Source organism: Mesoplodon densirostris, chromosome Y (assembly GCF_025265405.1).
Source record: "Mesoplodon densirostris isolate mMesDen1 chromosome Y, mMesDen1 primary haplotype, whole genome shotgun sequence".
In the NCBI taxonomy this organism is placed as follows: Eukaryota; Metazoa; Chordata; class Mammalia; order Artiodactyla; family Ziphiidae; genus Mesoplodon; species Mesoplodon densirostris.
The window spans coordinates 10,051,090-10,123,178 of NC_082682.1; the positions used below are offsets into that span (position 1 = coordinate 10,051,090).

Here is a 72,089-nt window from a genome sequence, read left to right on the forward strand (position 1 = left end):
TGTGGGCACTGTCACTGTAGGCACAGCCACCGTGATATCTTTCACCATAAGCACTGTAACCATGGGCACTGTCACCATAAGCACGGTCACCATGAGTACTGCCACAATGAGCACTATAACCATGGGCAATGTCTCCATGGGCAGTTTCACCATGAGCACTGTCACTATTGGCACTCTCACCATCGGCACTGTCACCATTGGCAAGGTCACCATTTCCCTGTCACCATAGGCCTTGTCACCATGGGCACTGTTAGGGTGGGTTCTGTCACAATAGGAAGTATCACCATGGGCTTTGTCAGCGTGGGCACTGTCCCCGTGGGCTCTGACACCGTGACATCTATCACCATAAACACTGTATACAAGGGCACTGTCACCATGAGCATGGTTACCATGAGCCCTGCCACAATGAGCACTGTTATTTATGGCACTGCCAACATGAGCACAGTCACCATGTGCACTGTCACCATGGGCATGACCCCATGGGCAATGTCACCATGGGCATTGTCACCCTAAGTACTCTCATCATAGGTATTATCACTGTGAGAAATGTGAACATGGACAATGTCACCATGGCTACTGTCACCATGGGCATTCTCACCATGAGTACTGTCACCCTGGGCATTTTCACTTTGGGCACTGTCACTGTGAGTACTACACCATGAGATTTGTGACTATGGGCACTGTCACCATGGACACTCTCATAATGGGAACTATCACCGTGAACACTGTCACCATGAACATTGTCACTCTGTGCAGTGTCACCATGCACACTGTGACCGTAAGGACTATCAATGTAAGCAAATTCACCATGAGCAGTGTCACCATGGGCACTGTCACCATTTTGCACTGCCACCATGTGCAGTGTCAAGATGGGTAATATCACTATAGGCACATTCACCGTGAGAAATGTGACCGTGTGGAATGTCTCTATGGGCCCTGGCACCATGGGCATTGTCACTGTGAGCATTGTCACAAAGGGCACTATCACGGTGACAAATCTCACTATGCTAACTGTCCCCATGGGCACTGTCACCGTTAGAAGTGTCAGCATGGGCACTGTCACTGTCGGCACTTTCACCATGGGCACTGTCATTGTGGGCACTGTCACCATGGTCACTGCCACCTTGGGCTCTGTCACCATGAACACTGTAACAATGTCCATTATCACCGTGTGTACTGTCACCATAGGCACTATCACCATGAGCACTGTCAGCATGTGCCTTGTCACTATTTAGCACTGTCACCAGGTGAACTACCACCAGGGGCACTGTCACGATGTGCACTATCACTGTGAGCACAGTTACGATGAGCACTGTAACAATGCACAATGTCACCATCGGTACTGTCCCCATGGGAACTGCCACCAAGTGCACTGTCACCATTAGCACTGTCACCACGAGCACTGCCTCCTTGGGAACTGCTTTTATGAGCACTGTCACCAGGAGCACTGTCACGATGGGAACTGCCACCATGGGTATTTTCAACATGAGTACTGTCACCATGGGTATTGTCACCATTTTCACTGTCACCAAGAGCACTATCACCGTGAGCACTCTCACTGTGGTCACTGTCACCATGAGCACTCTTGCCCTGGGTACTGGCACAATTCGGACTGACACCATGAGCCCTGTCACGATGGGCATTATCACTGTGAGCACTCTCACCATGGGCACTGTTACCATGTGCACTGTCACCATAGATGATGGTGCTGTGGGAAGTGTCACCATGGGCACTGTCATCATGGGCACTGCAACCATGTGCACTATCACTGTGAGCACTGTCACCATGGATACTGCAACCATGAGAAATATCACCGTGAGTACTGTCTGCATGGGTTGTCACCGTGTGCACTGTCAACATTGGCACTGTCACAATTTTTCACTGCCACCATGTGCAATGTCATCATGGGCACTATCACCGTGAGAATTGTCACCATGAGTACTGTTATCATGGGCACTGTCACCAAGGGCACAGCCACCACGTGCACTGTTACCATGGTCACTATCACCGTGAACACTGTCACCATGGGAACTACCAATATGGGCAATGTCATCATGAGCACTTTCAGAATGGGAACTGCCATCATGGGTACTATCAATGGGCGGACTCTCACCATGAGCACTATCACCATGGGCACTGTCACCCTGAGCACTGTCACCATTGGCACTGTCACCATGAGCACTATTACTGTGAGCACTAGCACCGTGAGCACTCTCACTGTGGTCACTGTCACCATGGGCACTGTCACCATGAGCACTGTCACTATGGGTACTGGCACAATGCGGACTGTCACAATGAGACCTGTCACCATGGACACTATCACCATAAGCACTATCACCATGGTCACTGTTACCATGGGTACTGTCACTGTGAGCACTGTTACCATAGGCAATGGCACCATAGGCACGGTCTCCATGTGCACTGTCATCATGGGCATGGTCACCGTGGGCAGTGTCACCGTGGGCACTGCCACCATTGGCACTATCACTGTGAGCTTGTTTACAAAAACAAGTTTGGGCACGTTCTTTACCTTATTATGTCGGTCATGTAAGGTCACATTCTAACTTGCCTGGAAGCATATGTGAAGGTAATCGCCAAGCTGACCTTTTGACATGAATTGTCGCTTTCCCTTGTATTGAGGAGGCACAAGCTTCACATAATTTGCATCATCATAATTCTGCAGCTCTGTGATGTCAATTTCAACTGCCCCGGGAGATAGCCAGATCTATAATTAAAAATTGTCCACATTGTCCAACTTATTCATCCAGTTTGCCCATGGTGGTCAACCCTAGAGGATTATTACCTAATATGTTATGGCAAATGGATGTAACTCATGTGCCAACTTTTGGAAAGCTATCTTATGTACATGTTTCTGTGGATACCTATTCTCATGTAATTCTTGCCTCAGCAAGAACCGGGGAAGCTTTTAAGGATGTTATGAAACACTTATTTTTCTGTTTTACCTTTCTAGGCATTCCAAAAGCTCTAATAACTGATAACGCTCCTGCCTACATTTCTAAGGCTTTTAAAGACTTTTGTGAAAAATTTAATATTTCCCATTCTACAGGAATCCCCTATAATCCTCAGGGTCATGCAATAGTGGAAAGAGCCCATCATACTTTAAACGTTCAAATTACAAATTTACAGCAAGGGGAATTCAAGTACAGTTCTCCACATCACATCTTCAACACACACTATTTGTATTACATAATTTGAATACTGATTCACAAGGTAATACTGCCATGATGAGGCATTGGAATCCCGATATTAATAAACCTAAACCTAGGGTGAAATGGAAGGATCTGCTCACTCATCAATGGAAAGGACCTGATATTTTCTAACCAGCGGCAGAGGGTATGCTTGTGTTATTTCCACAGGACGCTGACTCGCCACTGTGGGTGCCTGACCGTCTCATCAGACATGTTGGGCACTCCGTCCCCACCTTACCACTTCCCAGTCAGGCACAAGCCACCACAGCTGGAGACGTCAGCTAATGAATCACCATCAGCTAAAGAACTGCTGCTGCAACAGATACAAAACCTCACCATTGGAGAGAGACCAATTCTTTGTCTTCCGTGTCTGCACCCAAGACCTCGCAAGACACAAGCCATCTCTACGAGACCTTCGAATCCACCAACTTGGAGTCAGATTAAACGACTTGCTGATGATGCCGAGAAAGTGGTAACAGACCAGGGAGCTACCTTAACACCTGGAAATCTTTTTGTTGCTATGCTTGCTATATTGGCCTGCCAGGTAACTAGGAGAAATGTTTTGGGTAATTCGTATTGGACTTATCTCCCTGATCCACTTATTTTACAAACTGTAGACTGGGATAATGAGGGTATACCAGTGTCTACTACTATGCCCAGGTTAATGGGAGGAGCCATAAGCTCCTATCCATATAATAAATTTAAAACAAATAATAATTTTACATTTCATGGAAATTCAGAGTTCCATCCTATATGTTTTATATTTCCATCAATTAATAATTCTGTAGCCTCTCGTAAGGATGGGTGTATACCGGTTTTTCTTAAAGGACAGCTTACTGCTTCTCCTTCGAGTCAATCTAATAAGAGACTTCTTTGGTCTTTGATTTATCTAGCACCTGGAGAAGATCCAACTTATAATCAACCTTCCTCTCATCTTTAAAATTTCCTCCTTGTAATCCTCCTTATGGTATTCATACAGGAGTACAATCATCTATATTACAATCTCCAGAAGACCAATTGGATAGTAACTGGGATGCTGTAGATACCAATACCGGATTTCCTACATGGAATTATTGTATATATTCTTCAAGAATAGATATTCGCATACAGGATACCACAAAAAATGTGCAGGACTGGAGTAATCCTGATCCATCTAAGGATTATAGATCTTATTTACAACATCATGCACATTATGATTGGAATAATTCGCTCATTCCTGCTTCTATGTGTGTTAATAGATGGCACACTGGAGGATGGGTGCCTCCTATACTAACTATGGCTCAAGAGAGTATGTATTATGCACAGACCCATCTTTGGAAAGTTATTGCTGCACCATCGCCAGTTATTCTTCATAGACCTAAAAATATGGGCATTTATTCTATGCAGGCTTGTGTGTCAGCACCTTATGTATTCTTCGTAGCCCCGAAATATGTGGATCTGAATATGTATTATAATACTTCTGATTCTACTTTTTGGACACATTGCTATGATTGTATTTTGACAAGTTGTATAAATCCCTCTATGAATGTACAAGTTTTAATGATTCTTAAACGACCGCCATACATTATGTTGCCTGTAAAATTATCCTCTGCCTGGTATGATGACTATGGCTTACAAATTTTGCATGAAACTGAACTTTTATTACATTCTAAGAGATTTGTTGTAGCTTTAATTCTAGCAATATCTACATTTATAGCTGTAATAGCATCACTTTCTCTTTCAATAAGTTCCTTAGCTCAACAAGTACATACAGCTCAACATGCAAATGAGCTTTCAAAAAATGTATCTTTAGCTCTGGCTACTCGGGAAGCTATAGACAGAAAGTTAGAAGCAAAGGTGGCTGCCTTAGAAGAAACAATTTTACACATAGGGCAGGAATTAACAGCGCTCAAGGTAAGATTAGCTTTGAGGTGTCATAAAAAATATAGATGGATTTGTGTTACTCCTCTAAAAGTGAATGCATCATTATATTCTTGGGAACAAATTCGTAATCATATTAAGGGAGTTTCTAACCAAACAGATGTTAGTTTAGACCTTACTAAATTACATCAAGAGATTCATGACATAGGAAATACAAACTTAGATTTATCTCCGACACAGTCTGCTCAGAATTTCTTTTGAAAGTATTAAGTCATCTGTGTCACATAAAACCTTATTCTCAATGCTCATTAATGGAGCAATCATTGCAGGAGTTGTACTAATTCTGGTATTTTTACTTCCAGTCATCGTTAGAATAATTATTAAAAGCATCAAACAACTTTCCGTGGAGCTACATACTGCACTTTTAAAAAGTAAAAAAGGGGGAGATGTCGGAAGCCATCCTGGAACCATTGCACCATGACAAAGTCATGAGCAACGGAAGGCAAAACTGCAAAGCAGCGCGTGACAGTAAGGTGGACTACAGCTCTGTTGTTATGTTTTATGATAATAAATATACATACAGGGGCAATTTTGGGGGATGTTGATCCACGTGAAAAAAAAAATCCTCTAGGACTCCCCCTCCTGAAACTACCATAGGATGGGAAGTACCCACTAAGGCCCTGTGGAAATGGGTAAAGAATTAAGAGCCTGGAACTAAGGGGATGTTTTTGTGAAAAACATCCTCTAGTATGGAGTTACAGCCATGGGCCGGAGTTCCTGATGATGACATAGGAAATTTATGGTTCTATTATAAAGGAAGATTAATTATAGAAATACAAAGGACCAGAGCAGAATTCGTTGCCAGGATAGGGAGAAAACACTGTCTCAGTTGAAGGAAACAACGAGAAAGAGCATGCAGGTACATTGTAAATATTTTCATGGAACCATTGTAAAAGATTGCTCATGCAAGAAGAAAAATAGGAACAAGTAGCTCCAACTTTTACAATTGAAATAATCATAGAACTGCTTGGCTTGGTTACTAAGAAACATCCTGTGATTAATGGGAACTTGGGGAAATATTTTAATAGGACATCTAGAAAGTAGGGGATGTTTGTTTTAAAAAATCTTTATAGAACATTTTGAGGTTTGATTGTGCTAAGTTTGTTTGGCCATGTACCTGGTAATGTAATCAACTACAATATATAAACCTGTGATTGTAAACAATAGAGGAAGAATGAAGAATAAAGACATGAGAAAGAGAAACATGCAATGCTGATAGTTTAAAAAGTGTAATAGAATTATTTCCTTTGCCGACACTATCCATCCCTCGGGTATCCCGGGACTCGCTAGAGATGGTCTCTGGCAATATATGGCCTTTATTATGTTGTGGAATCTTCCCTCAATGTCCACTGTGTGGTGGTTTTTTATCATAAACTGGTGTTGAATTTTTTTCAAAAGGTTTTTCTGCTTCTATTGAGATGATCACATGTGTTGTCTCTTTCAATTTTTTAATATTGTGTATCCCATTGATTGATTTGCATATATTGAAGAATCCTTTTATTCCTGGAATAAACCCCTCTTGATCATGGTGTATTTTCCTTTTAATGTGCTGTTGGCTTCTGTTTGCTACAATTTTGTTGAGGATTTTTGCATCTATATTCATCAGTGATATTGGCCTGCAGTTTTCTTTTTTTGTGATATCTTTGTCTGGTTTTGGTATCAGTGATGGTCTCTCCATAGAATTAGTTTTGGACTTTTCCTCCCTCTGCCATACTTTGGAAGAGCTTGAGAAAGACAGATGTTAAACTCTCTAAGCCAGAAAGGACTGGCAGGACATCTTAAGTGATGAAGGAGAAAAACCTGCAACGAAGATAAATTTTTTTTGAAATATGTGAGATCACACCATGTTTGTTTTGATATGTCTGACTTACTTCTTAAGTACTTCTTACTTCGTCGTACTTCTCCTCAACATCTCTTACTATTAGAGACGTTGACTTAACATAGTGCCCTCAAGGTGCACCCATTTTGTTACAAAAGGCAGCATTTTCCTTCTACTATGCCTGAATATATTTTTATTGTGACACATTTTTTTTCCTGCCACAAAAAATACTTTTCTGTGCCACATTATCTTTTTCCATCTATTCAGCCTAAGTGTGTTGTTTTCCTGTTATGGCATTTGAGAATGATGGTTCAGTGTACATGGGATGCAGGTATCTTTATGACTCGGTGATTTTCCTTCCTTTATAAAAATATCCAAAGATTTTTTCTGGATGATTTAGTAGTTCTACGTTTTTAGCTTTTTTTTTTTTTTTTTTTTTTTTTTTTTTTTTTTTTTTTTGCGGTATGCGGGCCTCTCACTGTTGTGGCCTCCCCCGTTGTGGAGCACAGGCTCCGGAGGCACAGGCTCCGGACGCGCAGGCTCAGCGGCCATGGCCCAAGTGCCCAGCCGCTCCGCGGCATATGGGATCCTCCCAGACCGGGGCACGAACCCGTATCCCCTGCATCGGCAGGCGGACTCTCAACCACTTGCGCCACCAGGGAGGCCCTACGTTTTTAGCTTTTTGAGGAATCTTCAAACAGTTTTCTAGAGCAGCTACACCAATCAGCATTCCCAACAAGAATGTAAGAGGGTTCCCTTTTGTCATGCCTGCTATCTTCTCTTTTTTGATAATAGACAATCTAATAGATATGAGGTGATATTCCACTACAGAGGTTTTGCACTTTCCTAATGTATGTTTTTTATTAGCTGCTTATCTCGTATGTTTTTCTAGTATTTTCTGCAATTCTGTAGATTGCCTGTTAATTCTGTTGATTGTTTCCTTTATTATATAGGAATGTTTCAGTTCAATTTCACTTCACTTAACTTTTGATTTTGTTGCCTGCTCTACTGCTGTCATAGCTAAGAAATTATTGCCAAGGCAAATCATGAGAAGTTTGTTCCTTATCTTTTCTCAATGGATTTGAAACAATTTGGTCTTATCTTTAAAGCAATTTCCCCAACATTTCTTAGATATAATTGACATATAACGTTGGCATGATGATTAGACTTACATCTATCCTGTGAAATAATGTGATAATAATGTTATTTAATACTTCTATCACCTCACATGGTTACCAATTTTGTGTGTGTGCTGTAAGAACATTTAAGATCTACTTTCCGAGTAACTTTTAAACATGCAATAACGTATTGGTAACTAAGTCACTATCCTTTAATTTAGATCCCAAGAAGTTACACATTTTATAACATGAAATTTATGCTCTTTGACTATCATCTCCTATTTCTCCGAACCTCACACCTATTAAATACGTATATACTCTCTTTTTTGAAGACCTCAGCCATTTAGATTTCATAAATAAGTGGGATCACACAGTTTGTCTTTATCTCTCTGATTGTTTCACTAAGAAAAATGCCTGCAAGTTGATTACAAAGTTGGTCACAAATTGCAGGAATTTCATTATATGACTGTATAATATCCACTGTGGTAATATATACATTTCTTAATCCATTTAATCATTGATAAACGGTTAGTGACTATGCCTTGCATATTTTAGATAAATATTTACACAGTGAACATGGGAGTGCAAATATCTATGTAAGTTAACTGATTTCATTTCTTTCAATTATGTATATTCAGAAATGGAATTTCTAAGTTATATGGTGGTTATTATTTTTAGTACTTTGAGGATCATCCAAATTATTTTCCATAGTGGTTGTACTAAGTTACATTCCCACCAAAATTCTGTAGGTGTTCCCTGTTTTCTACATGCTTGACTACACTTTTATGTCTTTTCTTTTTCATAATAACCACTATGAAATGTGTGAGTTGATATCTCATTGTGGTTTTATTTTGCATTTCTCTTGCTATTAAAGATGTTGAGCAAATGTTCATGTGTCAGTTGGTCATTTGTACGTCTCTTATGGGGGTAATATATCTGCTAAGATCTTCAGCCCACCTTTTAATTAGATTATTCAACTTTTTAAAAAAAAACTGAGTCTTTTTATGTTTCGACATTAGTCCTGTAGCTGGCTTGTTGTTGGCAAATATTTTCTCCCATTCCATAGGAGAATTCCTATGCCTCCTGTTCCATTCCCTCTTCACTCTGTTCAAGTTTCCTTTTGTGCAGTGGCGGTTAAATTTGATGGTTTCACACATGTTGAATTTTCCTTTTGTTCCTTCTACTTTTGGTATCATATCCAAAAGAATCTGCTGACACATATGCTTTGGAGATTTTTTTCTGTTTAATTCTAAGGATTTTGTGATTTCTATTCACGTTGTGTTAATTTTTGAGTCATCTAAGATGGGTGTTCAATTTTATTCTTTTCCATGTGGATATCCAGCTTTTCCAACACTACTTAGTGTAAAGTCTATTTTTACTCCATTGTTTATTCTTGTCTTCTTTGTCAAGTGTTAGTTGACTGGACATGGCTGAGTTTATTTCTGGGCTGTCAGTCCTATTCTATTGGTATTTTGTCTGTTTTTATTCTAATTTCACATTATTTTGATTACCGTAACTTTGTATAATAGTTTGAAACCAGCAAGTGAGTTGCACCCAGTTTTGTTTATCTTGCTGAAAATTGCCTTGTCTATTTTCAGTGTCATTGGTTGTTTCGTACAATTTTTAGGATTATTATTCTATTTCTAGGAAAATTGCCATTGAAACGTTGATTGGGATTGCATTGAAACTATAGATAGCTTGAGTTAGCGTGAACATTTTAACAGTATTCATTCTTTCAATTTAGAAATATGGGATACTTTTCTATTTACATGTGTCTTCTTCAGTTTTCGTTAATGTCATAATTATAGGTGTACAGATCGTTTTGTCTCCTTGCTTAAATGTATTCCTAACATTTTATTGTTTTAGGTGCTGCTGTAAATGAAGGTGTTTTTTTTAATTTTTCTGTCAGCTATTTTCTTGTTAGTGTATAGAAATGTAACTAATTTTGTATTTTTATTTCAAATCCAACAAAATTACTGAATTCATGTATTAGTTCTAACAGTTTCATGGGGTTTTGGTGGAGTCTTTAGGATTTCCTGCATACAGAATATGTCATCTTGAAACAGAGACATTTATAATTCTTCCTTTCCACTTTGGATCCCTTTCATTTCTTTTCCATGCCTAATGGTTCTGGCTAGGGATTCTAATATTATGTTGAATAGAAGTGGTGATAGTCAGCATTTTTTATTTGTTCCTGTCTTAGAGGAAAAGTTTTCCGCATTTCATCATGAATATGATGTTAGCTGTGGGCTTGATAATATATGATCTTTATTACATTTAAAATGTTTCTTCTCTCCCCAGGTAGTTGAAAGTTTTAATCAAGAAAATTTAGAAAATTATTTCAAATATTTCTTCTGCATGCTATTCGTGTCATAAATTAAAATTTTTGATTTAAAAATGTTAACTGCCCTTGCATCACCAGGAAGTATCCCACCTTAGCATGTTGAACATTTTAGTGTGTTATTGAATTTGGTTTGCTAGAATTTTGTTGAGAATTTTTGCATCTATATGTACAAGGATATTAGCCTATAGGTTCTGTGTTTTTGTTTATTTTTTTTTGTTTTGTTTTGTGTTCCCTTGTTATTTCCTTATGTGGCTTTGTTAATCAAGAAAATCCTGGTTTTATAAAATGAGTTTGGAAATGTTTCCTCTTTTGTAGTTATTTGGGAGAGTTTGGAAAGGACTGGCAATAAATCTTCATTAAATGTTCAGTAGAATTCACCAGTGAAACTAACTGGTCCTGTGCTTCTCTTTGTTGGGAGAGTTTTGAATACTGCTTCAATTTCCTAAGTCATTATTTCTATGATCAAGATATTTCTTGTTTGCTTGTTTTTTGCTTCTTGATTGTCTTGCTACATTTTATATAGGAGTTGTTGGAGATTTATCCATTTTTGTGACCCAGATTTTTAGCATTCTTTATAATTGTTAGTATGCTATGGTGTCAGTTGCAATTTCTCCTCTTTCTGTTAAAGTTTTATTTATTAAGCTCTTTTATTCTCTTCGTTTGTCTATCTAAATCTTGTCAATTTTATTATCCTTTCCAAATTCCAACACTTGGATTCAGTTTTTCCTAATTATCTGATATTTGTTTTATTCATTTCCATTTGAATCTTTCTTATTTTTTCCTTTTATTCCTGGTGCTTAATTTGTTCATTTTTCCTAGTCCTTCCTGTAAAAGCACAAGTGGTTTATCTTAGATTATTCTTTTCTCTTTTAGAAGAATCTATGATTGCTAAAATTAATTCATCCATTGACTGATTTTCCTACATTCCAAACGTTTTGGTATGTTGTCATTTTCGTTTATCTGAAGGTAGTTTCAGATTTCCCTTTTGACTTATTCCTTGACCTATATATATTTCCAGTGTGTGTTGTGTAAGTTTACATATAAGGGATTTTTATTTTTCTCTTGTTATTGATTTCTAGCTTCATAACATTATGATCAAAAAAGATGCTTAATGTGATTCTGATCTTCTTAAATTTGTTAACCGTTGCTTTATGTTTCAAGACAGTGTCCATTCTGGGAAATGTTCCTTCAGCACTTAAGCAGAATATGGATTTTGGTACTTTTGAATGGAAGTTTTCTATAAGTTTATTAGGTACATTCTGTTTCTTTATTAATTTTCTAAGGTAGAAAGTGGGATAATATAGTCACTTACTATTATTTGTTTTATTGTTGATTTATCGTATCAGATCATTTTTTTGGGGGAGGTGGGTGGGTATGCAGGTCTCTCACGGTTGTGGCATCTCCCGCTGTGGAGCACAGGCTCCGGACGCGCAGGCTCAGCGGCCATGGCTCACGGGCCCAGCCGCTCCACGGCATGTGGGTTCTTCCCGGAACAGGGCATGAAGGCATGTCCCCTGCACGGGAGGTGAACTCTCAAGCAACGCGCCACCAGGGAAGCCCTCTATCAGATCTCTTAATGGTTGATTTAAATATTTGTTTAATCCCGCAACGTTCGGTACATATGTATTTACAATTATTATTTTCTCTTGATAAATTGATCCATTATCAGTGTATACTGACCTTATTTATCACTTGTGAACTACTTTGACTGAAAGTCTGTATTACCTGTGATTGGGAGATCAAGTCCTGCACTTGTTTGGAAACTGTTTGGACTATCAATTTCTATTCCCTCACCTTCAGCTTATGTGTGTCCTTAATGATAAAATGGTTCTTTTAGACAGCATATTGTTTATTTTATCATTTATATGGCAATATAATTGTTTTACACTGTTGTGTTAGTTTCTGCTGTATAATAAAGTGAATCAGCTATAGGTATATTCCCATATCCACTCCCTCTTGCATCTCCCTCCCACCCTCCCTATCCCACCAAGCTAGGTGGTCACAAAGCACTGAACGTATCTCCCTGTGCTATGCAGCTGCTTTCCACTAGCTATCTATTTTACATTTCATAGTGTATATATGTCCATACGACTCTCTAACTTCATGCCAGCTTACCCTTTCCACTCACTATATTCTCAAGTCGATTCTCTATATCCACATCTTTATTCCTGTCCTACCCCTACATTCATCAGAATGTTTTTTTTAGATTCGACATATATATCTTAGCAAAAAGTTTGTCTTTTTTTTCTTTCTGACTCATTTCACACAGTATGACAGACTCTAAGTCTATCCACCTAACTGCAAATAGCTAAATTTTATTTCTATTTATGGCTCAGTGATATTCCATTGTATATATATGACACACCTTCTTTATCCATTCTTCTGTCAATTGATACTTAGGTGTTTACCTGTCATGGCTATTGTAATTACACCTGTAATGAACTTTGTGGTCCATGACACTTTTTGAATTATGCTTTTCTCAGGGTATATACAAAGAAGCAGGATTGCGGGGTCATATATTAGTTCAAGTTTTAGTTTCTTAATGACCTCCATATTGTTCGCCATAGTGGGTGTAACAATTTGCATTCCCACTAACAGTGCCAGAGGGTACCGTTTTCCATACACCACTCCAGAATTTAGAGTTTGTAGAATTTTGAAGTTGATGGCTATTCTGACTAGTGTGTGGTGATACCTCATTGTAGTTTGATTTATATTTCTTTAATGATTCATGATATTGAGCAACCTTCTATGTGTTTTATTGCAATCTGTGTATCATCTCTGGAGAAATGTCTATTTAGGTCTTCTGCCCACTTTTGGATTGTTGTTTGTGTTTTTTGGTTTAGAGCTTCATGAGCTGCTGGTAAATTTTGAAGATTAATCGTTTGTCAGTTGATTCATTTGCAAATATTTTCTGATTCTGAGGGTTGTCTTTTGGTCTTGTTTATGGTTTCCTTTGTTGTGAAAATGTTTTAAGTTTCATTAGTTCCCATTTGTTTAATTTTGTTTTTATTTCCATTTCTTTAGGAAGTGGGTCAAAAAGAATCTTGCTATGATTTATGTCATAGAGTGTTCTGCCTATGTGTTCCTCTAAGTGTATGATAGTGCGGAAACTTACTTTTAGGACTTTAATCCATTGGTGTTTATTTTTGTGTATGGTGTTAAGGAGTGTTTTGATTTCATTCTTGTACATGTAGCTGTTCAGTTTTCCCAGCACAACTTGTTGAATAGGATGTCTTATCTCCATTATATATTCTTGCCACCTTTATCAAAAAGTAGGTGACCATATGTGCATGGGTTGACCTCTGGGCTTTCTATCCTGTTCCATTGATGTATATTTTGGTTTTTGTGCCAGTATCATACTATCTTGATTATTGTAGATTCATAGTATAGTCTGAAGTCCTGGAGCCTGATTCATCCAGCTGCGTTTTTCTTTCTCAAGAGTTCTTTTGGTATTCAGTGTCTTTTTTGTTTCCATACACACTGTGTAATTTTTTCTCCTAGTTCCCTGGAAAATGCCATTGGTAATTTGATAGCAATTGCATTGACTCTGTAGATTGCATTAGGTCATATAGTCATTTTCACTATGTTGATTCCTACAACCCAAGAACATAGTATATCTCTCCATCTCTTTGTATCCTCTTTCATTTCTTTCATCAGCGTCTTATAGGTTTCTGCATACAGGTCTTTTGTCTACCTTGGTATATTTGTTCCTATTCTATTTGTTGCAATGGTAAATGAGAGTGTTTCCTTAATTTCTCTTCAGATTTTTCAACATTAGCCTATAGGAATCCCAGAGATTTCTGTGCTTTAATTTTGTACCCTGCTACTTTCTCAAAATCATTGATTAGCTCTAGTCGTTTTCTGGTAACATCTTTAGGATTCTCTATGTGTAGTATCAGGTCATCTGCAAAGAATGACAACTTTAATTCTTCTTTTCCGATTTGGATTCCTTTTATTTCCTTGTCTTCTCTGATTGTTGTGGCTGAGACATCCAAAATTATGTTGAATAAGAGTTGAGAGGGCGGGCAACCTTGTCTTGTTCTTGATCTTAGTGAAAATATTTTCAGTTGTTCACCATTGAGGACGAGTTTTGCTGTGGATTTGTCATATATGGCCTTTATTATGTTCTGGAATCTTCCCTCTATGCCTACTATGTGGAGGGTTTTTATCATAAACTGGTGTTGATTTTTTTCGAAAGTTTTCTCTGCATCTATTGAGATGATCATATGTGTTTTCTACTTCAATTTGTTAATATGGTGTATCACGTTGGTTGCTTTGCATATATTGGAGAATCCTTGTATTCCTGGAATAATTCCCACTTGATCATGGTGTATTTTCCTTTTAATGTGCTGTTGGATTCTGTTTGCTACTATTTTTTTGAGGATTCTTGTATCTATATTCATCAGTTATATTGGCCTGCAGTTTTATTTATTTATTTATTTATTGATATTTTGTCTGCTTTTGGTATTGGTGATGGTGTCTCCATAGAATTAGTTTTTTTTTTTTTTTTTACTTTTCCTCCCTCTGCTACATTTTGGAAGAGTTTTAGAAGGAAAGATGTTAAACTCTCCAAGCCAGGAAGGAATCGTAGGACACCTTATGTGATGAAGGAGAAAAACCTGCAACGAAGATAAATTTTTTTTAAAATATGTGAGATCACACCATGTTTGTTTTTATATGTCTGACTTACTTCTTAAGTGCTTCTTTATTCGTCGTACTTCTTCTCAACATCTCTTACTATTAGAGATGTTGATTTAACATAGTGCTCTCAAGGTGCAGTCATTTTCTTACAAAAGGCAGCATTTTCCTTCTACTATGCCTGAATATATTTTTACTGTGACACATTTTTTTTCCTACCACACAAAATACTTTTCTGTGCCACATTTTCTTTATCCATCTATTCAGCCTAAGTGTGTTGTTTCCTGTTATGGCATTTGAGAATGATGGTGCAGTGCACAAGGGATGCAGGTGTTTTTATGATTTAGTGTGTTTCTTTCCTTTATAAAAATACCCAAAGAGTTTTTTTCTGGATGATTTAGTAGTTGTAATTTTTAGCTTTTTGAGGAATCTTCAAACTGGTTTCTAGAGCGGCTATACCAATCAGCATACCTAACAAGAATGTAGGAGTGTTCCCTTTTGTCATGCCTGCTATCTTCTCTTTTTTGATAATAGACAATCTAATAGATATGAGGTGATATTCCACTACAGAGTTTTAGCACTTTCCTAATATATGTTCGTCATTAACCACTTATCAGGTATTTGTTTCTAATATTGTATGCTATTCTGTAGATTGCCTCTTAATTCTATTGATTGTTTCCTTTATTATATAGGAATGTTTCAGTTCAATTTCTCTTCACTTCACTTTTGATTTTGTTGCCGGTTCTACTGCTGTCATAGCCAAGAAATTATTGCCAAGGCCAATCTTGAGAAGTTTATTCCTTTTCTTTCTCAATGCATTTGAAACTTTTTGTTCTTATCTTTAAAGCAATTTCCCCAACATTTTTGAGATATAATTGACATATAACGTTGGTAGTTTTATGGTACACAGCATGATGATTAGACTTACATCTATGTTGTGAAATAATATGATAATAATGTTAGTTAATACTTCTATCACCTCACATAGTTAACAAATTTGCATGTGTACTGTAAGAACACTAAAGATCTACATTCCCAGTAACTTTTAAACATGCAATAACGTATTGGTAACTAAGTCACTACCCTTTAATTTAGATCCCAAGAATTTACACATTTTATAACAGGAAATTTGTGCTCTTTGACAATCATCTCCTTGTTTCTCCCAACCTCACTCCTATTAAATATGTATAAACTCTCTTTTTGATGAACTCACCATTTAGATTTCATAAATATGTGGCACCACACAGTTTGTCTTAATGTCTGATTGTTTCACTAAGCATAATGCCCGCAAGTTGATTTCATTTGCTCACAAATTGTGGGAATTTCTTTATATGACTGTATAATACCCATTTTGGTAATATATACATTTCTTAAGCCTTTTTATCATTGATAAACAGTTAGTGACGATGCCTTGCATATTTTAGATAAATATTTATATAGTGAACATGGGAGTGCAAATATCTCTGTAAGTTAACTGATTTCATTTATTTCACATATGTATATTCAGAAATGGAATTGCTATGTTATATGGTGGTATTATTTTTAGTATTTTGAGGAACATCCGTATTATTTTCCATAGTGGTTGTACTAAGTTAAATTCCCACCAAAAGTCTGTAAGTATTCCTTGTGTTCTACATGCTTGACTACACTTTTCTCTCTTTTCCTTTTCATAAAACCCACTATGAAATGTGTGAGTTGATATCTCATTGTGGTTTTATTTTGCATTTCTCTTACTATTACAGATATTGAGCCAATATTCATGTGTTGGTTGGTCATTTGCACATCTCCTATGGGGGGAATATATCTGCTAAGATCTTCAGTCCACGTTTTAATTAGATTTTTTGATTTATTTTAATTGAGACTTTTTATGATTCAGCATTCTCCTGTAGCTTGCATGCTGTTGGCAAATATTTTCTCCGATTCCATAGGACAATTCCTATGCCTCCTGTTCAGTGCCTCTTCACTCTGTTCAAGTTTCTTTTAGTGTGGAGGCTTTTAAATTTGATGTTGTCACACATGTTGAATTTTCTTTTAGTCCTTTTACTTTTTTATCATATCCAAAAGAATCATTGCTGAGACAAATGCCTTGGAGATTTTTTTTCTGTTTAATTCTAGGGATTTTGTGATTTCTGTTCACGTTGTGTTAATTTTTCAATTGTCTAAGATGGGTGTTCAATTTTATTGTTTTCCATGTGGATATCCAGTTTTTCCAACACCACTCAGTGTAAAGCCTATTTTTACTCTATTATTTATTCTTGTCATCCTTGTCAAATGTTAGTTGACTGGACATGGCTGAGTTTATTTCTGGGCTCTCAGTCCTATTCTATTGGTCTGTTGTCTGTTTTTATGCTAGTCTCACACTATTTTGATTTCCGTAACTTTGTATTATGGTTTGAAACCACGAAGTGAGTTTCATCCAGCTTTGTTTATCTTGCTGAAAATTGCTTTGTCTATTTTCAGGGTCCTTTCTTGTTTTGTACAATTTTTAGGATTGTTATTCTATTTTTAGGAAAATTGCCATTGAAAAGTTGATTGGGATTCCATTGAAACTATAGACAGCTTGAGGTAGCATGAACATTTTAACAGTATGCATTCTTTCAATTTAGAAATATGGGATAGCTTTCTATTTACTGGTTTCTTCTTCAGTTTTTGTAAATGTCATATTTTTAGGTGTACAAATGTTTTTGTCTTCTTGCTTAAATGTATTCCTAAGATTTTATAGTTTTTGGTGCTGCTGGAAATGGAAGTGTTTTCTTTATTTTTCTGTCAGCTATTTTCTTGTTAGTGTATAGAAATGCAGCTAATTTTGTATTTTTATTTTTTTATCCAACAACATTACTGAATTCATTTATTAGTTCTAACAGTTTCATGGGGTTTTTGGTGGAGTCTTTAGGATTTCCTGCATACAGAATATGTCATCTTCAAACTGAGACATTTCTAATTCTTCCATTCCACTTTTGATCCCTTTTATTTCTTTTTCTTGCCTAAAGATTCTGGCTAGTGTTTCTAGTATTCTGTTGAATAGGGGTGGTGATAGTGGGCATTTTTTATTTGTTCCTGTCTTAGAGGATAGGTTTTCAGCTTTACACCATGAATATGATATTAGCTGGGGCCTTGGTAATATATGACCTTTATTACATTTAAAATGTTTCTTCTCTCCCCAGGTAGTTGAAAGCTTTAATCAAGAAAATTTAGAAAATTCTTTCAAACATATCTTCTGCATGCTATTCGTGTCATAAATTAAAATTATTGTTTTAAAAACATTACATTCCCTTGGATCCCCAGGAATTATCCCACCTTATCATGTTGAACATTTTATTGTGCTATTGAATTAAATTTGCTAGAATTTTGTTGAGAATTTTTGCATCTATATGTAAAAGGATATTAGCCTGTATATTCTGTGGTTTCCGTTTGTTTGTTTGTATGTTTGTTTTGTTTTCTTTTGTTTTGTGTTTCCCTTGTTATTTCCTTATCTGGCTTTGTTATTCAGGAAAATGTTGGTTTTGTAAAATGAGTTTGGAAATGTTTCCTCTTTTGTAGTTATTTGGGAGAGTTTGGGAAGGACTGGCAATAAATCTTCATTAAATGTTCAGTAGAATTCATCAGTGAAACTAACTGATCCTGGGCTTCTCTTTGTTGGGAGAGTTTTGAATACTGCTTCAATTTCCTAAGTCATTATTAGTATGATCAAGATATTTTCTGTTTGTTTGTTTTTTGTTTCTTCATGATTGTCTTGCTTCATTTTATATAGGAGTCGTTGGAGTTTGATCCATTTGTGTGACCCGGTTTTTTATCATTCTTTATAATGATTTGTGTGCTATGATGTCAGTTGCAATTTCTCCACTTTCAGTTAAAGTTTTATTTATTAAGCTCTTTTTTCTCTTTGTTAGTCTAGCTAAAGCTTGTCAATTTTATTATCCTTTCCAAATGCCACTACTTGGATTCAGTTTTTCCTAACTATCTGATATTCATTTTATGCATTTCCATTTGAATCTTTCTTACTTTTTCCTTTTATTCCTGGTGCTTAATTTGATCATTTTTCCTAGTCTTTCAGGCATAAGGTTAATTCCTTTATTTTAAATCATTCCTTTCTCTTAATATAAGAATTTATGATTGCTAAAAATAATTCATTCTTTAGACTGATTTTTGTACATTCCTAAAGTTAGGGTATATTGTCATTTTTGTTTATCTGAAGGTAGTTTCAGAATTCCCTTTTGGGTTCTTTCTTGACCCTTAGATATCTCCAGTGTGTGCTGTATAATTCTACGTATTAGGTTTTTTGCACTTTTTCTATTGTTATTGATTTCTAGCTTCATAACATTATGATCAAAAAGGTTGCTTAATGTGGTTTTGATCTTCTTAAATTTGTTAACGCTTGCTTTATATTCCACGACAGGTTCTATCCTAGGGAATGCTCTGTCTGCAGTTAAGAATAATGTGGATTCTGGTTCTGTTGGATGGAACTTCTATATAATTTTATTGTGTATATTCAGTGTCTTTATCAATTTTCTAAGGTATACAGTCGGATAATATAGTCTCTTACCATTATTAGTTTTACTGTTGATTTCTCCTATCAGATCTGTTGATGGGTGATTTATATATTTGTTTAATCCTACAATGTTCAGTACATATATATTTACAATTATTATAACCTTTTGATAAATTGATCTATTATCATTGTATACTGACCTTCTTTATCGATTGTGAACTATTTTGACTGAAAGTCTGTATTACCTGAGATTGGGGGAGCCAGTCCTGCTCTTGTTTGGAAACTGTTTGGACTAACAGTTTCTATTCCCTCACCTTCAGCTTATGTGTGTCCTTAAAGTTAAAATTGCTCTTGTAGACAACATATTGCTTTTTTAATCATATATATGGTAATATAATTGTTTTATAATGTTGTGTTAGTTTCTGCTCTATAACAAAATGAATCAGCTATAGGTATACATATATTCCCATATCCACTGCCTCTTGCATCTCCCTCCCACCCTCCCTATCCCACCAAGCTAGGTGCTCACAAAGCACTGAACGTATCTCGCTGTGCTATGCAGCTGCTTTCCACTATCTATCTATTTTACATTTCGTAGTGTATATATGTACATACGACTCTCTCACTTCGTGCCAGCTTACCCTTTCCCCTCTCCCTGTTCTCAAGTCGATTCTCTACATCTGCATCTTTTTTCCTGTGCTGCTCCTACCTTCATCAGAATTTTTTTTTTTAGATTCCATATATATGTGTTAGCAAAGTGTTTTTCTTTTTCTCTTTCTGACTTCACACAGTATGACAGACTCTAAGTCTATCCACCTAACTGCAAATAGCTCAATTTAATTTCTCTTTATCTCTGTGTAATATTCCATTGTATATATATGCCACACCTTCTTTATTCATTCATGTGTCGATTGACACTTAGCTTTTTCCCTATCCTAGCTATTGTAATTACACCTGTAATGAACTGTGTGGTCCATGACTCTTTTTGAATTATGGTTTTCTCAGGGTATATGCACAGTTGTGGGATTGTGGGGTCATATATTAGTTTTAGTTTTAGTTTCTTAATGACCACCATACTCTTCTGTATAGTGGCTGTAACAATGTACATTCCCATTAACAGTGCTGGAGGGTTTCGTATTCCCTACACTTTCTCCAGAATTTATAGTATATTGATTTTTTGATGACGGCTCCTCTGACTAGTGTGAGGTGATACCTCATTTTAGATTTGATTTATAGCTTTATAATGATTCATGCTCAACATGAAAAGTTGAGCAAACTTTCATGTGTTTTATTGCAATCTGTGTATCATCTTTGGAGAAATGTCTATTTAGGTCTTCTGCCCATTTTTGGATTGTTGGTGTTTTTTGGTTTACAGCTGCATGAGCTGTTGGTAAATTTTGGAGATTAATCCTTTTTCAGTTGCTTCATTTGCAAATATTTTCTCCCATTCTGAGGGTTGTCCTTTCGTGTTGTTTATGGTTTCCTTTCCTGTGAAAAAAATTTTAAGTTTCACTACGTCCCATTACTTTAATTTTGTTTTTATTTCCATTTTTCTAGGAAGTGGGTCAAAAATAATCTTGCTGTTATTTATGTCATAGAGTGTTCTGCCTATGTTTTCCTCTAAGTGTTTGATAGTGCCTCACCTTACATTTAGTCCTTTAATCGATTTGTGTTTATTTTTGTGTATGGCGTTAGGGAATGTTTTAATTTCATTCTTGTACATGTAGCCATTCAGTTTTCCCAGCACCACTTGTTGAAGAGGATGTCTTATCTCCATTGTATATTCTTCCCTCCTTTATCAAAAATAAGGTGACCATCTATCTGTGGGTTTACCCCTGGGCTTTCTACCGTGTTCCATTGATCTATATTTCTGTTTTTGTGCCAGTACCATACTGTCTTGATTACTGTAGCTTTTAGTATAGTCTGAAGTCCAGGAGCCTGATTCATCCAGCTCTGTTTTTCTTACTCAAGATTGCTTTGGATCTGCTTGCAGGCGGAAGAGCAGGAGAGAGGAAACCAGATCCAGCCTTATCCACCAGAACACAGGCAGTAGTCCCCTCCACCAAGAAGCCTACACAACCCACTAAACCAACCTTAGCCACTGGGGACAGACACCAAAAACAACGGGAACTACGAACCTGCAGCCTGCAAAAATGAGACAACAAACACAGTAACATAAGCAAAATGAGAAGACAGAAAAACACACAGCAGGAGAAGGAGCAAGATAAAAACCCACCAGACCTAACAAATGAAGAGGTAATAGGCAGTCTATCTGAAAAAGAATTCAGAATAATGATGGAAAAGATGATCCAAAGTCTTGGAAATAGAATAGACAAAATGCAAGAAACAGTTAACAAGGACCTAGAAGAACTAAAGACGAATCAAGCATCGATTAAAAACACAATAAATGAAATAAAAAATACTCTAGATTGGATCAATAGCAGAATAACTGAAGCAGAAGAACGGATAAGTGAGGTGGAAGATAAAATAGTGGAAATAACTGCTGCACAGCAAAATAAAGAAAAAAGAATGAAAAGAACAGAGGACAGTCTCAGAGACCTCTGGGACAACATTAAACGCACCAACGTTCGAATTATAGGGTTTCCAGAAGAAGAAGAGAAAAAGAAAGGGACTGAGAAAATATTTGAAGAGATTATAGTTGAAAACTTCCCTAATATGGGAAAGGAAATAGTTAATCAAGTCCAGGAGGCACAGAGAGTCCCATACAGAATAAATCCAAGGAGAAATACACCAAGACACATAGAAATCAAACTGTCAAAAATTAAACACAAAGAAATCTTATTAAAAGCAGCAAGGCAAAAACAACAAATAACACAAAAGGGAATCCCCATCAGGATAACAGCTGATCTCTCAGCAGAAACTCTACAAGCCAGAAGGGAGTGGCAGGACATACTTAAAGTGATGAAGGAGAAAAACCTGCAACCAAGATTACTCTACCCAGCAAGGATCTCATTCAGATTTGATGGAGAAATTAAAACCTTTACAGACAAGCAAAAGCTGAGAGAGTTCAGCACCACCAAACCAGCTTTACAACAAATGCTAAAGGAACTTCTCTAGGCAAGAAACACAACAGAAGGAAAAGAACTACAATAATGAACCCAAAACAATTAAGAAAATGGGAATAGGAACATACATATCAATAATTACCTTAAATGTAAATGGACTAAATGCTCCCACCAAAAGACACAGACTGGCTGAATGGATACAAAAACAAGACCCATATATACGCTGTCTACAAGAGACCCACTTCAGACCTAGAGACACATACAGACTGAAAGTAAGGGGATGGAAAAAGATATTCCATGCAAATGGAAACCAAAAGAAAGCTGGAGTAGCAATTCTCATATCAGACAAAATAGACTTTAAAATAAAGACTACTAGAAGAGACAAAGAAGGACACTACATAATGATCAAGGGATCAATCCAAGAAGAAGATATAACAATTGTAAATATTTATGCACCCAACATAGGAGCATCTCAATACATAAGGGAAATATTAACAGCCATAAAAGGAGAAATCGACAGTAACACAATCATAGTAGGGGACTTTAACACCCCACTTTCACCAATGGACAGGTCATCCAAAATGAAAATAAATAAGGAAACACAAGCTTTAAATGATACATTAAACAAGATGGACTTAATTGATATTTATAGGACATTCCATCCAAAAACAACAGAATACACATTTTTCTCAAGTGCTCATGGAACATTCTCCAGGATAGATCATATCTTGGGTCACAAATCAAGCATTGGTAAATTTAAGAAAATTAAAATTGTATCAAGTATCTTTTCTGACCACAATGCTATGAGACTAGACATCAATTACAGGAAAAGATCTGTAAAAAATACAAACACATGGAGGCTAAACAATACACTACTCAATAACGAAGTGATCACTGAAGAAATCAGAGAGGAAATTAAAAAATACCTAGAAACAAATGACAATGGAGACACGACAACCCAAAACCTATGGGATGCAGCAAAAGCAGTTCTAAGGGGGAAGTTTATAGCAATACAATCCCACCTTAAGAAACAGGAAACATTTCGAGTAAACAACTTGACCGTGCACCTAAAGCAATTAGAGAAAGAAGAACAAAAAACCCCCAAAGCTAGCAGAAGGAAAGAAATCATAAAGATCAGATCAGAAATAAATGAAAAAGAAATGAAGGAAACGATAGCAAAGATCAACCAAACTAAAAGCTGGTTCTTTGAGAAGATAAACAAAATTGACAAACCATTAGCCAGACTCATCAAGAAAAAAAGGGAGAAGACTCAAATCAATAGAATTAGAAATGAAAAAGGAGAAGTAAGAACTGACACTGCAGAAATACAAAAGATCATGAGAGATTACTACAAGCAACTCTAGGCCAATAAAATGGACAACCTGGAAGAAATGGACAAATTCTTAGAAATGCACAACCTGCCAAGACTGACTCAGGAAGAAATAGAAAATATGAATAGACCAATCACAAGCACTGAAATTGAAACTGTGATTAAAAATCTTCCATCAAACAAAAGCCCAGGACCAGATGGCTTCACAGGCGAATTCTATCAAACATTTAGAGAAGAGCTAACACCCATCCTTTTCAAACTCTTCCAAACAATTTCAGAGGAAGGAACACTCCCAAACTCATTCTACGAGGCCACCATCACCTTGATACCAAAACCAGGCAAGGATGTCACAAAGAAAGAAAACTACAGGCCAATATCACTGATGAACATAGATGCAAAAATCCTCAACAAAATACTAGCAAACAGAATCCAACAGCACATTAAAAGGATCATACACCATGATCAAGTGGGGTTTATTCCAGGAATGCAAGGATTCTTCAATATACGCAAATCAATCAATGTGATACACCATATTAACAAGTTGAAGGAGAAAAACCATATGATCATCTCAATAGATGCAGAGAAAGCTTTCGACAAAATTCAACACCCATTTATGATAAAAACCCTCCAGAAAGTAGGCATAGAGGGAACTTTCCTCAACATAATAAAGGCCATATATGACAAACCCACAGCCAACATTGTCCTCAATGGTGAAAAACTGAAACCATTTCCACTAAGATCAGGAACAAGACAAGGTTGCCCACTCTCACCACTCTTATTCAACCTAGTTTTGGAAGTTTTAGCCACAGCAATCAGAGAAGAAAAGGAAATAAAAGGAATCCAAATCGGAAAAGAAGAAGTAAAGCTGTCATTGTTTGCAGATGACATGATACTATACATAGAGAATCCTAAAGATGCTACCGAAAAACTACTAGAGCTAATCAATGAATTTGGTAAAGTAGCAGGTTACAAAATTAATGTACAGAAATCTCTGGCATTCCTGTACACTAATGATGAAAAATCTGAAAATGAAATCAAGAAAACACTCCCATTTACCATTGCAACAAAAAGAATAAAATATCTAGGAATAAACCTACCTAAGGAGACAAAAGACCTGTATGCAGAAAATTGTAAGACACTGATGAAAGAAATTAAAGATGATACAAACAGATGGAGAGATATACCATGCTCCTGGATTGGAAGAATCAATATTGTGAAAATGACTCTACTACCCAAAGCAATCTACAGATTCAATGCAATCCCTATCAAACTACCACTGGCATTTTTCACAGAACTAGAACAAAACATTTCAACATTTGTTTGGAAAAACAAAAGGCCCCGAATAGCCAAAGCAATCTTGAGAACGAAAAACGGAGCTGGAGGAATCAGGCTCCCTGACTTCAGACTATACTACAAAGCTACAGTAATTAAGACAGTGTGGTACTGGCATAAAAACAGAAAGATAGATCAGTGGATCAGGATAGAAAGCCCAGAGATAAACCCACGCACATATGGCCAACTTATCTTTGATAAAGGAGGCAGGAATGTACAGTGGAGAAAGGACAGCCTCTTCAATAAGTGGTGCTGGGAAAACTGGACAGGGACATGTAAAAGTATGAGATTAGATCATTCCCTAACACCATACACAAAAATAAGCTCAAAATGGATTAAAGACTTCAATGTAAGGCAAGAAACTATCAAACTCTTAGAGGAAAACATAGGTAGAACACTGTATGACATAAATCACAGCAAGATCCTTTGGGACCCACCTCCTAGAGAAATGGAAATAAAAACAAAGATAAACAAATGGGACCTAATGAAACTTCAAAGCTTTTGCACAGCAAAGGAAACCATAAACAAGACCAAAAGACAACCCTCAGAATGGGAGAAAATATTTGCAAATGAAGCAACTGACAAAGGATTAATCTCCAAAATTTATAAACAGCTCATGCAGCTCAATAGCAAAAAAACAAACAACCCAATCCAAAAATGGGCAGAAGACTTAAATAGGCATTTCTCCAAAGAAGATATACAGACTGCCAACAAACACATGAAAGAATGCTCAACATCATTAATCATTAGAGAAATGCAAATCAAAACTACAATGAGATATCATCTCACACCAGTCAGAATGGCCATCATCAAGAAATCTAGAAACAATAAATGCTGGAGAGGGTGTGGAGAAAAGGGAACACTCTTGCACTGCTAGTGGGAATGTGAATTGGTACAGCCACTATGGAGAACAGTATGGAGGTTCCTTAAAAAACTAAAAATAGAACTACCATATGATCCAGCAATCCCACTACTAGGCATATACCCTGAGAAAACCATAATTCAAAAAGAGACATGTACCAAAATGTTCATTGCAGCTCTATTCACAATAGCCCGGAGGTGGAAACAACCTAAGTGTCCATCATCGGATGAATGGATAAAGAAGATGTGGCACATATATACAATGGAATATTACTCAGCCATAAAAAGAAACGAAACTGAGCTATTTGTAATGAGGTGGATAGACCTAGAGTCTGTCATACAGAGTGAAGTAAGTCAGAAAGAGAAAGACAAATACCGTATGCTAACACATATATATGGAATATAAGGAAAAAAAATGTCATGAAGAACCTAGGGGTAAAACGGGAATAAAGACACAGAGCTACTTGAGAATGGACTTGAGGATATGGGGAGGGGGAAGGGTAAGCTGTGACAAAGCGAAAGAGAGGCATGGACATATATACACTACCAAACGTAGGCTAGATAGATAGTGGGAAGCAGCCGCAGAGCACAGGGAGATCAGCTCGGTGCTTTGTGACTGCCTGGAGGGGAGGGATGGGGAGGGTGGGAGGGAGGGAGATGCATGAGGGAGGCGATGTGGGAACAGATGTATATGTATGACTGATTCACTTTGTTATAAAGCAGAAACTAATAAAAAAATGGAAAAAAATAAAAGATTGCTTTGGCTATTTGGCGTGTTTTTTGTTTCCATTCACACTGTGATTTTTTTTCTTCTAGTTCCCTCGCAAATGCCATTGGTAATTTGATAGGGATTGCATTGACTCTGTAGATTGCGTTATGTCATACAGTCATTTTCACTATGTTGATTCTTCAAACCAAAGAACATGGTATATATCTCCATCTCTTTTTATCCTCCTTCATTTCTTTCATCAGCATCTTATAGGTTTTTGCATACAGGTCTTTTGTCTACCTGGGTATGTTTCTTTCTATTCTATTTGTTGCAATGGTAAATGAGAGTGTTTCCTTAATTTCTCTTTCAGATTTTTCATCATTAGCCTATTGGAATCCCAGAGATTTCTGTGCATTAATTTTGTATTGTGCTACTTTACCAAATTTATTGGTTAGCTCTATTCATCTTCTGGTAGCATCCTTAGGATACTCTATGTGTAGTATCAAGTCATCTGTGAAGAGTGACAGCTTTACTTCTTCTTTTCTGATTTGGATTCCTTTTATTTCCTTTTCTTCTCTGATTGCTGTGGCTGAAACGCCCAAATCTATGTGGAAAAAGTGGTGTGAGGGTGGACAACCTTGTCTTGTTCCTGATCTTAATGAAAATACTTTCAGCTTTTCACCATTGAGGATGATGTTTGCTCTGGGTTTGTCATATATGGCCTTTATTATGTTGAGGAAACTCCCCTCTATGCTTACTATGTGGAGGGTTTTTATCATACATTAGGGTTGAATTTTTCCGAAAGTTTCCCTGCATCTATGGAGATGATCATATTGTTTTTCTCCTTCAATTTGTTAATATGAAGTATCACGTTGATTGATTTGCACATATTGAAGAATCCTTGTATTCCTGGAATAAACTCCACTTGATCATGGTGTATTATCCTTTTAATGTGCTGTTGGATTCTGTTTGCTACTATTTTGTTGAGGATTTTTGCATCTATATTCATCAGTGATATTGGCCTGTAGTTTTCTTTTTTTAATTATATATTTGCCTGGTTTTGGTATCAGGGTGATGGTGGTGCCGTAGCATTAGTTTTGGGGTGTTCCTCCCTCTGCTATATTTTGGAAGAGATTGTGAAGGACAGTTGTTAAACTCTCCAAGCCAGAAGGGACTGGCAGGATATATTTAAAGTGATGAAGGAGAAAAACCTGCAACGAAGATTAATTATTTTTTCCTATAAGTGAGATTACACAATTTTGGTTTTTATATGTCTGACTTACTTCCTAAGTACTTATTACTTCTTATTTCATCATACTTCTTCTCAACATCTCTTACTATTAGAGATGTTGACTTAACATTGTGCCATTAAGGTGCACCCATTTTGTTACAAAAGGCACCATTTTACTTCTACTATGCCTGAATATATTTTTATTGTGACACTTTTTTTTTCCTGCCACACAAAATAATTTACTGGGGCACATTTCCTTTATCCATCTATTCAGGCTAAGTGTGTAGTTATCCTGGTATGGCATTTGAGAATGATGGTGCAGTGTACATGGTATTCAGGTATTTTTTAGAGTCGGCATTTTTCCTTCCATTTTATAAATAACCAAAGATTTTTTTCTGGATGATTTGGTAGTTCTCATTTTTGGCTTTTTGAGGAACCTCCAAACTCTTTTCTAGAGTGGCTACACCAATCAGCATTCCCAACAAGAGTGTAAGGTGGTTCCCTTTTGTCATGCCTGTTGTCTCCTCTTTTTTGATAATAGCCAATCTAATACATATGAGGTGATAACCCACTACTGATGTTTTGCACTTTCCTAATGTATGTTGGATATTAGCCACTTTTCAGGTATGTGTTTGTAAATATTTTATACTATTCTGTAGATTTCCTGTTAATTCTGTTGTTTCCTTTATTATATAGGAATGTTTCAGTTCAATTTCACTTCACTTAACTTTTGATTTTGTTGCCTTCTCTACTGCTGTCATTGTCAAGAAATTATTGCCAAGGCCAATCTTGAGAAGTTTGTTCCTTATCTTTACTCAAGGGCTTTGAAACATTTCGGTCCTATCTTTAATACCTTTTCCCCAACATTATTGAGATATAATTAACATATAACTTTGGTAATTATAAGGTACACAGCATGATGATTAGACTTACATCTATGTTGTGAAATAATGTGATAATAATTTTAGTTAATACTTCTATCACCTCACATAGTTACCATTTTTGTGTGTGTGCTGTAAGAACATTTAAGATCTCCTTTCCTAGTAACCTTGAAATATGCAATAAAGTGTTGGTAACTAAGTCACTAAGCTGTAACTTAGATCCCAAGAATCTACACATTTTATACCAGGAAATTTGTACTCTTTGACTATCATCTCCTTATTTTTCCAAACCCCACACCTATTAAATACATATCCACTCTCTGTTTTGATGATCTCTGCTGTTTAGATTTAATAAATAAGTGGGAACACACAGTTGGTCTTTATGTCTCTGATTGTTTCACTAAGTATAATGCCCGCAAGTTGATTTCATGTGGACACAAATTGCAGAATTTTCTTTATTTGGCTGTATAATATCCATTGTGATAATATATACAGTTCTTAATCCATTTATTCATTGATAAACAGTTAGTGTCTATGTCTTGCATATTTTGGTAAATATTAATACAGTGAACATGGGAGTTGAAATATCTCAGTAAAGTAACTGATTTCATTTCCTTGGAATATGTATATACAGAAATGGAATTGCTAGGTTATATGGTGATATTATTTTTAGTACTTTGAGGAACATCCTAATTATTTTATGTAGTGGTTGTACTACGGTATATTCCCACCAACAGTCTGTAAGTTTTCCCTGTTTTCTACATGCTTGACTACACTTTTCTGTCTTTTCTTTTTCATAATAACCACTATGAAATGTGTGAGTTGACATCTCTTTGTGGTTTTATTTTGAATTTCTCTTACTATTACAGATGTTGACCAAATGTTTATGTGTCTCTTGGTCATTTGTAGGTCTCCTATGAAGGTAGTATATCTGCTAAGGTGTTCAGCCCACGTTGTAATTATTCAACTTTTTTTTTAATTGAAACCTTTTATGTTTGGACATTAGTCCCGTAGCTGGCATGTTGTTGGCTAATATTTTCTCCCATTCCATAGAAGAATTCTTATGCCTCCTGTTCAGTGCCTCTTCACTCTGTTCAAGTTTCTTTTAGTGCAGAGGCTTTTAAATTTGATGTTGTCACACATGTTGAATTTTCTTTTTGTTCCTTCTAATTTTGGTATCATATCCAAAAGAATCATTGCTGAGACAAATGCCTTGGAATTTTTTTTCTGTTTATTTCTAGGAATTTTGTGATTTCTGTTCATGTTGTGTTAATTTTTGAATCGTCTAAGATGGGTGTTCAATTTTATTCTTTTCCGTGTGGATATCCCGTTTTTCCAACACCACTCAGTGTAAAGTCTATTTTTACTCCATTGTTTATTCTTGTCGTCCTTGTCAAATGTTAGTTGACTGGACATGGCTGATTTTATTTCTGGGCTGTCAGTCCTATTCTATTGGTCTATTGTCTTTTTTGTGCTAATTTCACACTATTTTGATTACCATAACTTTGTATAATAGTTTGAAACCAGGAAGTGAGTTGCAACCAGCTTTGTTTATCTTGCTGAAAATTGCTTTGGCTATTTTCAGGGTCCTTTGTTGTTTTGTACAATTTTTAGGAGTGTTATTCTATTTCTAGAGAAATTGCCATTGAAAATTTATTGGGTTTCAATTGAAACTATAGATGGCTTTAGGTAGCGTGAACATTTGAACAGTATTCATTCTTTCAATTCAGAAACATGGCATAGGTATGTTTTTACATGTGTCTTCTTCAGTTTTTGTTAATGTCATATTTTTAGGTGTACAGATGTTTTTTTCTCCTTGCTTAAACGTAGTCCTAACATTTTATTCTTTTGGATAATGCCGTAAATGGAAGTGTTTTCTTTATTTTTCTGTCAGCTATTTTCTTGTTAGTGCATAGACATGCAACTAATTGTGTAGTTTTGTTTCACATCCAACAACATTACTGAATTTGTTTATTAGTTCTAACAATTTCACGTGGTTTTTGGTGGCGTCTTTATGATTTCCTGCATACAGAAAATTTCGTCTTCCAACAGAGGCATTTTTATTTCTTCCTTTCCACTTTTGATCCCTTTCTTTTCTTTTTCTTGCCTAATGCTTCTGGCTAGGTATTCTAATATTATGTTGAATAGGAGTGGTGATAGTGGGTATTTTTTATTTGTTCCTGTCTTAGAGGAAAAGTTTTCAGCTTTTCACCATGAATACGATGTTAGCTGTGACCTTGTTAAAATATGACCTTTATTACATTTAAAATGTTTCTTCTCTACACAGTTAGTTGAGAGCTTTAATCAAGAAAGTCTAAAAAATACTTTCAAACATTTCTTCTGCATGCTGTTCCTGTGGTTAATTAAAAGTATTGATTTTAAATGTTAACTACCCTACATCCTCAGGAGTTATTCCACCTTAGCATTTTGATCCTTTTAGTGTGCTAATGAATTTGGTTTGCTAAAATTTTCTTGAGAATTTTTCGATCAATATGTACAAGGATATTGGACTGTAAGTTCTGCATTTTTTGTTTGTTTTGTTTTGTGATTCCCTTGTTATATCTTTATCTGGCTTTGTTAATCAGATAAATGCTGGTTTTATAAAATGAGTTTGGAAATGTTTCCTCTTTTTTAGTTATTTGGTAGAGTTGGGAAGGCCTGGCAATAAATGTTCATTAAATGTTCCGTAGAATTCACCCATGAAACGATCTGATCCTCGGCTTCTCTTTGTTGGGAGAGTTTTGAATACTGAATCAATTTTCTAATTCATTATTTGTATGATCAAGACATACTTTGTTGTTGGTTTTTTTTTTTTTTGACTACTTCATGATGGTCTTGCTACATGGTACATTGGAGTTAGTGGAGATTTATGCATTTGTATGACCCTATTTTTTGCTTTCTTTATTATGATTTGTATGCTATGGTGTCAGTCACAATTTCTCCTCTTTCATTTAAAGTTTTATTTATTAAGTTCTTTTTTCTCTTCATTAGTCTAGCTAAATCTTTGTCAATTTTATTATGCTTTACAAATACCAGCTCTTGGATTCAGTTTTTAAATAATTATATGATTATTGTTTTATTCATTTCCATTTGAAACTTTCATATTTCTTCCTTTTATTCTTGGAACTTAATTTGTTCCTTTTCCCTAGTCCTTCATGTATAAGGATAAGTCGTTTATTTTAGATCATTCTTTTCTCTTAATAAAAGAAGTTATGAATGCTAAAAATAATTCACTCCTTAGATTGATTATGCTACATCCCCAAAGTTTTGGTATGTTGTCATTTTTGTTTATGTGAAGGTACTTTCAGATTTCCCTTTTGACTTCTTCCTTGACCTATAGAATTTTCCAGTGTGTGCTGTATAATTTTACATATTAGGAATTTTTCACTTTTTCTCTTGTTACTGATTTCTAGCTTCATAACATTTTGATAAAAAAGGATGCTCAATGTGGTTTTGATCTTCTTAAATTTGTTAAGGCTTGCTTTATGTGCCAAGGCAGTGACTATCATGGGGAATGTTCCATCAGCACTTAAGAAGCATGCGGATTCTGGTTCTGATGAATGGAAGTTCTCTATAAGTTTATTAGGTACCTTCTGTGTCTTTATTAATTTTCTAAGGTAGAAAGTGGGATAATATAGTTCCTTAGTATTATTATTTTTACTATTGGTTTCTCCTATCAGATCTCTTAATGGTTGATTTAAATATTTGTTTAATCATGCAACATTCAGTACATATATATTTACAATTATTATAACCTCTTGATAAATTGATCCATTATCATTGTATACTGACCTTATTTATCACTTGTGAACTACTGTGACTGAAAGTCTATATTACATGAGATTGGGAGAGTCAGTCCTGCTCTTGTTTGGAAAGTGTTTGGACTATCAGTCTGTATTCCCACACCTTCAGCTTATGTGTGTCCTTAAAGTTAAAATGGCTCTTATAGACAGCATATTCCTTTTTTTAACACCTATATCAGAGTATAATTGCTTTACAATATTGCATTAGGTTCTGCTGTATAACAATAGAATCAGCTATAGATATACATATATTACCTTACCCACTACCTATTGCATTTTCTCACACCATCCCTATCTCACCCGACTAGGTGGTCACAAAGCACTGAACTTATCTCCCTGTGTTATGCAGCTGCTTTCCATTAGCTATCCATTTTACATTTGGTAGTGTATATATGTCCATATGACTATCTCACTTCCTGCCAGCTTATCCTTTCCCCTCCAAGTGTTATCAAGTCGATTCTCTACATCTGCATCTTTATTCCTCTCCTGCCCCTACGTTCATCAGAATCTTTTTTTTCTGATTTCGTACATAAGTCTTAGCAGTTTTTCTTTTTTCTTTCTGATTTACTTCATGAAATATGGCAGACTCTAAGTCCATCCAACAAACCACAAAGAGCTCAAATTCATTTCTATTTATGTCTGAGTAATTTTCCATTTTATATATATGCCACACATTCTTTATCCATTCTTCTGCGTATGGACACTTAAGTTGCTTCCATGTCCTGGCTATTGTAAATACACCTGTAATGAACTTTGAGTTCCATGACTCCTTTTGAATTATGGTTCTCTCAGGGTATAAGCACAGTAGTGGGATTGCTGGGTCATATGCTATTTCTAGTAGTAGTTTCTTATGACCTCCATACTGTTCTCCATAGTGACTGTAACAATTTGCATTCCAAACAACAGTGCCAGTAGTTTCCCTTTTCTTCACACCCTCTACAGAATTTATTGTTTGTACGGTTTTTGTTGATGGCCATTCTGACTAATGTGAGGTGATACCTCATTGTAGATTTGATTTACATTTCGTTAATGATTCATGATACTGAGCAACCTTTCATGTGTTTTATGGCAATCTGTATATCAAACTTGGAGAACTGTATAGTTAGATCTTCTGCCCATTTTTGGATTGTTGTTTGTGTTTTTGGTTTGGAGCTGCATGATCTGTTAGTAAAATTTGGAGATTAATCCTTTTTCAGTTGCTTCATTTGCAAATATGTTCTCCTATTCTCAGGGTTGTCTTTTGGTCTTGTTTATGGTATCCTTTGCTGTGCAAAAGCTATTAAGTTTCACTAGGTCCCATTTGTTTATTTTTGTTTTTACTTCCATTTCTCTAGGAGGTGGGTCAGAAAGAATCTTGCTGTGATTTATGTCATAGAGTGTTCTGCCTAAGTTTTCCTCTAATTGTTTGGTCGTGTCTCACTTTACATTTAGGACTTTAATCCATTTGTGTTTATTTTTGTGTATGGTGTTAGTGAGTGTTTTAATTTCATTCTTGGACATGTATCCATCCCAGTTTTCACCCCTTGTTGAAGAGGATGTCTTATCTCCATTGTATATGCTTGCCTGCTTTGTCAAATATAAGATGACTATATGTGAGTGGGTTATCTCTGGGCTTTCTATACTGTTACATTGATGTATATTTCTGTTTTTGTGTCAGTACCATACTGTGTTGAGGACTGTAGCTTTGTAGTATAGTCTGAAGTGCAGGAGCCTGATTCATCCAGCTCCGTTTTTCTTTCTCAAGTTTGCTTTCATTATTTGGTGTCTTTTTATTTCCATACATATTGTGCAATATTTTCTTCTGACTCCCTGGAAAATGTAATTGGTAGTTTGATAGGCATTGCATTGAATCTGTAGATTGATTTGGGTAATATAGTCACTTTTACAATGTTGCTTCTTCCAACCCAAGGACATGGCATATCTCTCCATCTGTATCATCTTTCATTTCTTTCATCAGCGTCTTATAGTGGTCTGCATACAACTCTTTTCTCTCCCTGGGTAGGTTTATTCCTATTCTTTTTGTTGCAATGGTAAATAAGAGTGTTTCATGAGTCAAGAGGAGTTCAAGGTGTCTAAAACCCTACACGTCATTTGTAGAAAGGATCTAAACTTCAGGTATTCCCTGAGGTATGTCTTTACATCTATGGACCATGGTGCCATTTAGACACATGGGATGTCTATTCTGGAGGGGACCTATAGGAGGTGGTGTTTAGGGACTGAGGGGACTGATTTGGATGTATCTTTGGGGGCATATCATTTTGCAACAGGGCTTAGGAATATTTGTCGGATGGTCATTTGTGGCCATGTTTCGATAGCACATGGTATTTGCAATGTTCTCCAAAGGGAGGTGTACTTGGGTAAAATTGGAGATTTCTAATCAAGGCAGGATTTGAGGAATATTGTTTAAGTAAGGGTCCTAGTACAAGTGTTGGGATCTTACCAGAATGGCCTTTGTGACCCAAGTTCCATTATAGGGTCCTCCAAGCATTTGGAGATATGTGTCAATAAGATTCGATTCATCGGAGATCACTTTTCTCGTAAAGATAGTCTTCAACTCAGGCTAAGAAAGGATACTGGAGATAGTCAACTAGGATCTGGAGAGAAACAGGGTACCATTATGACTTCATTTTCTATAGTTTTTCTACCATTCATGAACATATGGCATCCTTCTTGTCAGGAATGGAGAAAGGACATTTCTGTTGCTGGGACACAGATATTATCATGTAAAATTACATGAATTGGTTATTCATGAGGGAGAGTATAGTCCCAATTTAGAGAGGCTCTATTTAGGACAGTTGTACATCTATCATGAAGAGTATGGTCTTTGCTCATTCATGTACATAAACCATGTATAATTTTCCCTAACGGGTTATAGAGTTGTGAGCCTTGCTTCTAGCGAAGAAGTAGATACTTCTGTATATGAGGAGGGTAAAGCCTTCTGGTCCAGTATGTCAGTTACCTACAAAGTTTCTAAGTGAAAAATCTAGTATTGTTCTTTCCCAGCTGTGTGATCACAGGCAATTTTTTTCAGCATCCATTGGTGGTATGAAGGTGATGATAAGAAGAACAGCAAATACTTACATGATCTTTACAGTGTGGGGAATGTAAGTCTTTATCAGTTGTCATAATACACCAGGTAATTTAATAGTATTCCAGCTACTAATGTTAATTAGGTAGTACGTACTCTGTGTCACACTCATTTTTAAGCCCTTTATTCATATTTAGTCATTTAAACTCTACCAATGGGGAAAATTACAATCATTATCCTCATTTTAAAGATGGCCCAGAGAAGTGAGGTCCCTGTCTTCAGGTCACACAGCTGGTAATCATGGAAAGAATTACTGTGAGGGTCCAACACTTCTCTTGTGTCAAATGTGAGCTGAAACACGAAAGGATCATTGTTTCTTCCTCAGAAAGGACAGGTAATGAGTTATGACAGAAGATGATAGAGTAAGGCCCTCCAAAAATTCTTTACATTACAAACCTACAAAGTTGTCAGACTCAACTTTTTCAGAATTCTGGAAATTGACAAAATTTCACAGGAACTAGGGAAGTATTTACGTGTTTAAAAATGACTGAATCTTGGTAAGATCAGCAAGCTCTAGAGACTTTAAATGGTCACAATCCCATCCTCCTTTTTTCCAGCTTAATAATAGTACATACTGAAAGAGTATGCATTCCTTTTGCATCCGAGTAGCCAGCAGAAGGAGAAGAACAAAGTGAGAATTCTTTCAGAACCTCATCTCCAAATATTTATCATTATCTGATGTGATTGTGATGTTCCTTGGAATTCCGCATTTGCAAGACTGTCTTTATTTGACATAATTTGGAGGTCACACAGTGCAAATGTACTTTAACCTGGGGAGTTGTCAAAATAATTATGGGGGCAGAAAGAAAGTTTTAAGAATTAATGCCAAGAAACATCCCAAATTTGATGCAAAACATCATTATACAGATTCGCCCAGCTAAACAAACTCAAAGCAGGGTAAACTCAAAGAGATCCATAGCAACACATATCATAAACTACTGAAAGCCAAAAACCAAGAGAGAAGTGTGAAAGCACTGTGTAGCAACCCATGGCATGTAAGAGATTCTCAATAAAACCAAAAAAGAGACTGCTCATCAGACAACATGCAGGGCAGAAGACACTTCGATACATTCATAATGCTAAAAGAAAAAAAAAACTGTCAACCAAGAATTTTAAATGCAGCAAGACCATCTTTTGAAACTGAGCAAAGGATTAGGACAATGCCAGATAAGCACAAAACGGAGAGGATTTATTGCTAACTATCTGCCCTACAAGATGAGATAATTCCTGGAGAGAGTCCAAACTAAAATGAAAGACACTTTGATGATAACTCAAATCCAGAGAAAGAAAGAACATCAGTAAAAGTAATTATATAGGTAAATACAGAGGATAATTTAAACGAATTTTTTGTGTGTATGATTGTAGTCTGAATAATAGTCCCCCAATATGCCCACATTTTAATCCCCAGGACATGTATGTTATTTTATGCAGAAACATTTGCATATATGATTATATTAGAGTCTTCAGATGCGAAATTTTCTTGGGTTACCTTGGGTGCATCTAATCAAAATGTTTCTTATATGAGGAATGAAGGAGATGTTGGTGACAGAGGACAAGTTAATGTGATGACAGAAGTAGATAATGAACTGATGTATTTGAAGGTAGTAGAAGGGGTTACTAGCCTAGGAATACTGGCAACCACTAAGCAAAAAAAAAAAAAGAAAATAGGGCAAGGAAACACATTCTCCCAGCAGAGCCTCCAGATGGACCCTATCCTGCCAACATATTGACTTTAGCCCAGTAAAATGGATTTGGTACTTGTAACATGTAGTATTTTAAGAGAACAATTTGTAAAGTTTTAAACAATTGAATTCCTGAAAATGTGTTACAGCAACAATAGTAAACTAATGCAGTTAGTTTTTTTCTCTTACCTGATTTAAACCATTACTCCATAGGAAAAAAAAATTAATTGGTGCTGATGTATAAAGTGTATAAAGATGTAATTTATGATAAGAACAACACAAGAAAAAGGATAAACTAGATAAAAGCAAAAATTCATATTTTGAAATTAAGTTGGTATTAATGTGAACTAGGTTGTTAGAAACTGTCAGTTTACTTTATAACAACCTAACTCCAGAGCAACCACTAATAAAATGGCTCTAAAATGTATATAGTAAAAGAAATAACAAATAACCATAAAAGTGGTACACTAGAAGATGTCCAATTACAAAGCAGATTGGAAGTATGGATTTTTTAAAAACATGACCACCTATATGTTGTTAAAGAGACAAATCTTAGTGTGAAACAAATAGATTTTAAGTAAAGTGTTGCAAAGAAAAATCGAAAGAAAGCTATAGTGACTATACTAACAACAAACAAAACAGATTTTAAATTAAAAAAATTATGAGACAAAGGACAGTATATATTACTACATTATTATATTAGATTAATAATATATTATTGATAAAAGGGTAAATCTGTTGAAATACACAAGAATTATAAACAAATGCTCACCTAACAAAAAAGTTCCAGATACCTGAATCAAAAACTTACAAAATTTGAGTGAGAGATAAATAGGTTCAACAACATATCCAAATAAATGACAAAACATATGATCACCAAAGGAAGAGAAGACCTAAACAAAACTATGATATAAACCGAGTGCACTTAACAGACATGTACACAACATTCCTCCCAAGAACAGAAGAATACAATTTCCTTTCACTTGAACTAGGAATGTTCTCCAGGATAGACTTCACGTTAGGCCATAAAACAAGTGTCAATAATTTAAATCACACCAAATTGTTCTCTGACCACAAAGGAAAGAATAATGGGCATCAATAATAGGAGGAACTTGTGAAAACTTGTAAATATGTGGAAATTAAACAACGCATTCCTAAGTAATAAAAGAGTCAAACAGTGTCCAAGAGATATTAGAAAATACTCTGAAGTGAATAAAAATGTAAACACAACATACCAAAACTTGGGATTCGGCAAAAGCAGAACCCAGAGGAATATAGACATATATACATATATATATATAACACATTATATACATTTGTATAGTTTTCTCCATGTCTCTTTTGCAGTTTATTAAATATATATTAAATATGGGTTTATAGTTTTATCAAATTGGGAAAATTTCTGCCCACATATTTTTTGAAAATATTACTTTCAGAGCTCACTGCCACCCCATTATCTCTTTCCAGAACTCCAATTAAATGAATATTAAGGCACTTGACTTGTTTGACTTTCTCCCCCACTTGTTGTATTTTGCATAGTTTCTTCTACTTTGTTAAATTTCCTAATTTTTTCTTGTGTGTTAATTTGTTAATCACATCTGTTATGTAAAATCACAGGTCAAGAACATTAAAACATCTATTATAAATAGATTTCACATGTCAAAGAAATTCCCAAGAAAGGGGTGGGCCAAAAGAGTTTTTGAAGAAATAATTGCCAAAAAATTACAAATTTAATGAAAACTAAAGCCAAAGATGTTGCTGGTAAGTTTCTGGTAAGTGTTGATGGATGGAAGGTAATTGTGAATGTTAGCGTTTTGGAGTTGCGTTTTGTGTTCCTTTAATATTTTTGAGTCTGTTCTAGAGAAATTATGTAGTTGCCATCTGATCCTTTCAGGGCTTACTTCTTTTTCTCTAGAGTGGCATTTAGACATAGAATACCTGTGCTGTCTGAAGAAATCAGCATTGTGTTTTTGTTTTTGTTTTTGTGTTATGATGTACGATACATTATTTTCATTTCTTAATTGAAGGATAGTTGATTTAATATTTAGTTACTTTTTGCTTTACAGCAAAGTGACTCAGTTATCTATATATACATTCTTTTTCATATTCTATTCCATGATGGTTTATCTCAGGATACTGAATAGAGTTCTGTGTGCTCTACAGTAGGACCCTGTTGTTTACCTATTCTATATATAATAGCTTATATCTGTTAACTCCAAACTCCCACTGTATGGGGGAGGGTGTTAGGTGAGGAAGAAGGTGGGAGGTTTTCATATTCCTGTTTTGATAGTGCTGTTGATCTTGGGAGGGAATGAATTGACAGATAACCCTTCATTCTTTTCATCCCCCAGGTCCCTACACCTTTAGTATCTGTGATACCTCCAATTTCTCTGACTACATCTGTGGAGGCATTGTCAGTCAAGTCAAAGTAACTGAGAGGATAAGCTTCGTGAGTATGAGCAGGAGGGTGTGTTGTAGGGTTCCAGGCATCTCTACGTTTTTTACTTTTTTGGTTCTGATATCTTGCTCTCCACAGAAAACCTTGCCCACTTCACAGGCAGAGCCGTACTTTGTGATAACAGATTTTGCCAAGTTTTCTCACTCTCCTCAGCTACACATTGGCTTCCAGGTCCTGCACCAGTTCTGTGCCCAGCATGGCCAGCCCCCTCGGCCCCACAATGAGGTAGATGGGTGGGCAAGACAACGAGGTCCTTGAACCAAAGCTGCTCCATGCCTTTTCATCTATTTAGTTTTTCTACCTCTCCCTCTCCCCACAGTGGTGTGATTGTTCTTTTTCTCCTTCCAGGAGGAGGCAACAGAACTGGTGACCCTAGCACAGGCTGGATTCTCAAGCTCTGCCAGCAGTGCAGCAAAACAGTCTGGATGAAGACCTCATCCGGAAGCCAGCTTATATGGCCCCTGGGGATCTGGCACCCATCAATTCCTTCACTGGTTGTGTGGCTGCCCAGGAGTTTATGAAGGTCAGCGTGAGTGGAGACGGACAGTGCTGGGCGTGGGCCAGGTTCCTTTCCAGCCCTGCTACTTGCTGTGCAGCTCTGATTAACCAGCGATCACATTCTCTTTCTAACAGCCTACTCATGGCTGCTCTGGAAAGTTTATGCCTGTTATACAGTAGCTGTACTTTGATGCCATTGAGTGTCTCCCTGAGGACAAAGAGGCCTTTACAGAGGACACGCGCCTTCCAGTATGTGATTTGGGCCCATGGAGAAGACATTATTGTGGATCTTTTTAAGGTGACTTTTCCCTATCACTCTCTTCCCTTCACATGACTCAGTGCCAGAACCGTTATGATGGGCAGGTGGCTGTATTTGGCTCTGACTTGCAAGAGAAGCTGGGCAAGCAGAGAAACTTCTTGGTGAGAGAACCTTGTGGTCAAAAGCTACCTTTAGGTCCCCTAGGCTCTGGCCACCTCCTCTGGAGTCTACTCGTGGTGTACAAAGGATGGTGTTTGCTTGTACCCTCATCTCATCCCTCTTCCATTTTCTTCACACCAGGTCCTTTATATCCTGGTCTTGTGCCTCTTTCCTTAGAGAACCATGGATTTTTATGGCACTGTGACTTAAATATGCAGTCGTAGATCCTCTTACCCTCTCTTGCCATCTCCAGGAGGAGTGAGGACTGAGGAGTGGTTTTGTTACCCAGTGACCCTAACCATCTTGTGTCTCTCTTCTTGGCCACCTCCCAGGTGGGTGCAGGGGCCGTTGGCTGTGAGCTGCTCAAGACCTTTGCCATAACTGGGCTAGGCTGTGGGGAGGGTGTGGCAATCACCATTACAGACATGGACACCATAGTAAAATCCAATCTGAATCGACAGTTTCTGTTCCGGCCTTGGGATATCAAGGTGAGTGGAATGGATATGGTAAGTGGTTGAGCTTTGTTTTGCACTTTTCTCCTGTCTTTTTCTGGTTATCTGTCTTATTGCCTTTGGACTTTTTTTTTTTTTGGTACGCGGGCCTCTCACTGTTGTGGCCTCTGCCATTGTGGAGTGCAGGCTCTGGACCTTCAGGCCCAGCGGCCATGGATCATGGGCACAGACGCTCCATGGCATGTGGGATCTTCCTGAACCGGGGCACAAACCCATGTCCCCGAAACGGCAGGTGGACTCTCAACCACTGCGCCACCAGGGAAGCCTGCCTTAAGACTTTTTTGTTTGTCTCTTTCCTTCAGTTCTTACCTTATTTCTTTTTCTCTACCACTCAGTCTTTCTTCCAGGAGATATTTATTGAAAACTTATTACATCTTTCATTTGTGAGTTTAAACCTGTCCCCAGCCATCTTTTTTTTCTTTGGTTTTTGGTTATGGTTAATGTGGAACTCTGGAAGATAGATTATAGAGGGATCTATCTGGGGAGTCTCTGTAAAGTTCAGTGTTATTTTGCCTGCCCAGTGTTTATCTTTCCTTTCATTTTATCATGCAAATACTAGGTACTACATAAGTAGTTAGAATATATAAGATAGCAAATAAAAGGTTTCTGCTTTTGTCTAGTGAGAAGACATAGTAAACGAGAGATTCTCTAATGCAGTGGAGGTTGGCAGCACTCTTTCCTCAAGTCCAAAAGATCACAACTCTTTTAAGAATACTAAGACATTATGTCCTTTTTATCCTCATTTTATCAGGTGAAAGGGTAATTTTCCACTCTGTTCTAGGAGGCTGTCAGTAACCCAAAAACACAGTATTTTCCAAATGACCAGACCAATTCATGATGATACAGAACTGTGCATTAACTAAAGAGCCATTCAAAATACAGAGAAAGACAGTGGGTATTGATGTGGATCAGCATTTCACCTTCCAACTAAACTTTAAAGAAATATCACTTTTCAAATTTTGATATATTTTTAAAAAATATCAACAGTCATCTGAAAATGTTATTGAAATATTTTTTCTGTGAGGCTGGATATCCCTTACATCTTTCAAGCAAAACATGTAATACATTAAAGTCACTAGATAATGAAAATTCAGCTATCTTCTAAGACACTATATAAGTAAAATTTGAAAAACTGTAAATACAAATTGACTCCTGTCACTAACACTTTGTATTGGAGTTTCTTTCATAGTGTTTGTATTATATAATGGAATTATTTCATATTAATTAATTAATTTATTTATTTTTGGCTGCGTTGGGGCTTCCTTTCTGTGTGAGGTCTTTCTCTAGTTGTGGTAAACGGGGACCATGCTTCATCGCAGTGTGCGGACCTCTCACTAGTGCAGCCTCTATTTTTGCGGAGCACAGGCTCCAGACGCGCAGGCTCAGTAGTTGTGGCCCTGGCCTAGTTGCTTCGTTGCATGTGGGATCTTCTGAGACCAAGGCTCGAACCCATATCCTCCGCATTAGCAAGGAGATTCTAAACTGTGCCACCAGGGAAGCCCCTCCAATTTTAAATGGAGTAATAATATTTTAAAATGTTCTCAGATTAAATATCTAACGTAGGAAATCTTGATAGCTGTGCATCACATAAAAAATCCCCCACAAACTTTGTTTTAACACCATTTTGGACGACTGCTAGAGCAAATAATAAATACAATAGCACCGTATATGGTTAGAACATAACAAGGTGAAAAGTACTGTGTAGGGGCAAGAATGAAAATCAAGATATAGAACTGGAAGTGACATGAGAGGGTGGTTTGCAGTGTGGTAAAGGAAATCCTCATTGGAAAGGTGGTATATCCGCAGAGAATTAAAGATGATATACGAGAACAGGAAGAAATCTCAGAGAAGAGTATGCCAGGTGAAGTTAACAGTGTGAGAAAAAACCTGAGGTTGGAATATGACTGCTATGTTTAAGGAGTAGAGACAGAGACAGATCATGGTAAGAGAGAAGGTTGTCAAAGGAATAGGGACAAGCTCATTTCACCCTTAGTGAAAGTGGGAATCAATAGAGGGCTTTGAGGAGAGGAATGTGATCTGACTTGGACTTTCAGAGGATCCTTTTTGTTTTTGTAAGTTCAGAGGAACTTGGTTTTCTTTGCGTGAATGCACTCCAACTCGGGGTGCTAGTAACGAAAAACAGTGGATGTTCGGTAGACAAAAGAACAGATACTCAACCTAGCGTCTCCTATTGTATCACTGTTTTCCTTTTTTTTTTTTTTTTTTTTTTTTGCTGTACGCGGGCCTCTCACTGCTGTGGCCTCTCCCGTTGCGGAGCACAGGCTCCGGTCACACAGGCTCCGCGGCCATGGCTCGCGGGCCCAGCCGCTCCACGGCATGTGGGATCCTCCGGGATCGGGGCACGAACCCGTGTCCCCTGCATCGGCAGGCGGACTCTCAACCACTGCGCCACCAGGGAGGCCCTGTTTTCCTTTTTTATTCACCCCATTCCTCAGTTGTCCCAGCCCAAGCTGTGTGGCATTTGTCACAGACCACAGAGCCTCCTGACCTCAGAGCCTAGGTCTTGTGCATCTTTACTTAAATCAGTTTTCAGAACAGCTCTGTAAAGTTTTGTTGGGTGATTATGTGAAAGACAGTTCTGTTTCTCCATCACTACCCAGAAATTGAAGTCTGATACAGATGTTGCAGCTGTGAACCAGATAAATGCACACATCCGTGTGATGAGCCATCAGAACTGTGTGGGCCCTCACACAGAGCATGTGTATGATTGATAAATTCCTCCAAAACCTGGATGGTGTGGACAATGCCTCAGACAATGTGGATGCCCGTGAGTTTTCGGGGTGAGTGAGGACGAGGCGAGAGTAATGTGTGTGTTTTGGGGAGTGTGTGTCACCGTGTCCTATCCTGATGTTATTTTCCCCACCCTCACCTGCTGCAACTTTCTCACAGGCATGTATATGGACTGCTGCTGTGTGTTGTACCGTAAGCCTCTTCTGGAGTCAGGCACACTGGGTACCAAGGGTAATGTGTAAGTGTTTATCCCCTTCCTGACAGAGTCATACAGCTCCAGCCAGGACCCTCCTGACAAGTCCATCCCCAGGTGCACACTGAAGAACTTCCTGAATGTCATCGAGCACACTTTGCAGGTGATCAGCCTTGCAGGGAGAAAGAGGTGGAACAGATATGTACTGGGACAGTGTCTCAGTTACCAAACTCTTGTTATTCCAATGATGAAGCCTCAGTGTATGTAATATCTGCCCTCTCTTTAACTCTCCTTCACTCACTTTAAACCTAGGAGCCTAATGCTTTGCAAAATGATTTTTTTTAACTTGAAATTTTTATTTTGGAAACATACAGGGAAGTATTATTTATACCATGTGAAATACTTTATGTAAGAAGTGTATATCTAAATGGTGAGGATATGTTTCTTTGTGTACAGGATACTATTTTGTTGTTGAACAAAATTAACTTAATATCATCTCTGCTAGTTATTTAAATATCTCTAATATTAAGTCCATATTTAGGAATAATTTTCTAATTGTTTCCCAAAATATGTTTAATAGCTTGTCAGTATAGTTCTGTTTATATAGTACACGTACATACATAACAGCATACCTCTCATGTAGATTGACAAATTAAAAGCACCCCATTAACTGGCCCTCAGGACTTGGCCCTAATTACAGTCCCCTTTCAAACCACAAATAACCATCCTTTTATCAAAATGATTCTTAACCCAGTCTTTGAGGCTATGTTTAGGAAGTATGGGAACAGGAAGAAAATGAGCAGTAACAGTTCAGTCTGTCACTTTTCCTTCCAGAAGGGATGAGTTTATACTTGTGGACTCAGTTCAGTATGTGTCTTTCTCCCTGTCCATGCATCCCATGTTGGGGTGTGTGTGTGTGTGTGTGTGTCTGTGTGAATGTGTAGATACAGAGAGACGGAGATGTGTTTGTGTGTGTGTGTTCATTTCTATACATATAAATGCTCTACTAGGTTATGGTTCTATTATTGTGTTTCTCTCTACCCAGCACACAGAAAGGCCAATAAAAAGGCTTTTAAAACTAATATACTGGGGCTTCCCTGGTGGCGCAGTGGTTGAGAGTCTGCCTGCCGATGCGGGGGACACTGGTTCGAGCCCTGGTCTGGGAGGATCCCACGTGCCGCGGAGCGGCTGGGCCCGTGAGCCACAACTACTGAGCCTGCGCGTCCGGAGCCTGTGCGTCCGGAGCCTGTGCTCCACAACAGGAGAGGCCGCGACAGTGAGAGGCCCGCGCATCGCGATGAAGAGTGGCCCCCACTTGCCACAACTAGAGAGAGCCCTCGCACGGAAACGAAGACCCAACACAGCCAAAAATAAATAAATAAATTTATATTAAAAAAAAAAAAAAAAAACTAATATACTATGTGCCCTTGGACTTAACCACTTCATGCTTCAGATTCCTTATCTGTAACATTGGAATGACAGTAGTAACTCTCACAAGAATTCTGAAAAGTATGTATACTTAATATGTCCTTGTGACTTTCAAACTAAGCTTTAAATGTGTACATGTTTGCTTATTTCTTATTAACTCCATGAGGTGTAGTTTTACTGTTACAGTGTTTGTCTTTAAAATGAGGAAACACAGGTAAAGATATACCTGATTGTCACAAGACTGTGGCACAGCTGGCCTTTGAAACGGGATTTCGAGCATCAAGGTGCTCCAGATCACTTCACCAGTGACTATTTATCGACCTCCGAATTCACAGGGGTCAAACCTCTATCTTACTTTCTTCCCAGTCCCCAGAACCTGCATAGAGATCGTTCATGTTTTATTCTTGGTGTGAACATTTTCTTGAATTGATGCATGACATACGTAGGGTAATGTGTACATCTTAATAAATTCTGCATGAATGTACACTTGTGTGTAAACCTCTTCTCAGATTAAGATCATTGTTTTTTACATTGAAGTGGTGAGGGCTTGACAAGTTTGAGGAGACACATTGGGAGGGTTTCCTTCCTCTGTTCTCCCATAACAGCCATGCTCTTCCTATTTGCTGTATTTCCTGATGGTGGTCCTAAGGCCTACAGAAACTTATTTGTTTCCCATAACCCACGTAGTGTTGATTTGTTCTGTCTGCAGTGGGCTCTGGATGAGTTTGAAGGTCTCTTCAAGCAGGCAGCAGAAAACGTCAACCAGTACCTAATGTGAGTAATTCTGTCCAAATCCTCGCTCACCGTGTCCGCTGCCTGTCAGTCAAAGCATTCTGTAACCAGTGTAACACTTAGGACCTGGTCTACTTTTCAAATCATCTAATGATTCCTTGGGCCTTATACATTTGGGAGTCAGCACTGACTTTTCATGCTGTTAAGCTCCCTCTGGGATCACTGTGTAACTCTGAGTTTGTGTCCCCTCTAATTCTTGATAGGGATTCAAAGTTTGTGGAGCAAACACTGCTCCTGGCAGGCACCCAAACCCTAGAGGTGCTTCAGGCTGTGCAGCTCAGCCTGGTGCTTCAGCGGCCACATACATGGGCTGAATGTGTGACGTGGGCTTACTAGCACTGGCACACCCAGTGCTCCAACAACATCAGACAGCTGTTGCACAGCTTTCCTCCGAAACAGGTATTACACTCTTATGGGCTCCATTTGTCAGAATAGGCTTACTGGAAGCAGTTTGCTACATGCTTTTGACATGGTTCATTGCAGTTAATCCATTTGTGGCAAGACCACCAAGTCCCAGAGATCTCATTAAATGATTAAGCGAGTGATTTTTGAAGTCAAAGACCTGTTCCTCCCGACCTCTCTCCTCTACCTGCTCATCCCTGTTCTCTCAAGCAACATACTTGGTACCTATTTCCCTTAGATATGACATGAGTCATTCCAGATTCCCTGTCAGGGCCATAGAGATTGTAGAAGAGAAATTTTGGTGTTAAGAGCACAGGACCTAGGTGGCTTCAAGTCTCAACTGCATTTGATATTGGGACTAATCATGTATTTCCTCTCTGTGTCTTAGTAGCCTCATGTAGGAAGTTGGAATAATGGTGACCTAATTTCATGAGAGTTCTATGAGGGTTAATTTATATTTACTAAGTTAATAAATTAAGTATGTTAGTACACGACTGGCAATCCATAAAAGTTTCATAAATAGCTCTGTGTCTGGCACAAAGTGAGTGCCCAGCGATATACTAATTTGGGACGTCTGGGCTTGAAAATGAGGAGTCACAATTATGAGAAACACCTCTCCTCTCAGGTCCCACTCTCCCACATCTTTCTGTTTTCCTAGCTTACAAGCTCAGGAGCCCCTTTCTGGTCTGTGCACAGCCGCTCATCTTTGATGGCAGCAATGAAGTCTCCTCCCTCAGGTCTCCTACAGTCGGGTCAAATGTGGGTACATGGATGGGAAGGAGGCTGCGGCTCCTTAGGTGAGTACTGATACGCTTACCCCTCCATACCTTGCTTTCTCTTAGACCCTGCATCTGGACTACGTGATAGGTGCTGCCAACCTGTTTGCCCAGGCCTATGGGATGAGGGGCTCTCAGGACCGAGCTTCTGTGACCATACTCATTCAGTCTGTGCAGGTCCTTGAGTTCACCCGGAAGTCTGGTGTCAAGATCCATGTTTCTGACCAGGAGCTGCAGACCACTTCGTGTGTTGCTGAGGATGTTTATCTAGTTGGCCTAGAGGTAGCATCCTACTTATCACCTACCTATGCAAGCCTCCCTTGTACTTGTGTTTTGCCACTGGCTCTGCTCTGAGATCTCAGGCCTGAGATTAATCCACACTGTCCTTTGGTCCTTGCTTCTTCCAATTTAAAATAAGGTTGGTTGGTTGAGGCAAGTTCTCTGATGCCCTACTACTTTGTTCTTCCCACTGTTTCTCCCTCAGGTGCACCAGTTGTCCATCTCTTTTCTGTGTGTATGTTTGCTTTGTTTTGTTCTTTCTCTGTTTCTTTTTGTGTCCATATGCAGGGACAAATGGATATGATCTTTACCAGTAGTCTCTCTGCCTTGATTTCTTCCCTGTTTCATTTCATGATAGATCTCCTCATCCACCTCCCCACATTCTTTGGTATGCCTGTTTACCCTATTTTATTTATTTATTTACTGATTTATTTGTTTATTTAGGCTGTGTTGGGTCTTCGTTTCTGTGTGAGGGCTTTCACTTGTTGTGGCTCACGGGCCTACTTGCTCTGTGGCATGTGAGATCTTCCCAGACCAGGGCTCGAACCGGTGTCCCCTTCCCTGTCAGGCATATTTTCAACCACTGCGCCACCAGGGAAGGCCTATTTTTAACCTCCATATATCTTTCCTCATCTCCCTCTCTAGATAGCCCTCCTCATCTCTCCATCTCTAACTACCCCCAACTCAAATTTCCCTCCCTCTACCGTATTCTGTCTCATGCTCTGTAAGTCTTCCTCTACATTTCATCTTCATTGTATATATCCTTCAATTTCTTCGTCTGTATATCTCTCCCCTCCTGATGTATTTCCCACATTTCCCTTCCGAAATAACTACTCTCTCATGCTCCTCTTTGTATATTTTCTTAATTTATCTCCCTACGTGTCTCCCTTTCAGGTGTTTTGAACTTTCCCATTCTCTGAACATTCTCTTAACCTTCACATTTATTCTCCTTGGTCTCCCTCTTCAAATTTTTTCATGTCTCTCCCATTTCATATTACTCTCTTCTTTGCTGTCTGTATACTTTCCCCCTATGTTCCTTTCTGTATCTCTTATCCTTCTGTCTCTTGTTTTCCCTCGTATCTTCCTTCATGTCTCCCCATCTCTCTCTATGTCTTTCTCTTGTAGTATGTTCTCATTGACTTCCTTATTTTTAAATTGTGGAAAGAAACAGAAAGGATTTACCATCTTTAAATATAGTAGACTTCCAGTTTGGAAGGCTTAATATTTAATTGAATGGATTTTAAGGCTTAATATTTCATTGGATGGATAGATCACATTTTTCTGTCCACTCATTCAGCAGTGAATAACTTCTGTGCTTTCACCTCTTGTCTGTGATGATTAGTGCTGCTGTCTATATCCTTTCTTAGTGGCTTTATCTGTTGCCCTCAGTGTCTCTACATATCTCCATGTCCCACACACCTGTCTACCTTTTTCTTTTCTGACATGTTTTCTGCCTTATCTTTCCCCCTTCTTTTCTCTTTCCCACGATGTCTCTCCTTTTCAAATCCTTTATCTGCCTGAACATCTCTGCCCCACCCTGGATTTCTGCTTGCACCTCAGACCTTGAACAGGGATTTAACATGTATCTAAGGACTAACTTGTACTTCCTCCCTTTCTGCAGTTGATAATCACCTGCAGGAGCTCAAGGACATGCTGCCCAACCAGAGAGCCTCCCTGGGTTCAAGATCTACCCCATCAACTTTGAGAAGGTGCTGTGATGGGGAGCTCAACCGTGTATGAGAAATGGATGAGCCACCCTAAGTTTTTTTGGGGATTACAGGCCTGACTGTAATTATGTGGGGGTTTTTTTTGTTTTTTTGTTTTTGTTTTTTTTTCTTTTTTTTTTTTTTTTTTTTTGCAGTATGCGGCTTTCTCTCTGTTGTGGGCTCTCCCATTACGGAGCACAGGCGCCGGATGTGAAGGCTCAGCAAACATGGCTCCTGTGCCCAGTCGCTCCCTGGCATGTGGGATCTTCCCCGACTGGTGCACGGACCCGTTTCTCCTGCATTGGATGGACCAAGTATATTTTGTGGTCTGGGCTAGTATTTGGCTGGTCTGGCAGGTAATTGAGGTGAATATACCTCAGTTCCCAGGATCCAGGAAAACTTTTTCTCCTTAACTCTGTTTCTCCTGTTCTTCCTCTGTCTCCACTCACAACAGGATGATGACAGCAACTTTCATATGCATTTCATTGCGGCTTTATCGAGTCTCCAGGCAGAGAGCTATAACATTCCCCCTGCTGACCGGCATAAGGTAACAATAGTCTAGACCTAACCTTGCATCCTTTTCCAAGTTTAACTCTGCCACATTTGACGTCTTCTGTAGACCTTGAACGTCTCTAACAACTACGCCTTCTCATCACATTCTGTATTACAGATCAAGCTGATTGCAGGGAAGATCATTCCAGCCATTGCCACAACCACAGCAGCTATAGTTGGCCTTGCAGGTCTGGAGCTGTACAAGGTAGTTCAGGGACACCAACACCAGCTTGAGTCCTATAAGAACAGCTTCATCAACTTGGCCCTTCTTTTTTTCCCGTTTCTCTGAGCCCCTTGCCCCACACCGTCACCAGGTAAGGGCTTGCTTTTATAGAAACCTTTGGTGTTGCCCATCAGTGATTGATGCTATGTGTGTGTGTGCATGCGTAGAAGTTGTGTGTATCTTATCTCGGTAGAACTGGCTCTAGTTTTCATCATACCTGGTGAGAGGCTTTGTTTAATTTTGTGTATCCTTTGTTCATTGTTTGAACCTGTGCAAAGTACGAATGGAACTGGCATGTTTGTGAAATAAAGAAGAGTATATGATCTGGGCTTGTTCCCGTTTTACTCTTTGTGCTTTACTCTGTGGTTTGTTCCAGAGTACTATAACCAGCAGTGGACATTGTGGGACCGCTTTGAGGTACAGTGGCTGCAGCCTAATGGTGAAGAGATGACCCTCAAGCACTTCCTTGCCTACTCTAAGGTAAGGGCCTTTCACTCACTGCACTTGTGGTGGTGGTTGCCCAGGTTAGTGGTACTGTCCATCCCAGTGACCCTGTTGCCCCTCCTCCTTTCCACCCTCTCCAGCCAGAGCACAAGTTAGAGATCATCATGCTGTTCCAGGGTGTATCCATGCTCTAATTCTTTTTCATGACAGCAAGCAAGATCAAAGATCAACTCAGGCTTGAGTTGGGTCAGTGTGCAAGCAGAAACAGGTCCTGCCTGGGGTGGGAAGCATCAGCTAGCTATGCAACTCATCTTCACTGTTCTTCTAACTTTATTTGTCTCTGTAAGTCCTTTCCTCTCTTTTTACTTCACAGACTCTCTTTCTCCTCACCCCAGGATGTCAGCAATAGTGAGACGAGTATCAAAGCAAAAGCTGGGACACCACATTCAAGCACTGTTGCTTGAGCTGTGCTGCAATGACGAGAGCGGCAACGATGTGGAGGTCCCCTATGTAGGATACACCATTCGCTGATCCCTCTACACCCATCTACCTCATTCTCAGTCAAGTCAATCTATTTCCGTTTCTCTTATAGTTGTGGCAAAAGCTGAGACTTAAGTTCTTCTGAGAACTTTTTGTTGTTGTTGTTGCTGCTTTCTACTGTTTGGAGTTGGAATTCGTAAAAAAAGAGTTATTAATCCAAGTGTGTCATATCCTTCTTTTGTCAAAGCCCATACCCTTTTGTCTGTGGGAAAGGCCAGCCTTTCTATAGCTCTGTAGGTTCAGGTGATAGTACAAAAGGCTCAGCCCCTCCCACCATCATGGAATTTTCCTCACATCCAAGCTTATGATAAAAGATTAAATCCGGGCCTCCCTGGTGGCGCAGTGGTTGAGAGTCCGCCTGCCGATGCAGGGGATACGGGTTCGTGCCCCGGTCTGGGAGGATCCCATATGCTGTGGAGCGGCTGGGCCCGTGGGCCATGGCCTCTGGGCCTGCGCATCCGAAGCCTGTGCTCCGCAACGGGAGAGGCCACAACAGTGAGAGGCCCGCATACTGCAAAAAGAAAAAAAAAAAAGATTAAATCCACCTGTTCTGGTAAATCTTTGGTTTGCTACTTTTTCCTTTGTCCTCTCTGTTTAAAAAGAAATAGAGGGGGAGTTGAGGAAGATGCCAGAAGAGTAAGACACGGAGATCACCTTCCTCCACACAGATACATCACAAATACATCTACACGTCGAACAACTCCAACAGAAAACGTACTGAACGCTGGCAGACGACCTCAGACCTCCCAAAAGGCAAGAAACTCCCCACGTACCTGGGTAGGGCAAAAGAAAAAAAGAAAAAACAGAGACAAAAGAATAGGGATGGGTCCTGCACCTGTGGGACAGAGCTGTGAAGGAAGAAAGGCTTCCACACACTAGGATCCCCTTCGTGGTTGGAGACTGCTGGTGGTAGAGGAGGGGAGCTTCACAACCATGGAGGTGAGCACTGCAACAGGGGTGCAGAGGGCAAGGTGGAGAGGTTTCCGCACAGCGAATCATTGCCCACCAGCAGTCTCCAGGCCAAGAGGCTGGTCTTCTCAGCTGCCTGGTCGGGCGACGCTGGGAGCTGAGGCTCAGGCTTTGGCTGGAGCACAGGGAGAGGACTGGAGTTGTCAGCATAAACACAGCCTGAAGGGGTTAGTGCACCACGGCTAGCAGGGAGGGAGTCCGGGAAGAAGTCTGGAGCTGCCGGGGAGGCAAGAGAGTTTTTCTTCCCTCTTTGTTTCCTGGTGTACGAGGAGAGGGTATTAAGAGTGCTGCTTAAAGGAGCTCCAGAGGTGGGCGCGAGCCATGGCTATCAGTGCAACCCCAGAGACGGGCATTAGACGCTAAGGCTGCTGCTGCCTCCACCTAGAATCCTTTGTGCAAGCACAGTTCATTTACTCCCCACACCTACCCTCCCAGAAGCCTGTGCAGCCCACCACTGCCAGGGTCCCGTGATCCAGGGACAACTTCCCTACTAGAATTCATTGCATGCCTCAGGCTGCTGCAACGTCACACCGGCCTTGGATGCCACAGGCCAGACCTGCATCTGTATGCCTCCCCCCAGACCCCGGCCTGAGTGAGGCAGATTCCCCGAGTCAGTGGCTCCTTTAACCCTGTCCTTTCTGAGTGAAGAACAGACACCATCAAGTGACCTACACACAGAGGCAGGGCCAAATCCAAAGCTGAAACACAGGAGCTGTGCGAACAAAGAAGAGAAATGGGGCTTCCATGGTGGTGGCAGTGGTTGAGAATCTGCCTGCTAATGCAGGGGACACGGGTTCAAGCCCTGGTCTGGGAAGATCCAACATGCTGAGCAGAGCAACTAGGCCCAGGAGCCACAACTACTGAGCCTGCACGTCTGGAGCCTGTGCTCCACAATAACAGAGGCTGCGATACTGAGAGGCCCATGCACCGAGATGAACAGTGGCCCCCGCTTGCCACAACTAGATAGGTGCTTGCACAGAAATGAAGACCCAGCAGAGCCATAAATAAATAAATAAATAAATGAAAGTACCCTCAATTAGAAAAAAGAAACAAAAATGTATTTCACACCATGGTCAAATATTTTAAAAAAAAAAGAGAGAGAGAGAAAGTGATATCTCTCCCAGCAGCCTCAGGAGCAGCGTACTAAATCTCCACAATCAACTTGATGTATCCTGCATCAGTGTAATACCAGAATAGACAACAGATCATCCCAAATTGAGGAGTTGGACTTTGCGAGAATGATTTCTTATTTTTCCCCTTTTCCTCTTTTTCTGAGTGTGAATGCTTTTCTGTGAGATTTTGTCTGTATAGCTTTGTTTCACCATTTGTCCTATAGTGCTGTCCATTCCTTTTAGCTGAAAATATTTTTTTCCTTAATAATTATTTTTATTTTATATTTTAATAACTTTATTTTATTTTATTCTTTCTTTGTTTGTCTTTCTTTCTTTTTTCTTTCTATCTCTCTCTCCCTCTTTCCCTCCCTCTATCTCTCTCTCTCTCTGTCTCTCCCTCCCTTTCTCTCTCTCTTTCTTTCTTTCTACTTTTTCACACTTTTATTCTGAGCCATGTGGATGAAAGACTCTTGGTGCTCCAGTCAGGAGTCAGTGCTGTGCCTCTGAGGTGGGGGAGCCAACTTCAGGACACTGGTCTATAAGAGACCTCCCAGCTCCACGTAATATCGAATGGCGAAAATTTCCCAGAGATCTCCATCTCAAAGCCAGGACCCAGCTTCATTCAACAACCAGCAAGGTACAATGCTGGACAGCCTAGGCCAAACAACTAGCAAGACAGGAACACAACCCCACCCATTAGCAGAGACGCTGCCTAAAATCATAATAAGGCTACAAACACTGCAAAACACACCACCAGACATGGACCTGTCCATCAGAAAGACAAGATACAGCCACACCCACCGGAAAACAGGCACTAGTCCCCTCCACCAGAAAGCCTACACAATCCACTGAACAAACTTTAGCCACTGGAGACAGACCCAAAAAACAACAGGAACTAGGGACCTGCAGCCTGCAAAAAGGAGACCCCAAACACAGTAAGATAAGCCAAATGAGAAGACAGAAAAACACACAGCAGATGAAAGAGCACGGTAAAACCCCACCAGACCTAACAAGTGAAGAGGAAATAGGCAGTCTACCTGAAAAAGAATTCAGAAAAATGATACTAAACATGATCAAAAATCTGTGAAATATAATAGAGAAAATGCAAGAAACATTTAACAAGGACCTAGAACAACTAAAGAAGAAATAAACAGTGATGAACAACACAATAAATGAAATTAAAAATACTCTAGAAGGGATCAATAGCAAAATGACTGAGGCAGAAAAACGGATAAGTGACCTGGAAGTAAAAGAGTGGAAATAAGTACTGCAGAGCAGAATAAAGAGAAAAGAATGAAAAGAACTGCAGACAGTCTCAGAGAACCTCTGTGACAACATTAAGTGAACAAAACATTCAAATTATAGGGGTCCCAGAAGAAGAAGAGAAAAGGAAAGGGATTGAGAAAATATTTGAAGAGATAGTTCAAAACTTCCATAATATGGGAAAGGGAAGAGTTAATCAAATCCAGGAATCACAGAGAGTCCCATGCAGGAAAAATCCAAGGAGAAACACGCCAAAACACACATTAATCAAACTATCAAAAATTAAATACTAAGAAAACATATTAAAATCAACAAGGGAAAACAAAACAACAAATAACACAAGAGGGAATCCCCATAAGGTTAACTGCGGATCTTTCAGCAGAAACTCTGCAAGCCAGAAGGGAGTAGCAGGACGTATTTAAAGTGATGACGGAGAAAAATCTACAACCAATATAACTCTACCCAGCAAGGATCTCATTCAGATTTGATGGAGAAATTAAGAACTTTACAGACAAGCAAATGCTGAGAGAGTTCAGCACCACCAAACGAGCTTTACAACAAATGCTAAAAGAACTTCTCTAGGCAAGAAACACAAGAGGAGGAAAAGACCAACAATAACAAACCCAAAACAATTAAGAAATGGGAAGGGGAACATACATACTGCTAATTACTTTAAATGTAAACAAATTACATGCTCACACCAAAAGACACAGACTAGCTGAATGGATACAAAACCAAGATGCATATGTATGCTGTCTACAAGAGACCCACTTCAGCCCTAGGGACACATAGAGACTGAAGGTGAGGGGATGGACAAAGATATTCCATGCAAGTGGAATTCATAAGAAAGCTGGAGTAGAAATTCTCACATCAGACAAAATAGACTTTAAAATAAAGACTATTACAAGAGACAAAGAAGAACACTACATAATGATCAAGGAATCGATCCAAGAAGAAGATATAACAATTGTAAATATTTATGCACCCAACATAGGAGCACTTCAATACACAAAGCAAATACTAACAAGCATAAAAGGGGAAATCGACAATAACACATTCAGAGTAGGGGACTTTAACACCCCATTTTCACCAGTGGACAGATCACCCAAATGGAAAATAAATAAGGAAACAAAAGCTTTAAATGATACATTAAAAAAGATGGACCTAATTGATATTTATAGGACATTCCATCCAAAAACAATAGAATACACATTTTTCTCAAATGCACATGGAACGTTCTCCAGGATAGATCATATCTTGGGTCACCAGTCAAGCCTCGGTAAATTCAAGAAAATTGACACTGTGTCAACTATATTTTCCGACCTCAAAACTATTGGACTAGATATCAATTACAGGAAAATATCTGTAAAAAATACAAACACATGGAGGCTAAATAATGCATTACTTAATAATGAAATGATTACTGAAGAAATCAAAGAGGAAATCAAAAATTACCTAGCAACAAATGACAACACACACAGGACGACTCAAATCCTATGGGATGCAGCAAAAGCAGTTCTAAGAGGGAAGTTTATAGCAATACAATCCCACCTTAAGAAACAGGAAACATCTCAAATAAACAACCTATCCCTGCACCTAAAGCAATAAGAGAAAGAAAAAAAAACCCAAAGTTCACAGAATGAAAGAAATCATAAAGATCAGATCAGAAATAAATGAAAAAGAAATGAAGGAAACAATAGCAAAGATCACTAAAACTAAAAGCTGGTTCTTTGAGAAGATAAACAAAATTGATAAACCATTAGCCAGATTCATCAAGAAAAAAAGGGAGAAGACTCAAATCAATAGATTTAGAAGCGAAAAAGGAGAAGTAACAAATGACACTGCAGAAATACAAAAGATCATGAGACATTACTACAAGCAACTCTATGCCAATAAAATGGACAACCTGGAAGAAATAGACAAATTCTTAGAAAGCACAACCTGCCAAGACTGAATCAGGAAGAAATAGAAAAGATGAACAGACCAATAACAAGCACTGAAATCGAAACTGTGATTAAAAATCTTCCAACAACAAAATCCCAGGACCAGATGGCTTCACAGGCAAATTCTATCAAACATTTAGAGAAGAACTGACACCTATTCTTCTTAAAGTCTTCCAAAATATAGCAGAAAAAGGAACACTCCCAAACTCATTCTACGAGGCCACCATCAACCTGATACCAAAACCAGAGAAGGATGTCACAAAGAAAGAAAACTACAGGCCAATATCACTGATGAACATAGATGCAAAAATCCACAACAAAATACTAGCAAACAGAAGTCAACAGCACATTAAAAGGATCACACACCATGATCAAGTGGGGTTTATTCCAGGAATGCAAGGATTCTTCAATATACTCAAATCAGTCTACATGATACACCATATTAACAAATTGAAAGAGGAAAAACCTATGATCATCTCAGTAGATGCAGAGAAAGCTTTCGACAATATTCGGCACCCATTTATGATAAAAACCCTGAAGAAAGTAGGCATAGAGTGAACTTTCCTCAACAAAATAAAGGCCATATATGACAAACCCACAGCTAACATCGTCCTCAATGGGGAAAACGTGAAACCACATCTGCTAAGATCAGGAACAAGACAAGTTTGCCCACTCTCACCACTCTTATTCAACCTAGTTTTGGAAGTTTTACCCACAGCAATCACAGAAGAAAAGGAAATAAAAGGAATCCAAATTGGAAAAGAAGAAGAAAAGCTGTCACTGTTTGCAGATGACATGATACTATACATAGAGAATCCTAAAGATGCTACCAGAAAACTACTAGAGCTAATCAATGAGTTTGGTAAAGTAGCAGGATACAAAATTAATGCACAGAAATCTCTGGCATAACTGTACACTAATGATGAAAAATCTGAAAGTGAAATCAAGAAAACACTCCCATGTACCATTGCAACAAAAAGAATAAAATGCCTAGGAATAAACCTACCTAAGGAAATAAAAGATCTTTATGCAGAAAATTATAAGACACTGATGAAAGTAATTAAAGATGATACAAATAGATGGAGAGATATACCATATTCTTGGATTGGAAGAAACAATATTCTGAAAATAACTATACTACCCAAAGCAATCCACAGATTCAATGCAATCCCTATGAAACTACCACTGGCATTTTTCACAAAACTAGAACAAAAAATTTCACAATTTGTATGGAAACACAAACGATGCCAAATAGCCAAAGCAACCTTGAGAACGAAAAACGGAGGTGGAGGAATCAGGCTCCCTGACTTAAGATTATATTACAAAGTTACAGTCATCAAGACAGTATGGTACTGGCACAAAAACATAAAGATAGATCAATGGAACAAGATATAGTCCCAGAGATAAACCCACACACATATGGTCCCCTTATCTTTGATAAAGGAGGCAGGAATGTACATTGGAGAAAGGACAGACTCTTCAATAAGTCATGCTGGGAAAACTGGACAGGTACATGTAAAAGTATGAGATTAGAACACTCCCTAACACCATACACTAAAATAAGCTCAAAATGGATTAACGACCTAAATGTAAGGCCAGAAACTATCAAACTCTTACAGGAAAACATAGGCAGAACACAATATGACATAAATCACAACAAGATCCTTTTTGATCCACCTCCTAGAGAAATGGAAATAGAAACAAAAATAAACAAACAAGACCTAATGAAACTTCAAAGCTTTTGCACAGCAAAGGAAACCATAAACAAGACCAAAAGACACCCCTGAGAATGGGAGAAAGTATTTGCAAACGAATCAACGGACAAAGGATTAGTCTCCAAAATATATAAACAGCTCATGCAGCTCAATATTAAAACAACAAACAACCCTATCCAAAAATGGGCAGAAGACTTAAATAGACATTTCTCCAAAGAAGACATTCAGATGGCCAAGAAGCACATGGAAAGCTGCACAACATCACTAATTATTAGAGAAACGCCAATCAAAACTACAATGAGGTATCACCTCACACCAGTTAGAATGGGCATCATCAGAAAATCTACAAACAACAAATGCTGGAGAGGGTGTGGAGAAAAGGGAACCCTCTTGCACTGTTGGTGGGAATGTAAACTGATACAGCCACTATGGAGAACAGTATGGAGGTTCCTTAAAAATCTAAAAATAGAATTACCATATGATGCAGCAATCCCACTACTGGGCATATACCCAGGGAAAACCATAATTCAAAAAGACACATGCACTTCAGTGTTCACTGCAGCACTATTTACAATAGCCAGGTCATGGAAGCAACCTAAATGCCCATCGACAGACGAATGGATAAAGAAGATGTGGTACATATATACAGAATATTACTCAGCCATAAAATGGAACGAAATTGGGTCATTTGCTGAGACGTGGATGGATCTAGAGCCTGTCATACAGAGTGAAGTAAGTCAGAAAGAGAAAAACAAATATCGTATATTAACGCATATATGTGGAACCTAAAAAAATGGTACAGATGAACCAGTTTGCAGGGCAGAAATTGAGACACAGATGTAGAGAACAAACGAATGGACACCAAGCGGGGAGAGCAGCCAGGCGGTGGTGGTGGTGGTGGGATGAATTGGGTGATTGGGATTTACATGGATACACTGATGTGTGTAAAATGGATGACTAATAAGGAAAAATATAAAGAAAAAAAAAAAAGAAAAGTATACCATTGGAATTTCTCTGTTTTCAAAATCATATACCTGGGGATCATTTTTAAATAAGGAATCAGGCCAAAACAAGAATAACAACAGGAATTTATCAGTGAGGGGAGAGTGTTAGGTATCGCATCCCCCACACTCACCAGCTGATGACTCTGTGGTACCCCAAAACATGTGGCATCTCTCTGACCTCAGAAACCTTCTGGGGCTTCTTCATTAAACTCTGTTTAGTGTCCTCACCATTCAACCATCCATCTGTCACATGTGGACAGAATCTGTTGGCTGCTCTTGGATTCAGTGCAGGCTTCTACTTTCCATCTGCCATGCCAGCCATGGAGCTGGCCGAGTAGGTCCCTTCTGCGTGTGCTTTTGAGGGAAATTTTCACAAGAGATTGATTCACACCACCGTGAACAGACCTCCAAACCTCAGCACTATAATCAGTTACCCAATAGCCCTTGGAAAGTTTGTTTGGGAAGTAGGAAATTTTCAACTATACATTAACAGTAGAAATGAAAGAAGAGAAATGTCATTGGCGTTGAGAGAGAACACTCTCTACCTATGAATGGATGAGGACGGAAAACTTTAGGAGAGTCCACACAGAATCAGTGTTGTCAGGGTTAAAATATAAGTCCCGAAAGGCTTTCACCAGGTCCTTAAGAATAACATTACAAAAACTGACAGGAGCAACCATTCGAGAAGAAACACACAGCCTCTGTAGAAATACAAGTAAATTCGCTCTTTTTCCTTAAAGGAGCGTTCAAGTGCATTTTGTTTGTTTCTACAATAATGAAAGAGAGTGCCCTTCAGTCAATTTTCTGTAATTTTCAGGACCTGGTACAAATTATTATATTTTCTCCCTTTAAATGACAAGGGCAAAAAGTGGAAGGCTCCTCTGCCACCCAGAGCCAAGAGCCTGGGCCAGCAGGGTGAGCAGAAGGATCCCTTGAACGCAGAACACAGGGGCGCCCCGCGAGTCCCGAGTCCGCGGGGTGCTGGCCTGGTGCGCGCAGAACCTCGTGCCCAGAGGTTCCGACGCCACATGAGCCGTCACAGCCCGTTGCCAATGGTCACCTCAGTGACGTTAAGCTTTGCATCTACAGACTTCGGGGCCGCACAGAAGCAAAAGCCCATCGAAGGTCCGACCCCGCCGACCTGCAAGCACGGGCAGCTCCCTGAGCAGGTACTTGGGCACGGCCAAGGCCAGGCAGCCAGCCTGCGCCTGGAAGCGCCGGTCCACATGGTTCCCATGGTTCCGATGGTTCCCACGGACCGGGCCTGCCCGCGGCACTTGCCTTCTGCTGGGCCGGGATGGGTGACAATTCCTGCACCACCGCCTCTGCCGGGACTGCTGGCTCCGGGTGTGCAGGTCGCTCCCCGCCGCCCTGCACTGCTGGAAGCACTACCGAGTCCGCGGGTCCTTGGGCCTCAGGGCTGGAGGCGCCTTCCCAGTGGGCCGCCCCGCTGCACCTTCTCGGGCCTGGGGTTTTCCGGCCATGGCAACAGTTTAAGGATGAGGTCCCTGTGGAACGCCCACCACACACAGCGCCTGGTGGACTTCCGTACTGCCCCCTGACAGCCTAGGCAGCTTGTACACGTCACCGGACCCCTGTGCCAAGGAGACCGTGCTGAGGGCCCTCAGCCGATGCAAGAAAGGAAAAAGGCAGCTCGACGGGCCTTTCAGGTCTGAGAGCCCCGAGCCCAAGAGAAGAAGGCAGAGATCCAAGCCCAAGCCATCAGCCTTCCGGCCCGTGTGGAGGCATGGAGTGATCACTGCCTTTGTGCCCAGGCCAGGGCCTCTGAGAAGCAGCTTCTGCTCCCAGTGCTACAACCTCCGAGAAGAGGACATTGAGCCCCGGCCTGACCAGCAGCCCTGCCTGAGCCTTCCCTCTCTGCCGCCCATGCTTTGGTGAGGCCACCACCCCAGCCCCCCAAGCCCCCTCACCAACACAGTCCCAGAGCCTCCCTGGAGAGGCTCTGGGAAAGGAGAGATGAGAGCGGATCAGCACTCCTTGGCCTGGGCCTCCTGCAGCCTGACGTCCCCGTTGAGTCCAGAGAGCCAAGGCCACCTCCTCCTGACACTCAAACCCACATTTCTTTTTATCCAGCTGACCCCTGCCCTACCCCTGCCTGAGTCAGTGGCACGGGCCGCCAGGCCAGCTCCCTCCACTTCAGCCAGAAGCTGCCAAGCCCTAGAGCCACCTCCACTACCGGCAGAGCCCGCCCCAAGGAAGCACCGCTGATGTCCAGGTCTGCACTCCCTCCTGCCCACCCACCCTTCCTGCCTTTGCCCCTGAGACGACCCTTCTCGGAGGACCCTTCTCAGGAAGGTGTGCTTCTCCCCTGTTGCCCACTTCATACGGTTTAAAGGTTGTTCTTATTTTAAATAATACTAAAATTGCTTCATTATCCTAGAGATTGTCATGGTATTTATTTCAAAGACTCAAACATTAGGATTTCATCCACATGATGGTTGCTCCACCCTGGCTCTGCTGGGGCCAGAAAAGTCTTTGTTTGTGGGGTGCAGACCTCTGCATCGTAGGGTTTTAGCAAAATCCCTAGTCTCTATCCTCCAGGTGTCAGTAGATAATCCACAATGTAAACATATAACGTGTCTCCAGGCACTGCCAGATGTCTGAGGGGGAGGGGGCGGTGTGGGCGGTGCACAATGACATTGGTGGAAAGCCACTGAGGGACAGTGACCTCTACTGTCAGAAACAGTCAAGCCCGGTCTCCCAAAATGTGCCTTTTTCAAAGACACAGAGAGGAACAAAATGAAGTGGTGTGTGCTTGCCAAAAACACATCCCCCATTTTGCAGAAGGATGTGGGATGCGAATGACTCATGTTTTGGGCCTTATTAACAATCAGACAATGCGTTTTTTTTAATGAGCACTCATTTATCATCTTTAGGTTGGCAAAAATTGAAAAGTTAAAAAATATCAAATGCTGGAAATGATGCAGAGAATTGGAATCCCAGGCAGTGCTGTGGGTGTCGATGGGTCCAGCCCTTCTGAAATGACACTTGGAAGTGTTTCCTAGAACACAATGCAGCCACCGGAAACACTCTTCACACACACACACACACACACACTCACACACACACACACTCACACACACACACACACACACACACACACACACACACACACACTGTTGAGGATGTTCTTCGCAGCCCCCTTTGTCAGAGCAGAGAATTGGAAGAAACTAAATGTCCACCAACAGGGGAAGGGATAAAGTAAATATGGTATTGCTATCAAGGGACTACTGCTCCACAGATTAAAGGAAAGAAAGAGCTCAGGGTTTCTGCACTGTTTGGCTGGGCCAGATGATTCTATGATGTGGATGCCCTGTGCATTGCAGGATGCTTAGAAGCAAAGCTGGCTTCTGTGGACTCCACATCATCAGGACCTCCTCCGGTAATAACAATCAAACATGTCTCCAGCCACTGCCAGATACTCCCTGAAGGACAAAAATCACCCCCAGTTGGGAACTACGGAACTAGAGTTACACATTTGTTTAAAAAGGTAAATCTCAAAAATACACTGTCAAATGAAAAAGATAGGAAGTGGCATATTATGGGTAGCACAAGTCATTCATATAAATAATAAAAAAATACGAAGTAACATTGCTGGCATAATAGAGGGGCCGGAAACCAAGTAAATGGTCATTTGGACACTTTGCCTGTATTGTTCTTTCCATCTAAAGCCTCTTCAAATACTGTTCAAACATGAATTTCAAGGTTTCCCCTTAGGAGAGTCAGAGAATGAGCTGTAAACATAGCAAAGTCCCTTCTCCCTCCCATGAAGCACGCTTTCTAAGGGGGCGGAGACAGAAGGTAAACATTTAAATAAATGTACACACTGACAGGTGGGGAGATGTGCTATGAAGAAACCAAGGCAGGAGGAGGGATGCACACAGCTGCATCGACACACTGTGGCCCAAGAGCTTCCTCTGTCCCCATCACCATGGAACCCACTATCCCTTACTACGAATTCAAGGCCTTCATTCCATGTTTCCACTGGGGGGCAACACGTCACGCTTTAACACGACACCTCAGCAAATAAAAGGAAAATATGTTATCTACTTAGAAATAAAGATGTCCAAAACATTAAAATTGTTGGCTGAAAATATTAAACTCAACATTTTCAATGGAGACAGTTACTGTTACATACGAAACATCCTGGGCTGAAACTCTGTACATCAAGCTTTGATTTTAAAGTTTACTACCTGCAATTTGCTAGACATGAGACAAGGCATTGCACTCTGCATGAGTTACTAGAAAGGGCTTGAGATCTTCGTGTGTCAGTGAGAGTACGGTTCACTAATTAGGGGCTTCCTCAATAGAAGAGGAGTAAGTATCCCTCCTACATGATGGCTTGGCCAGGAAAAGTCAAAGAATTTAAGCCCACAAAACAGTAAGCTTCTGCTCTACAAATATCAACTATAGAGACAGAACTACAGAGATGTGTTTCCATTTGGTTACGATCTAGGCAGTTGAACGGCTAATGAGTAAACCCACTTGCCAAAGTAGCGAGCTTGTGGGGAAAGGGCCAGGGCAAAGCACACCCCTGCTTCTGGAGCCAGCTGCAAGGCAGAGGCTGCACAGGACGATGGAGACACCCTCGTGGGTTGGGGCTTCCTCCTTGTCTGGATGATCCTTTGGGAAATTAACGGATGTCCTGGCTGCCGTAAGAGTAAGACACTGAGGTCCAACAAGAGAAAAAGTTCAGGCGGTGGGGAGCTCCTTCTACTGTGGCCATTCCCACCACCTTCACCGTGGGAGTATCTGCCCAGGTGACTCAGGTGCAACACGAGGGAGAAATGGTGGGTGGGACACCGTCTGCTTCGGTCCACTGGAGCCCAGTAGTCGGGCGCCTGGTTTAAGAGCCAGGACGTTAAGCATGCTTCATTCACTCACAGATGCTTACCAAGAGCTAACAATGATTAGCCACTATGGTTAGGGAGCGTTAGGAAAAGAGCTCTACTGCAGGGGCATTTAGATTGCAGGACCCTGCCCATAAGTGTCGGGTCTAGGAGTTTAGTGCTATTAAGACGCTTGAAGATCAAGGTCACAGCGTGAGCTCACCAGAAGATTAAATCCAAAGTGGGAGCCAAAACTCCCAAGATGCCTGAATCTGTCCACAAGACTCCATGCTCCGTCAGAGAACAGACCCAGGACAGAGGGGAGGGCACAGGGCTTCTGGATTACACGTGTCTTGTCCACAGTCTTTGTCAGGAGGGTCTCTAGTTTCTACCCACAGTAGACCTTCATAGTCTCCGAGCTTTGAGCACCGTTTTCAATTTTACCAACTGAGCATTCCCCGGGAGCCTATCAAACACTCTGTCCATCTGAAACACAAGACTTCTCTGGACCCTGGGCCATGAGGCTAAGGCACAAATCTACCCTGCACTGTGTGGCCCTGTATTCCTGAAGTGTGGCCCGTGTGGGCACTCAGTGACTGTGATATGAATAGATGGATGAATGAACTAACAGAACACAGTGATGAGCTCCATTGTTTTTACTCACTGTTTCTACATTATTCCAAGAGAGAGTAACCGAGAAAGTAAATTGGGCCTGCACAGCAATAATAGAAAAGGGAGAAAGGAAAGGAGGGAGATTACTTCCCTAAAACTTTGTTTCCCCAATCACAAATATTCAGACGACATAACACAGACAACTCTCTAGTATAAGAAGCCTCCTGAATACAGTGCAGGTAGAGGTAGCCGAGAGGAAGTGTCCATGGAAGGAAAGTGGGTTCTAAAGGAAGTAACCTGAAGACGGATATACAGATTTCACTAGGTTATTTACTTAGCGACCAAAAGATGCAGATTCCTTCCAGTGATAGATTATGTCCAACCAGCGTGACTTCTTCCATGCCCTTTCTTCTAAATGTGACCACACTGAATGTCCTCTAAGATTTGCACAAAATGAAAACTTAATCAGCCAACAGCACTGACTGAACTAAACATGTCTTTTGAAGTATGTTTTGATGTAATAAATAAACTGAAATGCCTAAATCTTACAAAGTTCTCATCACAAGAAAAAAAAAATTATAAGACAATGCACAGTAACAGATGTTAACTAGACTTACTGAGGTGATCATTTCACAATACGCACAAATATCAAATCATTATGTCGTATACCCGCAACTAATATAATGTGGTCTGTCAATCATACCTCAATAAAAATAAATAAATAAATAAATGCCTGAAATGGCATTAGCACAGCTAAACAGCAAACCTACACTTTCAAGATTTGTAAATATAGATGGGTCTGATGGAATCCTTTGTATTCACTGGAATAACAATTTTGTCCAACTGTTTCACAAAGCTGTAATATTGGTACATATACAATTACTCATGTCAGCAAAAACTAAAAGGGTAGAAATGTCCACTCCCATTCCTTGAGGGTGGGGAGCCCTGGTCTGAAGGTAACTGTCTAAGAACTGGCTCCACTGCCACTTCTCATCAGTGGCGCCAGACAGGGCTAACTAGGGTGGGAAGAATCGGGCTCTGGCAATCAAAGGACTAAATAGGAGCTGGGCTGCTGTTTAACAGGCACAAGACCATTCATCCCCTTACGGTGGATACAAGAGCATGTTGTTCGTTCTTAGATCACAAGGCTTATCCTTGACTAATTAGGCAGAGGAAGACATCCACTCCGTGCCCTACATCATTTTACTCAGAAGGAGAACACTATGCCTGAGTTACTCTTCTGCCTCTCCTGCTAAAATTACTCTACAAAACCAATATTGGAGTAAACTAGGCAATTAGATTTCTCAGTTCACCTGGAAAATAGACTGAAGTTTAAACTTAATCATATTTTCCTGAGATAATACTACTTCCTACATTTAAAAATTCCTATGAAAGGATTTTAGAAAATCTGGCCTAAACCTTCTTATAAAAACTTGAAAACACCTGTTTACCATCTTCAGTCAAAGTCCCAAGAAACCTTCAAGTAATCTGATCTAATGAAACCAGAACTTTCTACCACTTAAACTTGTCCTTCCCTCTTCCATTGTACTTTGAAGAAAACCCAGGGAAGAGCAAGAAAACCACTTGATATCAAGATTTGTAAGTAATGCTTTCAAAGGAACTGTCTCGTTTCTGTCACATTTCGTCCGTCTTCCGTGACCCCCAGGGCCGGCTTCTTGCGTGTGGGCCCGTGCTGTGTGGGACCTGGATTTACCCATCATTTAAATCTCAGGGCCTACCTAGCAGCCTACACGGCAGGCTTCCAACACAGGTTACTTAATTCTCTGGCCCCCATCCAGCAGTGCGGCCCACAGGCGGCCTCAGGAGAGCGCCATGAAGAAGAGGCTTCTGCTTCTCACACCTCTGCCTTGGGCGCTCTGTCAGCTCTTTCTCTCCCTCACTCCCTGACAGCACCGCGAGGAGGCGCGATGGAGCTTGCCTGTCATTTCTGGCCCTTAAAGAGCTCAGGCCGGTCTGATCGAAACCTAGACGCACTGTCTTCCCGCCCCTAACACACAGCTTCCCTCCCCCGGCCGTGCTGGCCTCAGCGGGCGTGCTCTGTTCATTGACTCTCCTGGCTCCACCCCTCCTGCGCTTCGCCCCTTACCTCCCCGCAGTCCTGCTCACTGGGGGATGGAAAAGGGAGGTGGGAGAGGGCGGGGATCCGACAGGAGAGAAAAAGGCAAGCTTCATTTTCCCAAGCCAGGCTCCTTGTGCTGCCCGCTGGCCGCTGATGCCTCCTGCCGGGGCGGGTCCTCGCGTTCTCCACCCAGAGTGCACCCGGGGGGCCCCAGGAGACAGGTCTGGGGGCCTGTGCACTGCCCCTTCCCCTGACAAGGATGACGCAGTCTGGCCGAAGGCTTCCATCTCGCCCCTCCCTGCCCGCTCTGCCACCTTCCTTCGGCCCTGCACTTGGCTCTCGGGCCCCACAGGCAGCGACTCGTGCAGCTCCCTCCGGAGGCCTCTGCTTGGCCCCGGGCAGCCATCCGAGTGCAGGCTGTTGGCAAAGCCGCCCTCTCTCACCCAGCCACGGAGGCTCAAGCCAGCCTTTGCCCTCAGACTTCTCCAGCTAAGAGGCAGGTGCCAGTTTCTGTTCCACCTACAGGATAGTCTCAGTGGCTGGGGACACCATCACGGTGGCTCATGCTCCAGGTGCTGCTACTCTGGTGGCAGCAGCTGGAAGTGGCCCTGGGAACGTCTGCAAGCTGGGGAGTGATGTGCCCCTCTCTCCTCTCACGGACGGCTCCTCTCTCTACTAGCAGCGCTGCCTGACCTGAGGTGGGCAGGAGAACACGCAAGGGGTCCACTAGTCTGGCCTGGGTGCTAACTCATCACATGGACCCAGCGGTCAGCTCCCAGCGGGCTGCGTGGTGCACCCACACTGGGGCGCATCCCCGCCCCTGTCCTGCCGGGAAGGCTGTGGACACGCCACACCCTCTCTGCAGGGCCTCGCCCTCTGCCTCTCGGACCCTCGACCTTCTCTTCCACTGCCCGCTTGGGGTCATGGTGACTGCACCCGTTCAGCTCTCCTGCAAGTCCTTCATGGATGTGGCCAGGACCTCGCTTTAGAAACAACACCCTCTTGCAGAGTCAATCCAGCTTATATTGGGTCAAGGGTAGGCTGGCGGTAGGTTCCCAGATATGCAGAGGAGACACTGAGCCCTGTGTCACTGGACGTGATCATGCTCGATATGAGATACCGTAGTTAGGACTGGGTGAAAGGTGGGACGGAGAGTCTTCATTACTCTGTTCATTATTTGACTATCTTTGGTGAGTTACTCTTTACATCTTCCACCCAGCGCATCTCAGTAGCTCTGAGATTTCTGCGGTATCCATAGAATAAGCAATGACAGGATAGGAAAAAATAGATGTAAAAAAATGGCCAATGTTCAAGATTTGAATCCCTAAAGCCATCCTAACAGGCATTCTTCCCACCCTGTAGAATCCACTCTGCCTCACACTGGCACCAAAAGACCTCTGAAAAGCACATTTAAAATCTGATCCATTTGCCAAGCTAGTGGTGTCTTTCTATTACCCACCACACTCGGGAGAGCCAGCCTGTCTGGGAAGCTGTTTTCAATTCATCTTGCATTGTGTGGTGCCCTTTCCCATAGAGGAAACCTGCTCATGTAAAGAAGCAGCCACCACTAGGGGGGCGGCACGTGTACTGCATCTTAAACACATCCTGATTCATGAGGCAGCCCTCAGCCCTCAGCCCCCAGCCCCTTGAGAGCAGTGCTGCTGGGACTCCAGCTGCCTGAGCGTTCACAGGAAAACAATTTGTTGACCCCAATCTAGGTTTGCACTTTTCAATTTTTCAACTGACACTGGCAACAAAAGCCTCTATACAGCCTATGCACCCAGTTCCAATTAAAACACCTTTGCAAATAAACCAGCTTACATATGCACACACTCCTACAATGTCCGGGTTCTGAAAAATCAAATTCCCAAAGTCAATTCCTCAAAACTAATCTGAAATGTTACATATTTAAATTAACTTTTACTAAGAATGGAAATGTGATATAACACAGTAAGTTACAAGGTGAAATTTAGGTACTAAGAGGAAGTAATAATACAATGAACACAGCAATGTATAAAACCTATTGATCAAACATGACAATAAGATAAAAAGAGACTAGCTGAGGGGCTAGCATGGTGAGATGACCAGAGGCTTTTTTTCTTATATTCTTCTCTTTTTTTTGCATTTTTTAAAATTGAAGTATAGGTTTATGTACAATATTATATAAGTTGCAGGTGTACAACACAGTGATTTACAGTTTTAAAGGCTATAACTCCATTTATAGCTATTATAAAATACTGGCTCTATTCTCTCTGCTGTATGATATATCCTTGTAGCTTACTTATTTTATATATAGTAGTTTGTACCTCTTAACCCCCTAACCCTATCTTGCCCCTCCCCCTTCCTTCTCCCCAGTGGGAACCACTGGGTTGTTCTCTATATCTGAGTGTGTTTCTTTTTCTTATACTCACTACTTCATTTTTTAGATTCCACATATAAGTGATAACATACAGTACTTGTCTTATTATTTCACTAAGCATAATAGCCTCCCAAGTCCATCCACGTTGTTGCAAATGGCAAATTTTCATTTTTTTTTTTTTCGGTTGAGTAGTATGCCATTGTATGTGTATGTGTATGTGTGTCTGTGTGTGTGTGTGTGTGTGTGTGTGTACACCACATATTCTTTATCCATCCTTCTGTTGATAGACACTTAGGTGGCTTCCGTGTCTTGGCTATTGTAAATAACACTGCTGTGTACATTGGGGTGCATGTATCTTTTTGAGTGAGGGATTTTCTTTTTTCTGATATATACCCAGGAATGGAATTGCAGGGTCGTATGGTAGTTCTATGTTTAGTTTTCTGAGAAACCTCCATACTGTTTTCCACAGAGGTTGTACAATTTACGTCCCCACCAATGGTGTACATGGGTTCCCTCTTCTTATATTTTCCCTTTTTCATTTCTTGGAAGGCAACCTTCTCATTTTTTTATTTTTAAAAGGTTATTATAAATTGTTTTGGAAAGAATGCTTCTGTTTAAAGCATAAGATAAAGGCAAATATATCTTCTCTAAAAATCTATAAAACAGGAGTAAAGTTCACGTAGGGCATCATTTGTTTTTTTACCTTACACCTCCTTCTTGTAATTTTTTGAATCATGTGAACATGTTACGTATCTTAAAATACATACGTGTGCTGTGTATATATGTGTGTGTTTGTGTACACACAAATCCACATATTATATGTTTATTTTGCTCCCCCAAATGTTACTCTTCTCTTTTATCCCTTATATTCACAGCCCATGCATGATACATTGTGGGTCTGAGGAAGACAATAAATAGAAACCCTCTTTGTCAAGTTCTCAATAAAATTAGGACAAAAGAATGAAGCAGACAGGAGACCACAATAAAAGGCTGCGTTGGAGGATATGACTTTTATCAGCGGGCAAATTTCCTTCCTAATTTTAAAAATATCCTGCGATGAGATAAATTCATCTACACTGACCCAGGCAGAGCTGAACCAAGGGAGGTATCACAATATTCTGGTGTAATATGCAAGATATTTAACACCTTAGGATCTGGCCCCTACCAATCTAAACAGTCTACAGCTACAGACAGCATGGACAACCATGTGGGTGTGTGAGCTTGCCCAGGCAGGGCTTGATTCTGTACTTAGTGTGGGGAGCAGCACAGAAAAATGTGTGCAGAGGGCAGGCCGGCTCCTCAAGAGAAGGGAACCCATGCCCCGTTAATCCTTCCAGCCCACCAATCAAATCAGTCATTTCACCTCTCAAAGGAAGAGTGAAGTAAGGGAGTAGAGAGAAACCAGGAGTGTTACCCTAATCACAAATGGAGATGGACGGAAACATCACAAATAGGGAAGATTCCTTCGGAAGAACAGATTCAAATGTAAAACTATTAAAAGTTGGACTAAGGCTCTGAAGAAAATAAACAAGGTGCTGTGACAAATACCAACAGTGCGATGAACCTATACATATGTAAGTTATTTTCAAAAGGAGTGCTGTGCACTTCTCCCCTTGCCCCCAAGTTCACATGTTGAAGTCTTAACCCCAAATGTGAATGTATTAATATTTAGAGATAGGGCCTATAAGGAGATAATTACAGTTAAATGAGGTCATAATGGTGGAGCCATGATAGAGAGGATTAGCACCCTCATCCAGAAAGGCACCAGAATGCTCACTCTCTCCCCTGCCCCTTCCCCCTCAACAAAGGAGAGGTTATGTGAGCATACAAAGATTTGGTGTTGCCTACAAGCTGAAAGAAGAGGCCCCAGAATGAAACCTACCTTGTCAGCATCTTAATCTTCAAGTTCCAAGCCTCCAGAACTGTGAGAAATAAATTTCTGTTGTGTAAGCCACCCAGTCTGTGGTATTTGGTTATGGCAGCCAGAGCAGACCAATATAATGAGAAGCAAAATATTTTTTTTCTATCTTTATCTATCTATCTATCTGCAAGAGAAATATATATATATGTATATATATATATATATATATATATATATATATATATATATATATATATATACATATATATATATATACATATATACACACACACACACACACACACACACATATATATATATAAATGTAGAAAGCTTATGACATGTAACTACAAATGTTTGTATTTATCTTCATAGTGCCTATTGAATGAAGAGCATTGTTAGAACATGATATAATCTATAAGCTGAGCTAGATTATAAAGGTTCTTTTTAATGTTAAATTAAAAGGTGAGTCCCTAAAAAGTCGAGGTATACATTATTTTCAAGATTGAGTTTTGAATGAACGTCCTGTCTCAAATAATACTGCAAACAGTCAATTTAGACTTTTCATTGCTTACTTACTCAGTTGCTTCTCTGTTGGGAACTCTTCTCATGGAGAAAGACACCATCATTTTGAAGATATATTCTTCATTTGTATCCCAGGCCTACTGAAAGAGAAGTAAAACTGAAGGTAATGTGAAGAGGCATGGGGTAAAAATTGGCCCATTGGGTTCTAAGTGTGGCCACACTGGTGTTGGTGTGTGTCAGTCTGTCCCTATCTGCGTCTCTCTCTGATCTTCCTCATACAATAAAGACTGGTGACCATGATAAATCATGTCACCATAATGTTCAGGATAGAGTTTCCTGGCTAT

At 39.7% G+C, this 72,089-nt stretch overlaps 1 pseudogene; it reads left to right on the forward strand.

Annotated features, from left to right (window-relative positions):
- The first annotated feature begins 5,515 nt into the window (after positions 1 to 5,515).
- On the forward strand, positions 5,516 to 51,443 carry LOC132482903 (ubiquitin-like modifier-activating enzyme 1; annotated as a pseudogene).
- The last annotated feature ends 20,646 nt before the right edge of the window (positions 51,444 to 72,089 follow it).